Here is a 67,424-nt window from a genome sequence, read left to right on the forward strand (position 1 = left end):
TGGCAATTGTTTATCTGGATATCCAGTCTGCATTCGACAGTATAGACATCCAGCCCCTCCTGCAACTTTGTGAGGATGGATACCAGATAAAAGGCAATATACTGGAATTCTTGAAGTCGCTACTTACGACCAGGGTCCTTCACTTGACTGTGAATAAAAAATCTTTCACAAGGAAAGTTTGTGTAGGTGTACCCCAGGGCGGAGTTCTCTCAGGGCTCCTCTTTACGGCTGCCATCCACCCATTCCTGTGTCAGCAAACAGAATTTATCAGTTATGCAGACGACTTGAAGCTCCTCTATCGGATCAACGGGACCGCCCGACCTGATTCTGTTTCTGGAAACATTATCAACAGCCTCAAGAATCTGATTACATACTTGGCACAGTTCTCTCTTAAGATAAATCCAAAAAAATCTGCACAAATGGTATTTTCCCTCAAATCAAACCCAACGCAACTAAACCTGGAAATCCACGGAACCCCCATCACACCAGTCATCAAGCACAAAGATCTCGGCGTTATATTCGACCCTAAACTCAGTTTCAAACACCATGTTGCAGACATTCACAACAAGGTCTGCAGAGCAAGATGGCTTGCCAAACAACACCTCCTTCATGTCACAGAGCCTGAGTACACGATCCAATACATATACCGGTTTCTGCAGCCAGTCATCACCTACGGGTCAGAAATCTGGGCGTCGGCAACGAAAACCACGCTAAAAACCATTGCATCTGATGAGTACTGACTTCTTCGGTGGGTCCTCTTCAAGCATAAACTGCCACCACTCATACATACTTCAGATATCACCCAACTTCTGAATTACAGAAAAGTCTCCAAACGGATATTTGCCCTCCGCTTGCTTGTGACAATTAAAATGATAGCGGGTGAAGTCAATACGCCAAATTTTTGGCAGATGTGCAATTGGAGGATCCCACTAAAACCCTTAAGAGCCCTCCCCTCTCTGCAGTCTGTGGCGTGGAGGCTCAGAATAGGGGATAGATTCCTGCCCATGGAGATGCTCCACAATGTCCAGGAGATGGATGTGGACTACAAAAAGTTCATAGAGGACAAATCGTATAGAAGACGCATCATCAGGGACCAGCTTTCGTCTTCAACCGAGTGACTGCCATCCTCTTTTCATCGCTTTTCATGTGTCTTCATTTCACATGTTAATATTAATTTTATATGTAAAATATGTAATTATACGTTTTATGTCCTAATATATGTTTTAAGTAATTTTTCCTGTATAAGTTATTTAATGTTAAACCCCTAGCATTGTCGCTGTTGTGGGTATTATTGCATCAGGCAATCATGTAACCAATCACTGCCTGCAATAAAGATATATATATATATAAAAAGGCCCATAAAAATTTCTCCGTCATTGACTGGAGTCCGAATTCAGGTCTTTTTTTTCACCCACTGTGGAGAGGATGGGGATCCTAGCAACCGTTGTCAATAACACACCATAAGAAAGCTATATCTATTCTATTTACCTCCAGTGCTTAATAGCAGCCTATTAAAACACTTTCAATTTTTTCTTTTAAATTTTGTGCGTGTATTTGCCGATGGAACTTCATGAAAAATAAATGAATAACAAAAGTGTGGAGCAGAAAATGAAAAGAAAAGCTGGAAGTCAAAAAGATCGGATACCAACGGTTTCTATGGGAACCAAGCACCAATCTTGTTACTAACTTCATAAGATAACTGTTGTCGCTTATTTCTAGCTGGTCCCATTACACCGGCAAAAGTATGCTCAGTGGAATTTTATCTACTTCTCTCTCAAACAGTTGCTAGTAATTCGCAAAACTTATCTTAAAACGCAAAGAAAGAGTACGATCATTAGTCTTCTTTATCTTGCTGCGAGAGGCCACTAGAGTGTTTACCAAGAGCATTGCAGCCTCCATGAATCCGCAGATATGCAGATATCAGAGGGGGAAGGCCTCAGTGGGCAAGTCTCTCTCTTTCTCTTCCTCCCTCTCTCTCCTCGGTGTGCTCTTCCTTGTGTGATTTAACCAAAGTACGGAAACAAATAATAAGAAAAAATCAACCTACCCTCAGGACGCCGAAGACGAATGAATACATTAAAAGAATTAAGACTGTCTTTTCTTCTGATTGTTTTGATGTTTGTATGAATTCTAAATGAGAGGCTCAGTTGGCACTCTCCATGCTAAATTACTTCCCAGCCTCAACTCGGAAAAGTTTATGCGGAAGACTTCGGCATGTAAACGAAAATTACGGTGAAAAAAATTTACGGTTAAAAAAATTTATGCTTTAAATTGGAACCAACATTAAGAGATGTTTAATTAAATTTAAACACATTCTGTGCTTTAAATTGAAACCAACATTAATTATGGGATGTTTAATTACACTTATTCTGTGTAACTGTGGTTATTTTTAAAATATTTTTCATGATTCTCGCGTTCAGGTTTCTTAATATCTATTTTCGATCTCTGCAGTCGGTTATTGGTTTTTTTTTGCACGTGCAGAGGAGCGTACCCGCGGTGTCGTCTTCTAGTTTGTCTTTCTTACTATTTCTCTCCGGTGTAACCTTTCCAGATGTGCTTTTTCTTCTATCTCAATGGTGCCTTTATCATCTCCAAAGGCATCTTTTCACACCATCTTTTCTCTTGATATGCCATGTTACCGTTCGCCATGTCGAACACATATGACAAAAAGAGATATCGCCTTCAGCATCAGTCTTGTCACTATTAAAACCTATCTATCTCTGCCACTGACCTGCCTTCGTTCTATTTAGAACAAGAAAGAAAAACATGGCGCAGACTCATAACCTTGCTGTCAGCTGTCAATTTTCCGATTAGCCGTGTTTCAAACTTAGGATTATTTAATATCATTTTGCCATTTATTCGAATTAATAATCTACCTCAAGTAGCTTGTAAAGAGGAAAACAAGAAAGAATCAGTAAGATCTTAGTATTTCTTTTATAAAGGGTTATAGAAAAATAGAAAAAATGTTATCCAAAGTTCGTTGTTGTAACGGAAATAGAGTGATCCAATGTGAATACAAGATGGATAAATCATTGATGAACAGAATGGAAAGGCTTGTAGAAGAGCTAGACTGAATGAATGAAAATCAAATTCTTCTAAGATTAAGTTTGCTATGCCCTCTGTGACGAGATTGTTTTCATAATGGATAGCTGAACTGGCAAAGTAAGAACATATCTGTTTCCACAAACCAGTTGACTACAGAAGAAATCAAAGCCCTCGTGTACGGTTGATAGAATTGCTGTTCTCCACCCCACCTGGTGGAAAAGACCTGAGTTCATGTCCTGTCGATGAAGAGAGGAATTTTTATGGATGTTTCAGAACGTGGGCCGAGTTAGTCGGTCTCAGGCGAAGATAGTATGGTTTGTTTCTCACCGAAACTCATATTTTTCATCCAGAAAACAGAAAATCAACCTGAGAACACTCGCAATTTATTAATAGAACTGAAATGGACTTGGGCAGGACACATAGCTCTAAGACATGATCACAGATGGACTAAGAAAATAGCAGAACGGTACCCAAGAGGAGCTAAAGGAAAACCTGGAAGGCATCAACGGAGATGGAGAGATGAAATTCAAGGGTTTGTGGGCAGTAAATGGATGGCCATTGCACAAAACAGAATATTGCTGGAGAGGCCCTTTATCCTGCAGTGGATTTAAAATAGCTGATGATGATAATAATACACGGGACAAAGGTCATATTGCTCTATGTATAAATCTGTAAATTGGGTGTGTTCTGTGGTCGGTTTGCCGTTTGCTGGATGAAAAGCCCGAGGGGAGAAACACTATCTGCCCTTGCCTGAGACCGACTAACTCGGCCAGTTGTGAAAAGGCACATAAAAATTCCTCACGTCACTGACGGGATTCGAACTCAGGTCTTTTCCACCCAGTGTGGGGAGAACAGCGAGTCTACCAACTGTGGTGCTCACTGGGGGTCTGGAAGTGATGCTAAAGTTTAAAGCCTGACACGTGGTGCTTGAGTATGACACGTGACCAAATATTAAGGAAAGGGCAGCGTCTAAAGCTTATAATACTTCGAAATTGGTTGTAGATGATCAAACGAATACTGGTGAGACAGTTTTTAAGGAAAATTTAATTTTTGTACGATGGTACTTGTAAAGAACACGTAGATTGTCAAGATGTAAATTAATAGAAACAAGTCTTTTCACAGGGAGAACAAAAGCGAAGTTTGTAATTACTCCGGGCGACATTTTTCAAAACAGGAGAAGCACTTTCGAGGTTGGGATAATTAGAATCAATGCATAACCCCCCATTGTTTATCGACTCTCTTTCCAGCTCGCTTTCGATTCTTTTCTTTAAAATAAAGACAGCTTTTAATTAAATAACAAAGAAAGAGCATCTTTTGACACAGAAAGGGGTGTTACACTATTATATATGAGCGGACTTGCGGAGTATCCGAAATAATTATATTTTTCAAGTTATGCCCGCTGGATTGCGCTCGGTGGAACGGAGATGATAGTGTTGTCGTAAGCAAGATGCGGTGCTTCGGAATGTCTCCGAAATTCCAGATGTATTTGTGTGGAATGCGTTTTAGAAAGACTTGTCATAAGCAAATATTCTGGGAGTATAGAAACGCGAGAGCGGGCCAACAGAACGCTGCTTTCGGCGCATAAAAAAGTCTTTTGGAATGCCGCATATTAAAGATTATGAAATATTTCTTATGAGGAGTTTCGGCTTTACGCCTTTTCCCGACATTTGTTACAAACATCTTAAGATTTGTTTAATTTGCAATGACATCTTATAGCCATACAGGAGAATTTTTCAAAAATGTGCTCTAATATTTTATTTTTAACTAAGAAGTGAAAAAGGGAATAAGGGGACATTTTTTTAATTTTTAGTCTAGTAATTATTAAAAATTTTTCCAACATTTTTAGAAAAGTTGATTACTTTTGAAAAGATGCAGATAAATGGCATTTTAGGATTCTTCGATTTTTAGTTAAAAAATTGATTGATTTTTTTTTTCTTTTTATGATTAATAAAGTTTAGAAGTAAATAACAATCTTAATTTCATATTAACTAATAATCTATAAAAGAATTGTTTTTGCTTCACTGCGCATGCGTAAACGTAATGTTACTCAACACTTTTGTAATGTACTTTACTTATTTCCTTCTAGATTTTAATAACAATGTTAATATATATTAATATATTTTAAGAAATATATCAATACAATTGAAATAATTAATAATTCATAATATAATAATTAATTTATTATTATTTATTAATAAACGAATAATTTATTTCCTTCTAGATTTTAATGACAATTGAAATATAACACGTATTTCGCGTTTCTGTTGCGATTAATATACTAACCAAATATTAATAATTCACTATTTATATATTTAATAAACTGATAACAAAAAATCAAGTCCAAATACAGCAATGAATTTGTACGCGCGAACCGAGAACATTTCTTTTCTGCGCATGCGCCGTTCATTCCTCCAATCAGCGCACGTTAACAAACATAATAGCCAGTGAGTGGTTCACGTACAATATATGATTTATGGATAGACTATGTATTAAAAAGTACGTATTAAAAAATAAAATTTTAATTTCAAATTCAGTTTAACCCCCACCGAGAATCAAATTTCTGGGGTACTTGGGAAGATTAGGCTGGAAAAGAGTTTTTATTTGGATGGGATGGAGCAAATATGTCGTAATGAGAGTTGACAGAATATCAGTGTCCCGGAGAGTTCCTTTAAGTCTGGAGACTCTTATTGTCATCAACCAAGTGACAGATGACATCACAAGGATTGACTTCTTCAAATGACCACAGCCTTCTGGGGTCCTTGCTGCGATCTCTTCAGTGACCACTTTTTGAGTGCCTCTTTGCCAACTAACATCTGAATAACGATGTCTGTTCCATGCCAGCCGACTGTGTTTCGAGACTCGTTAAAGAGAGGAAGACAGAATGGATGGAAAATAGGAAATATTTATCGGAGGGAGTGAAGAGAAAAGTTATGGTCACAGATTATGAAAATTTAATCCATAATTTCAGTTTTATATATTCTTGATTTTTCTGTCTTGAAGGTGCGCTATTTAAAAGATAAGAAATAGTTAAGGGTAGACAGAAAAGAAGACAGAATGAAAACAGGGAGAGACGAGCAAGAGAGGAGGACAAAGAGAGATAGAAGGGAAATAGAAAAGTCTCTCTTTCTCCCTCCTCCTTTCTGAGAGAAGAGGGAGAGAAAAATGATGGGGAAAAAAAAGAAGAGAAACATGCAGAGTAAGAGCGAGAAGAGAAAAGGACAAAGAGGGAACAAGAAAGATAAAAAAAAGGCCAGAGAGAGAGAAATCGAAAGAAAAGAGGAAGGAGAGAGAGAGAGAGAGAGAGAGAGAGAGAGAGAGAGAGGGAGAGAGAGAGAGAGAGAGTTGTTGTTGTTGTTATTAGGAGCATTATCAACTAAGGCCATATTGCTCCAGGGATATGCGGTGGTCATTCCCTGACCTTTCCGCAACCTCCATATTTGGTGGTCACGGGCTCGAACCCCGGTCTAATCAACAAGCGAGAGAGAGAGAATGGGGAGGGAAACAGTCAGAGAAAGAGAAAATAAACAATAAGAATCAAAGAGAGAAAGAAAAGAAAAGAAAAACAAACAGAGGGAGAGGAGAATAGGCCAGAGCGAGCAAAAGAAAGAGAAAAGGACAGAGAAAAAGAATAGATAGAAAGAAAAGAAAAAGAGGACAGAGAAAAAGAAAAGAGGAAAAGGACAGAGAGGAAGAAAAGAGGTACATTTAGAGTAAGAGAGAGAGAGAGAGAGAGAGAAAATAAAGACCAAAAAGAGAGAAAGAAAGATAATAGAAAAGGCCAGAGAGAGAGAGAGAAAGGAAGAGATTTAAAGAGAAGCTGAAAGACTGCAGAGAGAGAGAGAGAGAGAGAGAGAGAGAGAGAGGAGGGAGGGAAGAGAAAAAGGCAGAAAAGAAAAGAGAAAAAGTTAGAGAAACAGAGAGAAAAGTACATTGAAAAAGGAAACAGAAACAAAGAAAAGAGAGAGAGAGAGAGAGAGAGAGAGAGAGAGAGAGAGAGAGAGAGAGAGAGAGAGAGAGAGAGAAGCAAGAAAAGAGAAAAAGACAGAGAGAGAGAGAAATAGAGAGGAAAATGATAGAGAGAAATAAAGAGAACAGTGAAGGACAGAGAGAGAAAGATGTGGGAAACGGTCAGAGAAAGAGAAAAAAAGAAAAAATTAGAGAAAGAGAAGGAAATAAAAAATTAGAGAAAGAGAAAAATAAAAAAATAGAGAAAGATAAGGGATAAAGGATGGAGAGAAATAAAGAGAACAGTAAAGGACAGTGAGAGAATGAGGAGAGAAACAGTCAAAGAAAGGGAAGAGAAGAGAAACAGTAAAAAATAGAAGAGAGAAAGAAAAGAAAAGAGAAACAAACAGAGTAAGATGGAGAGAAAAATAAGAGAAGAGAAAACAGCAGAGAGAGAAAGAGGACGGAGAAAAAGAAAACAGGTAGATTCAGAGTAAGTGAGAGAAGAGAAAATATCAAAAAGAGAGAAAGAAAGGCAAAAAAAAGCTTAGAGAGCGAGACAGAGAAATAAAGAGAAGTGAAAAGGACAAAGAGATGCAGAAACAGTCAGAGTAAGAGAGCGAGGCGAAAAGAACATTGAGAAAGAGAAGAGAGAAGCAGAAATGAAACAGTCATTGATAGAGAAGAGAAAAGTCAGAGAGGGAGAGAAGGAAAGAGAGCAGGAGAGGTAAGAAGGGTGGTATCAGGGAGAGAGAGAGAGAGAGAGAGGAGCTAAGCATAAATTGATTATTGATGGAACATCTTCTTCTGAGCATGCGCAAGTGCGAAAAAAGACAATGCGCCCCCCCCCCCCCCATGAATATAACGCATTTTGTGTCCGAATGAATGAATTGGGGGTCGTCACTTCTTCACTGCGCACTCGACAGCCCCTTAATTAATCAAAACGTGTCGCCGAACTAATTAATCTTTCCGAGTGTAAACTTCCAAAATTTCCCGACCAACAAATCCGCCAGTTAATTTACGAGACACCATCGCTCACGAAAGGTCATCCTCGCCAAAACGTCCGTAATAACACGCGAAAGAGCGCGCGTGAAAAAGAGAAAAACACACACCGAGTCGGGATTGTGCGGCGGCGGCGACCGATGCTTTTCGGATGGAAAACTAACGCGCATCGTATCAATGACAAAAATAGCGTTTGATCCTTCGCGAACCGTGCGCCCGGCGTACGACACCTACATCTGTTACCAAGGCGATGCTCACGAGGCGTAAACATTGTTCAAAACAGTGTGAATCGCAGCTACGCAAAAAAAAAAAAAACACGGGGGTGTAGGGGGGGCAGTCGTGCCTTTTGCTTATCGTCGCTATCTTAATATACTCCGACGCCGGCTTAAATTTGCGCACGTGTTTCGAGATGAACGAAACCGAGAGTTACGGCGTGTCTCATTGCGCCGTTTACTCTCGGCCAATTAAAATTTAAAAACAGTGCCCGGCCGGACGAACGGACGAAGCGTTAAAAGGGAGCTTCTTCCGTCCAAGTAATCATACGCAACGCCACACTAATAAATTACGCGCGATGTCGTTCGAATCACAGAAATTGCAAAATGGCGCAAAATTGGAAACAGCTGCTCGGATGAAAATATTAAATTAAGAGATGGGGGGAGGGGAGAATTATCTGCAAAACAACGTACAAATACAGGGTTTGATCGCAAAGTTCGGTGAATGATCTTACGAGTGAACAGTAGCTAAAAGAAAAACGTCATCGCCGAGATCAAAAACTGCCCAAAGACCAAACGTTTGGCTACTTCACCACGACAATGCGCCGTGCCATACGTCATTCTCCATTCCCCAAATTTCGACCGACAAAAGCATTCCCCTCATTCCTCACCTACCTTATTCTGCTGATTTGGCACCATCCGAATTTTGACTATTCCCATAATTTAAATCGGTGGCGGACACGATAAAATAAGAGTGTGAAAAAGGAAATCATATCGAAGAATATTAACAATGGAAACAATTATCATCGAATAAAATTGCCCATTATTTTTTTGCAACATTCACCAGACTTTTTAATCAAACCTTGCAAATAATAAATAAACAAATAAATTTTCTGTGTATACTCCGGGATGACCAAGTGGTTAAAGGAGTTCACAAAACAGAGAGAATACAAGAAACAGCGCTGTATTTAGCAGTCACGGGTTTTTGAACCCAGCTCACTCAAGTCACGTGTACTTATGCACCCTCCTTAGCGTGATATTGTTAAGGAGGGTGCATAATCACAGAAATTATAAAATGGTAGAAAATTGGAAACAGCTACTTGGATGAAAATATTAAATTAAGAGATGGGAGAAAAAAAAATTGTCTGTGAAACAACGTACAAAGACAGAGTGTGATCAAAAAGTTGAGTCAACAGTAGCTGAAAGATTGCGACAGCAAAATTTGAGCATGCGCGCATTAAGTTTTAACTTGTTACGGGTCACATTTACCAACAACATCATCGCCAAGATCAAAAATAACCCGAAAGAAAGACCAAACGTTTGGCTACTTCACCACAACAACGCGCCATGTCACATCATTCTCCATCCGCCAATTTTCGACCAACAAAAGCATTCCCCTTCATCCTCACCCTCCTTATTCTGCTGATTTGGCACCATCGGACTTTTGGCTATTTCTAGAATGCTTAAATCGGTGGCAGACGATTCAAAACGTCTCTGAGAAAGGAGATCATATCGAAGAATGCTTTCAACGAAAACATTTAATAAATTATTTTCTTTTGCAACGTTCACCGAACTTTTTAATCAAACCTTCTAAATTAATTATAATCGCGTAAAATGTAAACTTTACGCTGCCAGTCAGCGAGGTTTAGCGTCACCAATTTAGGGACTGCTTCCGATTTATTTTTAAAACTTCCTGGCACCTTTGGGGATGACTGTAAGGAAGACAGACAGTTCTCTCCAGTGATCGACATTTATCCAAGATAAATAATTCTATCATTGCAAAAACTGATTGATTACCTTTCTCCGAAATATATTTACTTTGTGTCTCTCTTCGAAAGGGCTCTCCTTCTCAGATAAAGGACTAAATTGAATCTGGAGAGAAAAAGAATTTTTCACTGAACCGACATCGCGGTAAATGTGTTTTGATTTTTTTTTCTTGGACCATATGTGAAAGGCAATCAAATTTATTGTCTACACTTTCCCTCAACTCCCCAGTCCACGTGATTTACGATATTCAATTGGTCGCACGCTTTACCAAATCTCTCAAAGAGGAAATTGTATTTGAGGTCGCTGACAGCTGACTACAAATTGGAAGGAGCAAAGAATATTCGGGAAAAGACAAGAAAATAATTACCCTCCACGAGGGGGGTGCGCACCTGAAAATGTTTAAAATATGACACCGGATTTAAGAGGATCTATTCATCAACATCCGCAGAGCATCGATACATATTAACTTCACCAAAAACCAATCTTAAAATTTGGTTTTGTTAATAACGAAGAAGAAACCAATCATGGTTGTTTCTAAAGGGAGGGGGGAATTGTAATTACAAGGGGACAATGGAGAAACTACCGCTGTCCCTAAAATGACGTCCCTGTTTACTTTTAACTACCCCCTTTTTAAAAACTACATTAATCAAAGAATTCGTGGATATTTCGATCGATATTTCTCTTTTAATGGAAAACATCCTTCGACTGGATTTCAGACTACAACATTCGAGATGGCAAATAATTAATCATTTTCTGATCATATAACTAATCACGCTACTTCTATTCAATCTCTTTCTATCTATCTATTGATCCTTCTATTCGATTAAACTATGGCTTCATCTCTTAGAGTCAACACTGGGTTCGAAAACGGTTTTCCTTTTAAATCGAGCAGTTCTAACTCAGACCTCTGTTAACGCTAATTACGTTGCTTATTAAAAGATTTATTTTTGCTTTTAATTTAAACTAATGCGTGGTGACAAAGGTTAACATCTCTAAGAAACCTTTGCACTGCCCCCATCCACGCCTCATCTGTTTCTCATGATGCTCCCATTGTAGCAAATGGATCTGCCAGATGGTCCGATCTCATCATTTCTCTCAGCCTAACACGAGAAGGGTCTTCTTCTTCCTCTTCCCAACATACAAAAAAAGACCACTGGGATGGATGGTACAAAGTAGACATGAATTCCATAGCGCGCGGACAGTACACGCAAACAACGCACGACATATATGGGGGGGTTCCTAACCTCTAAGAACATCCCATAAACTTTTAGTGTTCAAAATCGCTTCGATCACTGTCCAAAGATTAATCATCCTCGTGGCAGTGTTTATCACTCCACGAAGAAGGCTATCTCTAGATCAAAATTACTAACATTATCGTACACTGCATGCAAAAAATAATAGAAACACTCCACAAATCTCTGACCTGAGTTAGGTTACTCTCAGGTAAATTGGTAGGCAACTAAGGACGTGAGACGAAAATTGTGGGTATTCTGAAGATTTTCGTGCTTTCTATCTTTAATCCTGAGCAGATTAATCACCAGAGGGCAGTAAATATCGGAAATTTCCAATAAACCATTTAATTATCGATAGTAGATAAATGACATTCGATTTAAATGATAAACTATAAATATAATTATTTTTAGTGATTAATTACTTAATAAAACATTATTTTTATTCATTTCAAAGACGGATTGATCGACAGAACCCACCTTTTAGCAATTATAACAAACAGGCACACTTCAACATTTTCCAGATCAACAATAAATTAACAATTCCAATACAAACCAGCTACGTTAAGGTACCATAAATTATGACCATTTATAAGGGCAAAGATGACTACGCTTTCTCTCTCTCTCTCTCTCTCTCTCTTGTCTCTCCACAAAGCATGCCAAAAGCAAAATCGATCAATTAACCCACAACCGCTTCGAAGAGTATCATTGCTGCCGCGAGAGGGCGCCCGGGTCGTTTCTTCTGGCTGTTTCGTTACAATGAAGTGGTAAAAGGCGGAAGTTTGTCGGTCAAGATGCAGTAACCCACAGATTCTCCGGTTTGATTTCGTTTCCCTGCGCTTATTTCACCATGGATCCATGGTTAAGGGGTTACACCCCCGGAAGATGAACTGTCACCGATAAAATGGCGTTCATATACCAAGCCTTGTCCATACAACGAATGCCAAGTGGTAGCTTTGTTAGTGAGGAGAAGGCGAGTCTTCTTCGTGTATCCAAATATACACACAAACATGCTCTCCCGGGCCACACGATGCGAAGACAAACGCGCCATTCACGTGGTCTGCTCTGAAACTCGAATGCTTTGAGGACTTCCTGTTCCCTCCCTCAGGACGGCTACGCTTTCTGACTCTATATGGATAAGAAGTTAAATGATATTCTGGAAAATGACTGTTGCCATAGATACGAAACTGATGTAGCTGGAAGATGCAGTTTGTCGTGTATGAGAGGATGGAAGAGTCCTACTTGCCATCTGCACAGAAATAGCACTGTAAGTAAGTCCTCTTCTCATTTTATTTTATGACTTAAAGCGTGTTAAGAAATATTAAAACCAGTTGGCAATTATGTCCAGTGGCCATTGCGAAAATAAACTGTTTTTAACTTTTGTTTATGCTTTATATTAAGATATTTTCATTAGACACTCTATCCCATCTAGTTTTTAAACAGGACCATTTTATAATAAGCATACAGATGTAGGTTTAGAAATAATCACGTTGAAACATGTTGAGACATGTTTTATTGCGGCAATATTTTTTAAACTGTCGAGGGCAGTCATCTGGGAGTGATTGCTTTCTTTGAAGAACCTAAAAGAAAACTTTCTAAATTTTATTCTTAAAAAATAAATAAATAAACGAATAAGAAATCGTGCTGCGAAAAAAAAAAAAGGGATTTTTTCTTATTATTTTCAGTTCCATTTTTCCACGATAACCCTGAACTTCAAACATGATCAATTGAACATTACGCTTCATGATTTTAATGTACTCTGAATTTTTTCATGCTTATTTCTATTAAGTGCATGATTTGGTTATGTTAATTCGCTATTAACATTAATAATAAGACAATATTTCTTAAATGTTTAAAATTTCATAATCTCTTGCATGATTGTTTTTAAAATAAATTAATAAAAAGATTTCTTTATTGTTACAATTCCATTCGTTTTTGCATGATTTCTATTTTGACTTATAGTCCGTGATCTAAGTGCACGAAGGTTTAACCTTTTCGCGTGATCATTATTTTTAATCTAGGGATGCACGTGATCATATAAACATAATCTCGTGCATGATTACGTTTGCATAAACATGCAATTTTTGATATTTTCTATTCTTACTTTTATTAGGTACAATAACTGGTTAACGCGAATTTACTTTTTAAGTTAAAAATAATAAATCTTCAATATTCAAAATTTTTTGCACGATTTATAATTTTTACTCGCATCTCTTTTCATGTGTTCCACGCAAAATTACATTTAATTTTGCAATAATTATTTATTATTAAATAATAATATTTAATATTCTTAACACAAGAATTCCTTAGGGAAGGGGATGGTAGATGTTTATAAAACTCTAACAGGAAGTTAAATCATTGTGTTAAGTGAGAGAAAAGTGGAAGATAAATTGTTAAAACTAAACATGAAAAGGCGCCTGGGGTGGATGGGATCTATCTAATTATATTAAGGAGGGCAGCAAAGGAGGTAAACAAACCCTTGGTCATAATTATGTGAGCATCCTTGGATTCAGGGGAGGTCTTCGCGGTCTGGAGATGTGCGAATCCATCTCCAGGACAAATCGTAGTTAAGTGAAATTGATATACAAAGGAGGACTACCTTACTCATCTAGATGTATAAAACCGAGGCTGTTACCCTAACTGTAATGTTATTGCTGAAAAAAATTGCTTGCATTGCCAGTTATGTTGTATTGCTCTCCTAGCATGAGACTTTTGCAGAAAATTTTACCTGAATTTTAGAAAACCAGATAGGGTTTTCATATTTTAAGTGTGAACGACATGCGATTGTTGCTGACATGATCCAGAGTTCATAAACATTGGAGCTGTGTCCATTTTGAAGAACGAAGAAAAAGAGACAATTGTATTTCCAAAGGAGTCCAGATAGATCGGTACCAAAAAGTCTTCTACAGTAGGTACCATCCAGAAGATCTTTGAACTTCCCCAATCAAACTTGTTCTAAAGATTAACGAGCTGTTTAAAGGGAAATCCATTGTTTGTTTTGTTTACGACCTTTTCTCCGAGTTTAGTATCTCCAATGACATCGTAAGTTATTCGAAAATAAAATATTTTTAAAATTCGTTTGTATTTAAATGTATTTAGAATGCGTGCTGACAACAGTTTGGCTACCCTGTTTGGCCACATTATTAGGACCATGAACTAATAGCATTAGACACCATTCCTTATACGTACCCTTGAGTTCAGTACAAGTCCTCCATTTTGAGAACAAAGAGAAAATACCTAAAAAGGAGAAGTGTCTGTTGTGGTCTTTGAAATGGACATTTACAACTTCTTGGAGATCTTGAAAACTTAAAAATCAATGCTTATACATGTGTTTCTTCAGATTTCTTAGAGGTAATAATCACTGGACTCCAAGTCTGGACTGTAGGGTGGGTGGTTTAACTCCTGACTTAGGCAACTAGGCAATCTGTCAGATCAGCAATTGCATTATGGTACATGTGTGCAGGAGCATTGTCATAAAGGCGCATGACAACTAGTATCAATTTCCACCTTCTCTGATTGCTCTGAATGTTTATGAAAAGGTACGAGCAGTCTTTCAACCTAGAACTGACCTTTGACATGGCCAAGTGTTCATAAAGGAAGGACAATACCGTCCCTCCTTTATGTCTGAGTCTTCAGTTTTTTGTCACATGTCTAGCGTTGTTGTTTCCATTGATCGTCCAGATGCTGTTCCAATAATCACAGCAGTTATTGATGTTGACAGCATAGAAACTGCCACGTCCTGGAACAGGGACAGGTTCTGTGCTGGTTTCTCCAATCTGTGGTCGATTTTCTGTTTGCTGGACAAAAAACCTGAGTTTTTGGGATCAAAACCATGCCGCCCTCGCCTGAGACCGACTAACTGAACCATTGTGAAAAAGTTCCATAAAAATTCCTCACGTCATCAATAGATTCGAACTCAGGTATTTGGAAGCCCATGTGTTCATTATACATCCTGGGGAGCAGAAACCCAGGAGTTACTTATAAGTTAGGGGGAGGAGTTAAAAGTTGGCTAGAGAGAAAAAGACTTAAGGGGCTACGATTCATTCCCACATGAAATTTTCAACGCAGTATAAACAGGCAACTAGGAAAGTACCTGGTGTTCTGTCTATGGCATATGGGACCTTCCCAAGTTGGGAAAAGATTGCAATTGTTTATTTATATAAGACGGTGGTGAGACTGCATTTAGAATGTTGTGTTCGGGTCTGGAGTACACCCTTGAAGAAAGACCTAGAGCTTCTAGAAAGGGTTAAAACAAAGGCAACCGGATTGATGAGGAGTTACTAATTGATGTCGAAAATTAATATGACAGAGAAGGTGTGTACTACATAGTTTGGTAACTGCACATTTTGGGGAGATATGATAAAGGTTTATGAGGCTTCGAAGGGAGTCAATAAAATGTACGAGAGAAGTACAGGAGTGGACAAAATAATAGAAACACCTGATATGAAAGCAGTAGTTTTTGTAATGGCTCTACAACGTGTTTATAAACATGTAGTGATAATTTTGTTGTTTCTTGTAATAGCGCCGTGAAGGAAAGAGGATAAAAGCTCGTTAGTGATAGCAATGCTAGAAAGAGGATGCAACAGTATAAGGAGCACAAAAACTGGACACCTGATAATGGGAAACATGCCATTTTTTCAGAAGAATCATCATCCATACTTTTTCCAACATCGGGAAGCGTTTACATTTGGAAGCGCATCATCCTGACTGTCTTGTGCCAATCGTCAAACATGGTGGAGGATCAACAGTGGCTTGGGCACCAAACTCTTGGTATTCTTTAGATGCTATCGCCATCCTGAAAGAGCGAATTAATGCCACTGAGATTACCTTGATATTCTGAATGACTAGGTTCGTCCCATGTGCAAACGTTGTTTCCCACAAACGATGCCATTTTTCAAGATGATGCTCCAATATGTTCAGTCTTGGTTTGAGGAGCATGAAACTGAGGACAAGCATCTCCCACAGCTAGCCTTAAACGTTATTGAGCTACTGTGGGCATATTTAGAGAGGAGAGGGAAGCAGATTTGCTCAACCTTCATCGCTCAAGGAGCTTGAAACGTTCCTCCATGAAGAATGGTCCAATATTCTTCTTAAGAACAGTTCAAGATTTATTTGAATCTATTCCATGTAGAATACCAAGCTGTTTTAAAAGCAAAGAGCAGCTCAACGCCATATTAGTGCAAACTTGTAACTCTTATCAGAGGCGTTTCCATTATTTTGTCTATCCCCTGTATATTCTCACTGGCAGAATGGAAAAGAGCAGGGCACGCAAATATAAAATTTTGGGGAGTAACAGAAAGTGGATCTCATGAAGTTCACTTTCGGGCAGCGTGTTATAGATGGTTGGGATGAAATGCAGCAGTGGTCGAGGTTGATAATTTGGTAACGTTTATAACGGGCCTCATATCCTTAGTTGCATTGGCACTTAAAGCAAGCAATGAAATAAGCTGATTAGAGTAAATTTTTAATATTGAGTACGACACTCCCATATGTATCAGTAGCTATTCCGACTTCCGTATCTGCATAATCGACATCTTCAGTTTTCTCTTGATGTCCCATGGTGCTGTCAGCAATACTGTGATGGTCACAGGCAACTCCCAGTACTGGTTCATGATTCTAGAAGAACTCCACCAGTTTCTTGGGCAGTTCGTGATTCTCCAGAGCTGAAGCTCCTTGTGCTGGCAATTCTATCTTCTACAGACCTTGGACGGGACTTGGACTCCTTGAACGGGACTTAGACACCTTAACCTGGACCTTGAATTGTCTCCCACCCTGCATTTGTGCAATGCAGAGGCAGAGTGGTTTGTAATTATCCAAATTAACTAGCGGTGTTGCCAAAGTTTTGACAGCTACCGCTTCATACAATAAATAAAATAAAAAACCTTTTGGGGGGCATTTTCTACGAATGTTTAGTATGTACACGTTGTAATCTTGGTGCATTCATCATGCAAATCTGTAACTATATCTCTGCTTGAACAAGGATGCCTTGTTCCAGCTCCCAATTACTGTTTCAAAAAACTCAAAAAGTGCGTTCCATTGAATCAGAACATCTGGAATTAGCGGCTACTTTTCAAGGGTGAGGTGTCCAAATACATGTTGGAAGATAATGTATATGAAAGGTTTGAGAAAATGTTTGCGCTTTTTCACTTCATTAACATGTACAATCATGTCATGTTCGAAGTCCCTGCCATTGTAGTAACGTATAAGTTATTTAAGCAAACAAAAGAAATTTGCCATTATTCATCCGAAGTCCAGTGACGAGAGCTGTCACGTGAACTGAAAGATATGGATTTTCTTTCAAGGATCCGCTGGATGACTACCATCAATCAATAACAACTCATTCAGATTTGCTAAAACTTTTCGGAAAATGTTAAGTGGCTTCCAATAGCTGTCCAGGCTCAAATAGTTCCAGCAGCACGCACAGCAACACTTTAAGAGAGAAGCAGGCCTCGGTGTCATCAATCTTGTCACAATTACCCCATAAGAAGTCTTAATTCATTTACAACTCTCGTCATGCTGCTGCTGCTATCGTAATTTCCCATTATATTGGGTTTTAGCCAGAAATGTTTAGAAAGTCCTTTTAGTTTCAATAAAACCAATTCTGGCTCGAACCCAAAATGTTGAAATCAGTTGCCTACCACGAAAGCAAAGCTGTTACCTCTGCAATTATCAGAGATTTAGAACTTTTCGCAAGTTGTGATATTTCACGAGTAAATGAGCAGGATGAAAAACAAGAAACATTTGGACAGTGTTCATCTTGTTAAACGATCAAAGAGCGAATAATGAAACATTGCCAGTGTAATTATAGCTGATTAATGATAGTATATTTGGGCTTTCCTCAACACCTACACAAAAATTATCGTTTCATTCATGACAGTGTTGAAATTTGAGGTTAATTGGTTTGGAGTTGCCAACATCAAACTAAAAGTTTTGAATTAATTGGTCTAAAATGAACAACAAGATCTACGGTTTGTATATGGCCAAGTTGGTATTAAGAAAACAGAATAGAGGGACCAGTGCGATCCTTGTCTTATTACAGTACTATAGTCTTAAAAATACTTCTTTTCACTTGGTTCAGTTCTCTCAATTTGAGTCAGTTTCGCTTTTTCAACGAGTTCTACCGGTATTGCACAAGTCGCAACTTACAAGTCCCAGAGGAGAAGTATTATTTGTTTCAAAGACTGTATTAGCATTAGCATTAGCATTAATAGAAACACATAAAGCAAGAAAGCAAGCTTACACGGCATCAGCCAAAACAAAAACAAAAAAACTTCCCATTACACCTTTCCATTCGCTCCAGAAGTTCGTCCAGTTCTTCCTTGAATTTATTTAAGCTATCGACTTCCACAACGACTGATGGAAGTTTGTTCCAGCAATCAACCACACACTGGCTAATGACAAATTTCCGCACATCTGTCGTTCATTCAAATTGAGGAAAAGAGTTCTATAACTGTCAATTTGAATCTATTCAATTTCCTCAATTTGAATCTATGTCCCCTCAGGCGATTAGTCGAGACAAGACGAAAAATCCCATCAGTATTGAGCATGCTCAAACCATTCAAGGCATTATACGCCTCAATCAGATCACCTCTCAGGTGCCTGGACTCCAGACACTGTGATTTGCAAAACTTAAGCCTTTCTTCGTAATAGCAATCCTTAGTTCTTCTCACCAGTCTTGTTGTCTTTCTGTGTATTCGTTCTAACAACTCTATATCCTTCCTAAAATGAGGCCTCCAGACCTGTATACAGTACTCAAGGTGTGGCCTGACATTGCCTTATACAAGGGAATAATCACCTCCTTGTCCCTGCTAGAAAGATTCCTGTATATCATTGGCAATACCCCTTTAACGGACAGTCTGTCTACACTACTCTGCAAACTCATATCTGACTGTACAATTATTCACAAGTCTTTTTCATTCTGTACCGCCCTGAGTGTAATACTATACAGTTGGTGCGTTACTCTGAGGTTTCTTTTATCCATGTGCAGTATTCACATTTGTCAATGTGAAACTTCAGTTACCACCTCTCAGTCCACCTGCTGAACTTTTCTAGATACTGTTGCAGTAGCGTACTGCAACAGGATCATTACTGTCATTAACAACACGACCAAACTTCGTATCGTCTGCAAACTTGGACATTAAGCCTGATATACCTTCATCAATATCATCGTCTGCGCGGGTAGCACAGTGGTATCGTCACCGTCCTCCCCACACCGGGTGGAAAAGGCCCAGGTTCGAATCCCATCGATGACGCGAGGAACTTTAATGGGCTTTTTTTCCTCTGTGGCTGAGTTAGTCGGTCTCAGGTGTAGATAGCAAGGTTTTTTCCTCAGAATCTGGAGGTTTTCGTCCAGCAAAACAGACAAATCGACCAGAGAATACACGCAATTAACAGATATAAGACATACAGCACGGCACGTAAATTTCATTATTCAGGTGGCCTTAAAATAGAAATAATAGTTTGGGTTTTTTTTTTCATCAATATCACTGATAAGCACAAAAAACAACAATGGGTTCACACGAAACCCTGAGGGACTCCACTAATAACATTAGTCTACGAAGAGCAGCACCCATTGATTACCACTCTCTGCCTTCTCCTACTCAACCACCCTTTAATCCCTTGTAGCAACTTGCCCTTAATATCATTCTGCTCCAATTTGTACAATAGTCTTCCATGCACAACAGTGTCAAAAGCTTTCCTGAAATCCAAATATATGATATCAAAATTATTTCTTGCATCCAGTTCCTTTGTAACCACATCATAATATCCTATCAAATTTGTCGGACAAGACGTTCCCTTAACAAACCCATGCTGTGTCTGAATTATTGCTGCAGTCTTGTCTAGATGATCCTGCAATGCATCTTTAACCAGTGACTCCATTATTTTACAAGGAACAGAAGTTAAACTAACTGGTCTGTAATTACTAGTGTCACCCTTCGATCCCCCTTTGTGAATTTGAGATACATTTTAGCATCTCCAGTCCTTAAGGACTTTCCCCGAGTCCAAGGATGCTTTCATAATTATGGCTAAGAGTTTGCTTAGTTCCTTTGCCGCCTCCTTTAATATAACTGGATAGATCCCATCCACCTCAGGTGTCTTTCTTATATTTAACTTCAGCAATTCCACTTCCACTCTCCTCTCCGTTATTAGAAAACCTTTTAGCTTCTTGTTAGAGTTTAATAAGCTTTTGTCCTCCACTTCCTACAGAATTCCTCATGTGTGAATGTAGATGCGAAATACTCATTCAGTTTGTCAGCTACCTGAGCAGGATCATCAACAGTTTAATCATCAATATTAAGTGGACCAATCTGATTCTTTCCCTTCCTTCTAGAGTTTACAGAAGTAAAGAACGCTTTGCTGTTTTTCTTTGCATCCTTTGCCAAAGATTTCTCGTAACCTGCCTTCGCTTGCCTAACCTCCTTTATAACTTGATTACATTGTATTCCTCACTATATTGGTAAACTGAGTTTAGAAATACGTCCTGTAAGAACTAAAAGTGTCGTATCATTTTTTTTTACAAATTAATGGAGTTATCTGAGTGAAAATTGCGTGTTTTCCATTCTCAGAAAAATCCAATTTTCATCCAGCAAAACAAACTTCAACAGGACACAGAATTTGTTGAATCATTCGGCTTGAGGTTGCTTTAGCAAGAACCGATTTAAACATTTAGTAGTTTCCTACAGTTTGTAAATAAGTAATAATTATAGTATTCAAAATATATTTCTCTTAAATAGAGAGGTGGATGTAGGTTTTCGTATGTATTTCAACTAAACTGAGCTTTCAAGTTGACAACATCAGCCAACGATTTTGAATTAAATGCAGTACGTAACGCGGTTCGTGGAGTCCATAGATCCATCCTTCCAGGTGTCGACGATGTAGTTTGTGACAATTTAATGGTGTGGGTCTGTTTTTGCGATACACATGGATCCCCTTGACACCAATGGAAAAACATTTAGCTCCGTAGGAAGCCCTTTGGATGGGTTCTTCTAACAGAACTGTTTCCAAGGATATGAGAATGAATTTAGGCTAAAGGGAAGATCTATTCGCTATTTTGGGGTGTCTGATAAAGTGGTCACTCAGTGTAACACTCTCGTGTTCTCCTGAAACTTTTACAAAGACATCCATGCCCCTTGCTCCTTCCAGAGGTCGAGCTATTAGTGAGTTATCCGACAGGGGAATAACTCACTGGCCAATAAAATTATTTCTTGTATCAATGTCCAATACAAGCAACACAATAAAGGACATCTCTTTTCTTAGATGATTCAAGTTAATCCCAATGCAATGGCGAATGCAATCATCAGATGAAAAAAAAATCAGTTTCCCTTCCTTCATTGATGAAGAGATCGGGCTGGGGACAAATTAATCCGGACAGCACAAAGCCTCTGATTGTGGAATCAGTCTTTGAGTGGTAAAAACAAAGCCTTTGTAATCTTCACAATAATCCATGCAATTAGGGAAAGAAAAAAAAGCAGTTCAGAGAAACTAACTAAGTAGCGATTACGGCCAATCTCTTCCTGGTGTGCACCCGTAATTGTTTTTGGTAGAAACATTTCTAGTGGAAATAAATTGTCCGAAAAGATAGGGACAAAATAATTGATATTTAGGTACATGCAGCAGAAATTGGATGAAGAGGTTTCTAATATTTTTTGAGGGTAGTGTAGATGCTCCAAAAGTCAATTTTGTGTATCTGTACATCAATGTTTTGGGGGTTATTCAACACTGTCATCCATTTAGAAGTCGTTTATCAGTATTAACCTTTGAACTCTCGCGAGTATGTTTCTTTAAACTCAGAAGACGTAGCCTCCAAGGGCTGTCTCATATTCAGGTGATTACACTCGCCCTTCATAGTTTGACGTAGCCTCCAAGGCCTAGTCGTGTCATATTCGGGTGATTACACTCACCCCCCGAACTTTTTGTAAAGTATATTAAGAAAAAACGAACGCGGAACCTGGAACCCTTTTTTGTCGAGTTCCAGCATACCATGCAATCAAAGTGGAACTCTCTTTTGAAAATTGTCTAACCAAGGGATGAAAGAAAAAAACTGCATCACATCCCATCCCACCCGACCCCATCCTCTTCCTCTGCGCTGAATGATATAAAGCTATATCGATCGGGAAATTGAAAATTGATTTTTACAGAGCTGGTCTCCTAGTTTGTCTTGGGTTGTTTTTATATCTGTAAATAGTCTTGGGATAGACTGAAAAGAAAGTGCAGATATTTCGACCTCGGCCTGGTAGTTCTTTGAACTCATGGAGAAATAATGAACGATAGAAAGAAAGAGTGGGATACGAGATGGGATTTTTTTTTCCTTCCCACGAGAAACCAATGCTGGATTTATTTAATCAACTTCAGAACGGGTGGCATGCAAAAGTGAAAGATATAAAAAAGGGTAAACAAAATCCAAGAATGCTTCGTATCTCCAGGGAGCTCTGATCTCTTTGAAAATGCCACAGTTTTGTTTCTGAGCACTGTAGGGAGAGTACGAAAACATAATGTCTCATATGAATACAAGGAAAGTTTAAAGATTCTCCCCTGAAGCAACTCCTTCCATATGTGACTAAACAAACAACCAGTACTGAATAAAAAAATCAAAAAAGATTAATGTGACGTAATCCGTGTTGACGCAATAATACTATATATTACATCATCTTTCAAAAATAAGAAATGGAGGAAATATTCAATGTTAAATAACTACATTTTTCTAAGCACCTTTATGAGCTACAGTTAGAGTTGTACTGGAAAGGTGTAGTTCTGTTACCCTAATAATCAAAAATACTCCAGAACACCCCAATAAAAAATTAAATTCTAAAATAAGAAAGAAACGCTCATCCTCACATAAAAGGATTTTTTAATGAAAACTTCAAACACAAAAGGTACTCTGCTCGACAAAATTAACAGAATAAAATGTTATCATGATTATTCTACCATCTTCCAGAGCCACACATTATGCAAATTATTCATGCCTGTAAAAATTCGGGTTGCTCAGTGGGATAGCCAGTCATCGGGATGGCAGGTCATCGCGGTTTAGATGATTCTTTGAGATGGTGACCCGTTGGACGACTTTAAGCCAGGCAGTCGCTGGAGGAGGTGGCATGTTGGCTTAATGTATCACGCAATGTCGTCTCGGCACTATGGAAGCAGTTTCAGGAGACGGGAACCATTGCAATAAGAGCTTGCCAAGGTAGCCCGAAGGCTATCAATCAGAACAAACCGCTATATGACTCTAACAGCAAGACGAAACCCTACGATGACCTGTCATCAACTGTTTCTTGATGTTGCTGCGCCACAGTTGAAAACATTTCCAATCCGACTATTTTAAGAAGGCTCACTTCAAATGGGCCATTAGCCAGTGGTTTGTATCCCATTAACCCCAAACCACTGAAAACTCGTCGAAACTGGTACCATAAACGTGTGACTTGGAGCCATGACAAATGAGGTACCGTTTGGTTCTCTGATGAGTACCGTTTAAGCCTACAAACAGACTCTAGACATTATTTCATCTGGCAATGAGGAATGAGGTACAACCCCTCTAACAACAGATCCTCGAACCCTATCTGCGACTTTTTAGGGGTGCAGTTGGCCTAGATTTTCTTTTCATGCACGACAACGCCACTGCATATAGAGCTCAAGTGGCGGAGCAATCTCTTGAAACTGAAGATATCCAATGACTGCCTTGGCCAGCACGATCATCGCACTTAATATCCGATCAAATATGTGTGGGACACCCTTGGGCATCACATACACGATGACAGCCAACTCCTCGGTCACTCGGTGAGCTAAGGTCTGCGCTAGTGCAAGAATGGGATTTGTTGTCACAGACACCCTTGTATCGAGCATGGTTCACCGCTGTCAGGACTGTTTAGCCGTTGAAGGGAATCATAAGTCGTACTGATGTCATGTGACTATATTTTCGAGCATCTTGCATCAATTTCTGTAATGTGGACTGTTTGGTAATTGCTATACAATTCATATAAATGTTCCTCCTACCTCTCCAAAGTTTCTCGCTGTCTTCTCATTTCATTGCCATTCTATGGTACACCACCACACCAAATTTTGCCTCGCTTCATCGAAAGTTGCACGTTTTCTACGTGTTCCATTTTGTCGAGCAGTGTATTAGAACCTCTGGAACTTAATACGGTGAGTGGGTTGAAAGTTGAGAAGACTGAAGGTGCGTGTTGACATTAGACTTGAGTTTCTGCAGAATGTAATTTTCAGGAAATAGATGAAGGGTGGTTGTTCCAGAAAGCTGAAATTCAAGGAATAAAAGAGTAAGAAGAAAGTAGGTTCTGTGAGTTTGATGTTGTACAGTAAGTGAATGCTGATTGTTAGCGGCACATGTTCGGATTGGTTTGAAAAAGAGAGGGAATTACAGAAGAACAGTGCCCATGGAAGTATCCATAGAAAGGCATGAAGCAGAAACAGAATGTCTATGAGACAGAGTGGAGAGATTTTGTAAGAGACCGGCCATTAATTTATCTGATTGGCCTCTTTTGAATGGGTCTACAAGCCTGAGAGAGATTATGGAGGTATCGCCCTAGATGTAGGAACAATATTCCATGGTAGGACGGATTTGAGATTTGACCAGAGTGAACAGTTGTTTGGAAGAAAAGTAGCGCCGAGAACAAAACAGAAAATCCAGTTTTTCAGATGCATAAAAAGCAATATTTGTGATGTGCTTATGCCAAGAAAGATTATACGTCAGGATAATCTCTAATATAGATTAATGTGATCCTGTCTAGAGATCTGAGTGTCGTTGAAGATAAGCGCGGGAGCAGAATATCTTGCAAAATCCTTTTTGCGAGATATAAGATAAGAGTGAGTTTTAGAAGTATTGAAATCAACTGAGTTATCTTTGTTCCCCGGAAGAATTACCTAAAGATCAGCATTTAAGGTATTGGTAGTGGATATTCGAGAAGTTGTAGCTGTTTGTGCAGAGTAAGATTTCTTAAAGTGGAAGGTGATATCATCATCAAAATTATGGATAGGATTTCCATTCAGTAGAGATTCACTAATGTACAAGGGGTGAAGAGTGGGAGAAAGAACTGAAGCTTGATGGAACACCAGCACTAGTGGAGAAGTTACAAAACAGAGCGCCATCTTCCATCATCCGCAGCAAGCAGTCAAAGAGTAGACTAGATACCCAATTACAAAAAAAACAGTGGGACATCCATAAGGTGGAAGCTCGTTTAAAAGACCTTTGTGCCAAACACGATCAAAAGTCTTTGAACTGTCAAGAGCAACTGCTTGAGTTCACCAAACGTTTCCATAGAATTTTCATTGATGGGTAACATAAGCCAGATATCACTAGTGGATCGACACTGACAGAATCCCTATTGGCGATCATTGATCAGATGGCTTGACCAGATAATAGAATATTCTGCATATCCTTGTAATTTATATCTAAGAAGCACCAAAACACAGCCACTCTATCAATCTCTCAGAAAACAGCTTTTAACTTCGACTTCCTTTCCCCATATTTCTCAGAGGGAAAAGTCACAACTAAAGGGAAGTCCCCAACATCTATTAATGTGGTGTATAACCCTACATCCTTTTCATTTAATAAAATTAAATATAAAGAACAAATCACATTATTGAAACAGAAAATATATTTCTTTTCCAGCATATTACACCACATAATATCAAATCCATTCTCTAATACCCTTGGCCATCCTTACCACTTATTGGTTATCCACTCAGCACTTTTATTCTCTCTCTCTCTCTCTCTCTCTCTCTCTCTCTTTCTGCCTGCTACTACTTTCCAACATTGCGAAGAGTTCTACTTCATTTCTACCTATCCCAAGGGATTTATTTGTTTCCATTTATTTAATTGGCATCTTAACGCCTTTCCACAGTGTAGCTCCATTTCCTCTTCCAGCACTTGCTTTCAATAGGTACGCTTTTACCTAGATGACATTTTTCTTTAGAGGCGCGCGGTAGTGCAGTAGAATAAACAGAAGAAGCAGTACTTAACACAGAAAAGACTTTGATCGATCGGAAATTAATACCACGAAGAAAGGAATTGCATCTTCCATCTAATGAAAAATTAGGCTTAACAAATTGAAACACGTCCATGAATCAACTTAATGCAAAGAGGCTATTTTTGGAACGCTCTCGAGCGAACTTAATAAAATGTATGACATTCAACTTGGAGCTTGTAGACCTCATTGCCTAAATAGTGACAAATAGAAAAGTCGAAATCTATGAAAAATGGGAAGGAAGCGACTTGATAACATTGAGGAATGCGAATCTGTGTCCTTAAAGCTCTCAGTGACCTACTTTCCGCATCATTACCTTTCTTTTGGAGAAGCATCCGCTAAACGAACGAATTTCTTCGATTACTCCACGTTCGAGTATTCAAACAGGGAGACCTTTCCACGGCGGCGAACCTCAACTGTATCGTGTTGTACTAAAGGTCAAGAGAACATTATGATTTGTGGATATTGATGTACGTAATTTGTATTCGCTCGTGTGGGCGTGTGGCTTCTGAAGAGTCTAATTATTTTTGGTAAACAAAAATAACAGTGTTAAAGAGTCTACACTTTACTGGCAAAAGTAGTTGGAGGGATCCATCTAGAGAATACGACTTAGATATTGTTTTTGTCGGAGTAGGGTTTTAAGAGCATCAGAAACTTAGGCCACATTGGTCCACAAATAATATATCTGTAAACTGCTGGATGAAAAGCAGCATTCTGGGAGATAAAACCACGCAATCCTCACCTGAGACCAACTAACTTAGCCACTGCAACTAACGAAGTATTAAAAGCTTAAAAGAAGCATTGAAGATCTACATTAACTGTCCAAAAAATTAGACACCTCTATTCAGTTTCTAGTAGGGCCATTTTTGGCCTGAATTACAATCCATACATATCGTGGCATGGATTCCACTAATATCTGAGGGAATCTAACTTCAGATTTGACCTTTCTTCCATCAGGATGTCAGCAGCCATATTACGGTCGGTAGAGAAGCGCGAATCCGAATTGCCCTTTCAGATATATCCTACAGAGATAGTTGCATTGTCGTCTGGAAGGAATCCATCGCATTCCGGGTTAAAATGAAGTATGTAGGGTGAAGTTGATCCAATACGACAGAAAGATATTCACTGGAGGTAACACACCTTCTGGCGGTATAAATGAACCCATAATGGCATAGTATTCAGGGTAAGGAGCCATCGGTGGTTTTCCCCAACTGTGCCATCTTGTGAAGAAAATAGAACTCTGAATGCCAGAAGTGCGTACAATTTGTGGTTTGCGTTACCTATATAGTGTGCTGTTGTGCTGTTCTTCTGGGTAATTGACCGCAGGACCCTAGTGGAACCCCACGTTGCCCGCCATCGCCACGGGGAGGTCAACCACGCAGTAGGACTATCGTTCTTTGGACCACCTCTGCCAAGAGGCTGTTCAGAGAACCGTTGAAAAAAAACTGTTGAAAAGACGAAATAGTGAAAAAGAGTGGAGGTCAGAATGAATGGACAAAGGAATGGGCAGCAGGGAAGAAGGCCCGCTCAGAAAGTTGAGGTGGAAAAAGGGGGGGAATTAGGTGAAGCCCGATCGTATAATATAAATAAACCCATCAATATAAATGAACCCATTCTTCACGTTGCATTTGCATACCTTACATTCAATTATCTGACGCCAATTGTAAAAAGTTTCCAATTTTTTGGTCAGTAACTGTAGATGCAGCAACGTAGGTTGCGGTGAGAATATTACGGAGTTTTAAAAGCGACTTTGTTGAGGCTGTACCAGTTATTGGTCGCTGTCAGAGTCAATTATAATTTGGTCTAAGGGACTGACAGTCCTTTAAGCCAAAAACACTTATGGAGAAAAATTTCTGCAACTGGTGTCGAAAGTCCCTCTATTAACAATAGAATCAACCGTAAGTGCATCCTCTACTCGTAGGGAATGCACACTGTACTTCCATACTGTGTGGGAAACTCCAATCCCGTTGATATAGGAAGAATGTTTTATGGACTTTTCGAACCACTGCCGAGTTATTCGGTCCAGTAGGAGCTTTGCCAGTTTTTCATCCAGAAAAATCACAACGAAATTTGCGAACCGACACCTCATAGCTTTATTTGCCTTGGTGCAAATTGTAAACCATTGAGTAGCAATGTTAATGTAGGACACAGTACACCCATGCAGTGCTTCAACTCGCAAATCCGCCATAATATCAAATATCTCCTGGAGGAGTGCATTGATCAATGTAAGAAAGAAAGTCAGTGAATTTAAGAAGATTGTGTGCTTGGAGAATGTCCAGAGAACGCTGCCTACTGGAATGTATAATCCAGGCTACCGGAATGTACATTCCATGAATGTATATTCAACACCCAACATGCATAGTGCCCACTATCCAGGCAGATGATGGTGGTTGCATAACATGGTGCATGCTTTGCTGGCAAGAACTAGGACTCCTGGTGCGTATGGACCAACGTTTTACTTTTGAGGTCCACCTGCAGCTCTTAGGAGATAATGTACACCTTGCCATGTTGCATTTTATTCACGGTCAGAACCGGGATCTTCCAAGGCGATAATGCGCCTTGTCATTGCGCCCGCACTGTGCACCAGTGATTCGAGAAACACAGTAAATATATCATCCATTTTGATTGGCCTTCAAATTCGCTTGATCTCAATCCAATTGAACACGTGTGGGATGCTATGGAAGGGGAAATGAGGCGTAGGTACATGCAACCGTCATCAATTCTGACACCGTGGAAAGCTTTACAGACAGCCTGCCTCAGTGAGTAGGTTCCCCCTTTTACCCTTAGAACAGCCTGGATTTCGTGGTATGGATTCAGGAGGTTTCCAAACCGTGCCGCAGGGACACGGGTTCGTGTTGATTCAATAGCTTCTGACTATCTTGCTCATCTGCTTTATCTGCTGTTCCTGGAGAGCTCAGCTTCGTGGAAAAAGTAGGTGTATCTAATAAAGTGGCCATCCAGTGTATGTCTAAAGTACAAATAACATTGAAAATTGTGAACTGGTATAACTTTTAAGCAAGTATAAAGAGAAGTAAAAAAAAATAGCTCAAAATTTCAACCGGATGTATGTGATTTGGATTTTGTTTTGTATTGGAGTTGCAGAGATAATTTATGCAAATTATATGATCAAATGAAATACCGAGTTCTCTGTTTTGTAAAATTCCCTTTTCAGTTCCATTTGCGATTTATACTAGCCTTTCCATCACCTACAGTTTAATCCTTTCTTTCAAACACCGGCCCTGAACGTATCTAACTCATACTCGGATGGGTTGTGACGCGTGATTGTACGTGAGAGATATCTCCATCTTTTCTACTTTTCTTACAGATCTGTCAAGAACAGAAGTGATGATGTGTAACTGCACGATTTTAGCAGTCTGATAATAAATGATCAGTCAGTTCGCTTTATCTTATATACGTGAAACCATAAGAAATCCGAAATACTTTCTTATGTCTTCGAAAACGATCACAGAAAGAAAGAAAAAGATATTACCAGTATCTCTCCCTCTCTATGTCGTATTTTTTTTTTTAAAAGAGATTAGACAATCAGTTGTATTCCATACAAATCGATTGCAGAAATTCAAATATTATACTACAAAAAAGGAACATTAGGGGGTATTCGAAACGACATTGTAAGGAGGTCAAAGAAAGATTATAAACAGTAAAATCTGTTTTGTGATCCAAGATATTTCTAAATCGTTATGGACGATTTGGAATTTTTTTAAGTTGAATTCTCAACTTAAAATAAGAGGCGCCATTTCTGCCTGATATAAGCAAATAACTTATCATATTTATTAATCAATTATCGGAAGATTCACGAGGTTCCTCCATTCTATTTAACACATCCAGTTGAGTTCATCTTTATCAGTCCTTTTTGCACTCTGACCTGATCTCACTTCCTGTTTTCCGATACACTTCTACGAATCCTTAATACTTGAACTTAGTATTTAATTTCGACCTCTTGTACCTTGTCCCATTTCCAAAGTGTTTGACCCTAAGCGTACTCTATTACAGCAATACCATATTGGCATTAAGAACTCTTTCTTTTGCTGTGTATTTGAAGTTCTGCAAATAATTTTCTTGGTGTTTTGTTTTCCTGAGAATTTTCCAACTTATTTGCCATATAATTTTATTTATTTTTATATTTACGTTGCTTTCTTATGTAAGGATCACGTATTTCCAATTATCTTAATTGGAAATACTGGATATACTAAATAACTGGAAGAAGATGATTGTCTCTTAGAGTTCAATTTTATTTCTGTAGTCTCCATGGTTCCCACTCATCAATCAAACCAGTCTTCGAAAGATGAAGGTACCCTTCATGGTAAAGACCAAAAAAATTTCCCATTCTAATTATGATCAGGAGGGAAATAACGCGACCAATCACCAACCAATATCCACAAGACAAATTCCATCGTCACCATCACAGCAACAAATGCAAAATACAAACTATATTGCATTGCTAATTATCCGCATACTTCTGAGATTTGGTAAAAATGAACCACACCTGTCATCCATATGTTAGAATTAGTAGATCAACGAAAAACAGTAGCCACTTCCAAAAGTGGTCATCATAAGATGCTATGTCAATCAAACTGTTGATCTTGACAGAAATATATCACAGTCGCTCAGAAGAATGGCATGAAGATCTCTTCAGACCTCATCGACTATTGTCAACTGGGAATCATCATCATCATCATCATCATATTATACTAATTTGTTTCCCGAGCAAACGCTCATCAACAAAAGTAACTAAATTTAAAAACAACCACTTGTCATAAAAAACTAAAATCGACCACTTAGCCTGATCCCACCAGCTAAAAAATTAACTATTGTGGGAACAGTTACCGCCCCTACCGCGGGGAGGTGGGTCGTCTACTATCAATTGTATATCCGCCCATAAACTCCAAAATAAAATCCCTCATAAAACATCAACTTCTGCACCATTAAATAGTTCTCAAAAATCCATTTCTTTAAAACATTATACCTCATCCATCATGTTGTACATTTCTAATTTTAAACACTTCATTGACAAAATCTAAAAATTCCCTGTAATTCGCTAGGTTCCTAAGGAGTCCGCACGGCTCCAATATTCCTCCACCAACTTTTTGTCTTAATCGTTCCCTATGCTGCTCATAGAGAGGGCATCTCAATAACATATGCTCACTAGACTCTGGCTGTCCGCAATCACAGCTATTGCTCTCCCTCAATCCCAACTTATGCAACTTAACCCCGAGTCCATGCCCAGTTATCAACATAGCCGGAAACAATCCTAACATAGGCCACTTTTCTTTATTCACCAATGTCAAGGCATCAGGAAGAAACCGGTAAGTATCCCTACCGGCCTCAGACCGTGCCCACCGGCTCTGCCAAACATCTTCTATTTCTCTCTGGAATCGCCTGCATTCCATTTTCAAATCCTGCAATCCGTAAATTTTTCCCTCTTCAGGACAAGCCCTAATACTACATAACTCTGCAGGAGAATTCCGCTTTGTATGGTATATCAAAAACCGCTTTGCAATCACCAGATCAACTGGCATTTTTCCAGTAATAACCTGCAAAGCCTCAGTGGACACAGTCCTGCATGCCCTAGAAACTGCCAACAATGCCAGTCGTTGTGAGGCGCTCAAATGTCTTCTAACAAATACATGAGCAATAGCCGTTCCCCACGCTCCGCACGCATACGTGACAATTGGTAAATATATGCATTGATATAACAACTTTAAAGCCTTCCCTCGTAAACCCCACTCAACTCGTACAATTCGTTTGATTCTGCCATATACTTTTTTCACCTTCTCACGCAAGTACTTTGCATGGGGAACAAAACTAAGTCGCTCATCCAACATTATCCCCAAATACTTGGTTTGAGTACAATATTTAAGGGACCGCCCCTTCACCCTTACAGTGGGATTTCTATTACCACTCAATCTGCCTTTGAGTAACATACAAACTGTCTTCTCTTTTGATATAGTTAACTTATTTAAGAGAGCCCAGTCATCCAACTTTTCCAAAGCTATCTGTGCCTTTGTTTCCAGACTGAGCCTGGAATCACCTTGGACCAAAATTAGTACATCATCTGCGTAAGCCACTATCTCCTCCTCACCCCAATCCTCATTCAAAATTTCATCAAGCACGAGATTCCAAACCACAGGCCCGAATATTGAGCCTTGTGGCGCACCTCGCTCTATGACTTTAGTCACCACTCTAAATTTATTCCGCACCTCCACTAGTCTGTTGGAGAAGTAGCTACGCATCAGCCTATATAAGTTTCCTGGGCATCTCATTTGCCGAAGTCTTGCCAATATACTCTCCCACCACAAGAGATCAAAGGCGCCCCTAAAGTCAACAAATAGTCCCAATATATATCGACTCTCGCTATTTTTAACGACTCTGAGCACCTCAGACAAGGAATCCTCAGTTGACCTGCCAGCCTTAAATCCATACTGTCTTTGAGAAGTTAGCCCTGCTTCCCGGTATCTTTTGTTAATTCTGCCTATCATCAATCGCTCCAGCGTCTTTCCTAACACAGACAACAAGGCTATGGGCCTATAAGACCCAGGGTCAGCCATATCTTTATCACTATTTTTTAATAGCAACTTCAAGGTCGCTTTCTTCCAGCAATCTGGATATATCCCTTCTCTTAAACAAGAATTAAATACTGAGAGCAATAGCCAGGACCAATGTTTTGCCATTTCCAGTAACACCTCCATAAAGATTTCATCACCGCCTGGAGCCTTTCCTTTCTTAGCCAACATCAAGGCGTTACTAAGCTCTTCCAGTGTGAAATCGCCCTCCTCCTCACTAGCAACATAGTCCAAATTTGCCTGCCGAGTGCACGCCTGGCCCGGCGAATCGTCCTGAGCACTATCCCCCGGGAACAAGACATTCAAGATTCTAATCATAGAATCCTCCCAGTTCATTGTCTCAGGTCCGTCTAATTGAATAGAGTGCGCTATTTGCTCAACATGGACCTTTTCCATTATAATCTTGTAGGGGAGACCCCAAGGATCCTTATTCCCTTCTACCTGAACAAAATCCTGCCAAGTCTGAGACTTTGCCCTCCGAATCTCCCCCACATAACTATTTTTCCTATCCTGATATCGACGCCTGTATACCATCATTTCCTCATATCCCAAGCGTCTTGCATGCTGATACTTATGTCGTAGCCTAATCACCTCTCTCCGAGATGCCTCAAGACTCCCACTCCACCAAGGCACTGACCTTAACTTTTTCTTTTGTTTTATCATGGAGCCGTACGAGGCTCCCCTCAGAACCTTTGTTAACATTTCTGCTCGCTCATTAACTGAGCCACCGGACCACACACAATCCCTCCCCCGCAGTCTACTCTGGATACCGCTAACCAGCCTTTGACAGTCCAGGGACTTCCTAACCAGTCTGCTAGATCTATTATCCACATCACTCCGCACTGTGTCCACCAATTCAAACACTATAGGTATAGCCCTATGGTCGCTTGTCGTCCATCCCTCTCGCACTTCCCAACCTTGAGTCTTATCTAACATGTTTTCCGAACAGACTGTCACATCAATGTTCGACTCACCATTCACTGTTGAGAACGTACTTAAGTTCATCGGACGATTCACGACCCAGAGCCTATTTGCAATTAAGCACTCTTCCATCATTACTCCCCTTGGATCAGTCTCATTGGCATACCACAGCACAGAGCTAGCATTGGAGTCAATACCAAACACTATTCGCTTACCTTGGAGCTCTGTACAAATTCTGTCAATGTACCCTAGGTACACTCCTAGGTCATCCCTGAACTGACAATACAGACTTACCAGGTAAACACTTTCAAAAGAACCTATGACCTCCACGCACACACCATGCGTGAAGGTCAATCCTTGGATCTGTGTCACCACGAGGTCAGGGTTGCATGCAATCACAGCAGCCTGACAACCATGCCCGTGCTGTGCCACCCTATAATCCAGTGGATACCCTCGCACCACTTCATTTACCCTGTACGGCTCTTGTACAAGGATCAGGTCACAACCCTCTTTTCTTGTCCTAACAGCCAGCTGCAACGCAACCTGATAAGAGCGCTGACCATTAATTTGCACCAATTTTAACTTGTTATATTTATTATTATGAAGACTTTTATCCATTTCCTGGTTTATTTTTGACTTGTTCTTTATATCTCAAATATTCAGGGCACTCTTTACTCCCAACAGAATGGTCAGCACTCCCACCTTTTCTCTTACAGTTGACACACGTTGGTGCATCCCGCTTCTTAGGACAGTCATTAAAAAGATGGCCGTCTCCCGCACAATGCCGACACACCAGCTTGGACTTACAATTTCGTGAAACATGTCCAAACGCTAGACAGCGAAAACACTTAGTTAAAAACATTATCTCTCTCACTTTATAAGAACACCAGTGAATATATACTCGTCCCCTCTCCACCAAGAACTTCCTAAGTCTCTCTGGAACTTCCAAAATCCAATTCTTAGTGTCTTTGTCTAAAACTCGAGCCACAGACCGCACAGTAATATCCTTTAAAAACCGCTCCTTGTCCATGCCTGTTTCATATCCATTTTTGGAGTACAGTTGCTCAAGAAATTGTTCCTGTTCTATATCAGCTTCAACATCATAAATAATAATTCGACTGCCTGCTTTCTTTGGAATTTCCACCTTCATTCCTTGATCTTTTACCTTCTGACAATTAATCAGACATTGCATATCATGACGGGAGTCGAACTCCATCACCACTCCCTTATCTCGAATTGTCCGAAAGTTTCTCACTTTTATGTCCTGCAATTCCGGGCGTATCGTCTTCAACACCTCAGTCTTGACTTCATCACTTGTCTTGAATTTTTCGGAATCAGCCTTTATAAATAACACATGTTTCTCCTTTTCCACTCTTTCTGGCACTTTGCCTACCACTTTTAATGCTTCAGCAAATGTCTTTTTAACTTGCACTGTACAGTCATTCTCCTTCAACCTTGCCTTGAGAACCTGATTCTCCACATAGATTCCAATAGCTTTCGATTCCAACACATCCCAAAACTCCAGAATAGCATTCATGGCTGCTCGATTCATTTTGTGACTGTCATTAAACATATACTCACGAAGTTCCTTCCGAACAACTTTAATCTCCTTAAACATCTCCCCTACCTCATCCTCATGATCACTGTCGACACGAATTCGCTTGGTTCCAGAACGCTGCCCACCCTCTGTAACCTCCATTTCACCCTCAATGGATGGGCCAGCTCCAGCTCTCTGAGACTGGACAGAAACAGGTTCCATTCCAGGTGGAGAGGAATCAATATACAACACCTCTGGTTCAGACATGCTCACAGGCCAGCAACCCAATGGCAGCACAGCCACGAGCACAGCACAATATAACAACGATAAAACAATATAATACAGACAATATAATAACAACCTGCGCTATTAAGTTACTCGCTTGACTCGCAAGCAAGAAAGTGTCAGCACTCCGTGAAGACACGGATAATGCACAAGTCCACCCTGATAAATACCAAAAAATGCAAAATAGCACACCACAAATTGTAACAGAAATTAAAACTAACCTCAATATATTTGGGGGCCAAGATACACTCCTCAATACTCACAAGATTAACACAAGCACTCCGCGAAAACACTGATTGCTCTAGTTCACTTAGCAAAACACAAGAAACCCAAGTCCGTTTCTACCTCAGTTTGGCCGTACTCGACGGCACCGGTTTCTCTTTGCCGGCCAGGAAAACCTGGCCGCCCACCCCGCACAACGTGGATGTGGAAACCTCCTAGAAGATCACAAGCACTGACAAAGTTAGTACAAAAGTTATTAGTATTGTTCTATCACTTTATTAAATCACACACTAACAGACGCTGTGCACCCGTGCCATTCTTCTTGGTCGCGGGGCTGTCAACTGGGAATACAGGAATGCAATAAAAACTGATTTTAGTATATGGATGATAAGTAGGGGGCCGCATCAGATCTGATTTTAAGGGGTATCATCCCAGCTGTGAAGTATGGCAGAGGTGCAGTCGCCATCTGCGATTGTTTCTCGTGGTTTGGGTTTACACCATTAATCACCATTCCTTGAACAATGAATATCATGGAGTACATTGACATTCTGAAGAATTCTGCTTTTCCTACACTGGGGCAGCAGTATGTGGAGGTAGAGCCCTTTTCTGTTTCACCATGACAATGCACCGTGTCAGTACTGTGACTTGATTTAAAAACAAGGGTTTTCAAATCAAGTCACAGTATTTAAAAGCTACAATGGATCGTCCGTCGTCCCATCTAAACCCAACTGAACACCTTTGTAATGAGCAGGAATAATTTGGGCAGAGAGCAATGTGTTACATTTAGCAATATAGCGTAATACACTAATGGCCAAAAAATTAGAAAACTTTATTTAATATCTAGTAGAGCCACCCTAATTGAGATAATAATCTAGTAGGGATACACTACATTTAGAGCCATACAGTTTGTAGCATGGATTCCATGAGGTGTCTGAGGGAGTTTAGCTCCAGATTTGATGAATCCACCATCAGAATATATGTCAGCTGCTGTATTTTAATCATAAGAAAACTGCAAAGCCGAACTGTCCTTTTGAACATATCCAAAACATTCTCAATTAGATTCACATCAGAAGAATTAGGTGGCCACGATAGACGTTGAAAATCTTGGGAATTTTCCTCGAAGCATTCAGATAAAAAATTTTGCACAGTGGATAGTTGCATTGTCGTCTGGAAGGAATCCATCTCAATCGGGTTAAAAATGATGCATTGCAGGTTGAAGTTGCAAAAGGTTTCTAATTTTTTGGCCAGTGACTGTAGGATGCAGCATCAGAATAGCAGTATATATCAATGTTAAAGAGCAAAAATTAAGTCTAATATAAGTCTGGGAATAAATTTCTCAAAGAATTCAAATACTCCAACGACCATAACACACACACAATGAACGTGTTCCGATATACATACACAAACTAACTGAACGCCCATGCTCTAAGAATCAATCATTGCTATATCCGTACTGCCACATCAATGCTTAAATATCCATGCATGGGAAGACACGAAGATACAGCAAAAAGAAATCACCAACCTCCTTTCAACTATTAAATCGAGATTTTCCAATCAGCAAGAAGAAGAGGCGCAGTCCAAAGAATAACTGATTAATTCTGCTTGATAAATAAGAAGCTCTTTGAACCATCGCAAAAATCGCTTGATAAGATTAACAGCCAGCATTTCTTTATATATTTTAAGGAAACTATTCGCTAGAACTCATCGCTGGCTGCTTCCTAATTTCCAGCGTCAACCAAACATATCCTTATGTGGAAAGCTGTCTGATTTGTTTCGGAACTTCCCATGCACGCGACACTTACAACTGTCATTATGAATGCAGACGAATAAATCAGCGGAATAATGGGTACGAATCCATTCCCTCGCTAAACACTTCTCTCCCTGTTTCAGACTCTTTAACACGTGTTACTGACATATAATAATCTTCGAGAATCCCATTCCCCTTTTAGTATCCCTACACCGACTTCATTAACTCCTCACAGCAAAGAAAAGATGCTTAGAAATTCCTTAAAAGGAATTCTAATTAGATGATCTTGAAAACTGAACAGATTAAGTACCACAGATTCTTAGAAGAAAACACTTCTAGCTTACTTAATGTGTCTTATTTTCTTATTTAGATTTTCATAAAAATGCAGTAAGTGGCTAGATGCTTGGAATATTATTATTTAATAGAAACTGCGTGATATTCGTCACCGAAACCAACATATATGGAAAAGATTTTCTTAAGATGTTGAAAGTCTCTTTTATACCTTCGAAAGAGACGTTTAGTGATGCAGATGTTACACCACTTTATGATAAAGATGTCTCCATCGTTATGTCATTTTTCAGTCGAGAACACGAATGTCTTCTAATGTAACAAATTATCAAAGATAACACATCTAAAATGAAACAAAAATAGAAATCTTAGAAATGCAACTGAATCCAGCAAAATCGGTTGCAGCTCAAGTTCTTATAGGCGTTGTCGATCACAGTTGTAGTCTTCCTATTTCAGACGGAAGGAGTTGGGTTCTGTCCCTTGATTTTCTAGAGGTTTTTCGGCCTTCTCGAAATGCAAATCGGCCCTTGAACTCACCTTGCACAGTTACGAGGGGCTTTCAATACGTTATCTACCTAAGGTACTTGCCATAGTTATATTTCAATGATTCATGATTTATCATGTTCCTACATATCTCAACTTGAACCATACTAATTTTGATCCCACTGTGTTTTTAGGTTGTGTTACTGTAACAGAAAGAAGGAAGACACCTGTATCAAATTATGGATTTGCTGAAATTGGAGCATCGTTCAGTCATCAAGTTTCTCACCAAAGAAGAAAATAGCCAAAGGGCGTTCATGAAAGGCTGCGTATTGCAACAGTGCACCTCCAGAGTACCAGGTGAAATTCTGATCAAGGCAATTCAAGTGGGAGTAGAGAGTCCATTGAAGCGATCCACGTCTAGAAAGGCCTGTGAAAACACTTCTAGCGACCACTCCAGAATTGCGTCATGCTGTGGAAACCCTTGTGCTGAATGCTAGGCGTTTAAAGGTGTCCCAAATTTCTAGGAAATGTGACATATTTGAGAGAACATCCTCCTTGAACATTTGGGGATGACTAAGGCCAGTGCAAGGTGGATCCCCAGATTTCTGACTCTTCTGCAGAAGCAATTCAGAGTACGGTGTTGTGAGGAGAATTTAGAGCTTTATGGAAGGAATCCTGAAACTTTCATCTCCAGAATCGTTACTGATGATGAAACATGGGTTCATCACTGGGATCCTGAGACCAAAAAATTTCGGACACAACCTTCAGCTGGCAAGATTATGGCCATCACGTTTTGGGATGCTGAGAGAATTTTGTACATTCACCACTTGGAACACAAGCAGACAGTCACTGGGGAGTAATATGCATCCCCAGTACAACATAAAGGATGTTATAAAGAAAAAAGGTAGAAAACTTTCCAGAGATGTGCCGCTTATTCAGGGCAACGCACCAGTGCGCAGGTCACATGCTGTTGCTTTGAGAGATTGCGACGTTACAGAACTTGCTCATCCACCTTACAGCCCGGATCTGTCCCCCAATGACTGTTTCCTCGTACAACAGAAAGTACAGTTAATCAACTGTTCTTGTAGATTACGTTGTCAATACTATTATACTCCAGAACGCCATGATGTATCTTCCAATTTATAGATTCAATAGAAAGACATACGCCTAATTGCCTTAGAAGCCTTTGGCGATAATTCTAAATCAAGCAAAGAGAAGATTGTCTTTCGGTGGCTGCCTGAATATTTCGAGCGTTGTTAAGTACAACGCTCGAAACGAATTTTGACTGCCGGGTGCATCCCTTGCTTCTGTCCTCCGGTCTCTAAAGAGGATGTTGTGTCGAGCCACGCAATATTTCTTCATGAAACAGAGACCTCCAACTGTGCATTGCAACCCTCTGCTAATTTATACAACGAAATGTCAGCGCACCCCTCCACTAATAAGGATGTGTCTCATTTGTGCAAAGCACTGTATCTCGACTTAATTACAACGTTCACCTTGTTATTAGACTTTAGTTTCTTGTCAGGTGCCAACAGCGATATTTAAATAATCTTCTCCATCTCCAGTTGGTGACGTATACCCTGTAATTTAGCGACCCTCCTCTTTTATTCGGTAAAATGAGGGCTGTAATTCATTCGTATGCGACTGGAGTTCAGGAAGTCAACAAGGGCAAGTCCTTGCCAAGGAAAGGTTAAAAGACTAAGATTAATAGCCTCTTCGAAGATACTTCCTTGTATTATAATGATTTTCCAATCATTTTTGACGTAGTAGGTCTGCAGAGGGGTGTGTTCAAATCATTTCTACATTCTAAAGTCGTTTAGAAGCTACAGAATGAATACCAGAGAATGAAAAGGAAGAAAAAAGAAAAACCAAAGAAATCCAAAATGGGATAAATAAAAAAAGCGGTAATCGACCCGGCAATAGAGACATCTTTCACGCATGCGTTAAAGTGAGTTAACTTCGTAGTAACATAAAGCTTTTTAGCCTCTATAATTGTCAGTTCCTTAAAAGTTTCTGTTTGTTTTGCAGCAGTTTTGGACTCGTTATCAATGCAAATAGAACTTTGCTTTCTGATTAAGAATTAAAAGGAAAAAAAAATGGCGGTGGTCAACAGAGCGTAATTTTCATCCGTAGAGTTTCATAATGTCTATTGGAGCGATAATTTCTTTAACAGCCACTGCTCCTGTTTTGCCTTAATGAACAGAGACAGAGAGACAGAGAGAGAGAGAGAGGAAGAAAAAAGAACTTTAACGAACTTTGAATCAATATGTTGCCATAGGAACCGATCTAATTGCCTTTTATGGTTATTAAAATTAATTTCTTCCGTCGTGTTTGTTCTCAATCAATAAAAACTATTACAAGTTTTCGTCCCATAAAGAAACGCCGTATTCCTGAGGTCACGCGCGATACTCCTGGCTAATTTGGTAGCTTTATTAATTAACCAAAAAAGAAGGAACTTAAGACCGAAGGGAAGACTTTTTGGAACGCGCTTTTGGGTTATAGGAAAATATCGGGTTCATTATGAGATATCACTGCAAAGAATATCCAAAGAAAGAGTTTCGGCCCTTGAAAAAATGTCTGAAAACTTTTTTCTTCAAAAAAAAAAGGTCTTAGAAGAAAAAAACTTCGAATCTTAGTGGCTACTGTCATTCAAAAAAAAAAAAAAAAATCTGTGACGTCACGTACCATATCTGTAAATTTCAAGAGACGTCATCAATCTACTCTTCACCTAAGAGAGTTTGCACTTCTTTAAGAAATCAGGAACATACTAAGAAACAAAGAACCAATGAACCGGCAGCAGCAGATCATTTTTTAGTTTAAAACCTCCCTCGCTGAACTGTGCCAAGCCAAGCTTCAAGTATTCCATTCACGTGAAACGTCAGTTTGAAAGCTGCTACTCTCTATTCGCTTACTTCCTGCTCTGAGTCGAGGTTAAGTGTCAACTTCCGGAGCGCCGTGATACACCGGAAGTTCGTGTTGAACGAATCGTCCGATAGTTTCTCAAAGTCCCATTTCACCAGAGACGTCAGACTCAACTTGAACGAATGATCCACCTGGTGTCGCTCGTCGAATCCATTCATTTATTTATTTATTTATTTTTTTTTTTTACCAATACGAACCAACTGCGCATTCTTTTGAGCTGCAGCACTTATCGGAAATAACTGCGTTCCTAACATCTGTTACTGCTTCGAAGAAATGCGCCAACATTAATGTTGGGAAGTATGTCACGTGCTATTATAAAATAGTTTGATGTGACCAGCAAGTCCACCAAATCTACAGATAAACCGACCTTAGAACTCACATGATAGGCCGATACGTTGAAGCCTCACTACCTGAGGTGTCTTTGTCGATATGGTACTGGAATTTTTATTTCATGATAAAATTTTACCCTTCAGTGACTTGCCTCACTTTCTTTTGTTTTGTTTGTTTTCTGCTATTTCTCCAAACTTGGGATAATATGCTTCCTAGGTTAGCACCTACTTGCTTTTTTAAGGAAAATTCATATTCCAAGAGTCGACTTTCTTTCCTTTGGTCCATGGGCGACCTTATTTTTCTTGCCCTATATAACGGATAGCTTTAAATGTCTGTAATTCGAAACAGAAAAATTTATGTGCGTCTCTAACAAATGATAAGCTCTGAGAAACGCTGTCCCGGGAGATATCTATTCTTTTCACCCACCGTCCCACATGATGGGCTCATTTAAATTCTGTAGAGAGTACAAGACTACAGTATCTTTTGCCTTTCTGGGCACACATGATAACTACAATAAATGCTATGTGTGTGATATCTTCCTTCCTTGCGTGAATATATCTGTCTCTCTGTTTTGGCCTACTGTTCCATTTGCCATACAATCTGAGAAAACACTCTTCATTTTGTATCTCCCGTTTGACATTTATACCCAAAGCTAGCGAAGTTATCGCTGTCATTCGGATTCTACTGTCTCTCTATTACCTAAATAATATTTCAGCTTTCCTATGAGGACAGTTCTTGCAGATATTTAAAAGAGAAAAGGCTGTAAAACCAGAAAGAAATATCAGCAGTTTATATTCCTTGTGATTTATTTTATATGTGATTGGAATCGTAAGATAAAAAAAATATTCTCCATGTTATAAATAATATGGTAAACCACAATTTTCTGAATTTGAAGGATGAGATTCAGGAATAAATCTTCTTTTGATCAAAAAATGTTAATTTTCTTTCATTTCTGTTTATTTATTTTTTTTTTTTTCATGTTGATTTCAATAAAAAAAATCGAATTTAACAATCTTTCTTCCATGTCAATTTCATGTTGATTTCAATAAAAAAAAATCGAATTTAACAATCAATTTCAATTTAAGATCAAAAATGTCTAATTAAATTTTTTTTTTTTTTTTCATGTTGATTTCAATCAAAAAAATCGAATTTATCTTTTTTCCATGTCAATTTCATGTTGATTTCAATCAAAATCGAATTTAACAATCAATTTCAGATCAAAAATATCTAATTTAACATTTTTTTCTTACCTTGTTGTTTTCAATCAAAAAAACCGAATTTAACAGCATGAACATCCTATCGGTTTCAATTTTACAAAAAAATTATCGAATTTAACATTTGGTATTTAAAACTTGTTTTAAAATAAATCTGTAGTAACATTTATTCCTAAAATTCTTTTATATTTTATAATTTATTTTTTATAATTTTATTAGTCTATATATATATAAATATATTTTTTTTCAGATCGGGAGAAAAAAAGAAAGATTTTCAAGACCCGATGGAGGTGTTAGAACAAATTACTTCAAGATGTAGAGGTAGATCCACCTATCGGCGATTCCTATTATCTCGAAGACAGCCCTAAATAGGTCCATCTAGCTTTAGAAGGCTAATAAAATAATAATAAAAATATTAAAAAAAATCATTCTTTAACTAAACAGACGGCCCTCACTTGGCAGCTAATAACAGTGGGTGGTGTGTATGTGTGTGAATGCTTGTATGTGTGAGTGAGTGCTTGTTTGAGCGAAACTGATTAGATAAAAGTATTTTAGAAAAAACGTAGCATGAAATGGTGCGATGATTTTTCACCGATGTTTTTATTTTCATTTCGATGTTTTTTCCAACAACACACGCATTTCTACTACTTATTAGATTTTAGATAAGAAAAATCACAAAATTCATTTGGATATCTTTATAGACTTTGCTAGTGTTTTGGAACAATATGTTTAATACAAATATGCATCATTTGATATTGCAGATTTTCTGTTATAATTAGTATTTTGTTTAAAAAAATATTGGTAGCTTCGGAACAGTTCTTTGATAATCTTGAAGGAAATGAAATGATCTTCTGTAAATTCCCATTTCATCTTTTTTTATTTCTTATTTAATATTTTCTACTTGGTTATATATCCATCAGTGATAAACGTTTAAATCGCAGGCTACACACCAGCGCCATCTCAGGGAATCCAGCTAATTTAAAATATTAGCTGTTTTTAACACTGTTGGTTGAAAATGGCGTATTTATTATAGGAGAATGGTGGAAAATAAAGGCCAGAATAGAAAAGGTATATTAGTTTGGTACTTTTAGGCTTAACTTCTCTTAATTTAAACTTTTCCTTTCCCTCAATTAAGAGCAGCACAGGATATATATATCCTGTGCTGCTCTTAATTGAGGTTGAGGTCTTAATTATAAAGGTTGAGATTTGGATCTGTAGATATGCAGAGGTTCATTTCATGTCCCCCAAATAGAGAGTCAAGAGCTTACAGAACATAGATGATGTCCAATATACGTTTTCCAATAGGGTGACTATTTTAATTTTTTTTCTGTTAGATATTCGAGTCGTCAGAACACGCTACACGATATTTCCTTCCTTTTCGATCTTAAATGTATGCATTTATCAATGTTTATGAATATGTTAATACATAATTGCCTTTTTTAACTGTACCCTATATTCTGCTGTAATTTTTTCAAGATAATTACGAAGAAATATGCTAATGAGTTGTATCAGATAGGTTTCATTCATGTGGTAGAAATCACGTAGGGATTCATATGATAGTTCTGCTTCCAAAAATAAAAACATCGAAGCCATACTTAGTGTTTGTAGTTTTTATTATAAACATAACAAACACTTCCATATAATGCTATTACTGTCACTCCCAAAAGAGAATATTAGTTGTTATTAATAAAAAAAAAAAAATCTACTATAATCTAGCCAATGAAATCGAAAAGGTTGAGATTTGGATCTGTAGTTATGGCAACTGGAAAACACCTGATAAAAATCCTAAACCTTTTCGAATGCATTTTTTATTACAACCAGTGTACACCAGCCGAATTCTTGCACTTTTCAATTATGGTATTTAATAAATATCCGGAAACAAAACAAAAATGCCAGAAAACATCTGTAACAAAGAATTTTTCATAACAAATCAGCTGAAACAGAATCTAGAAAATTGTCCAGTGGATTAAGTCCAGTTGTGACGAAGAATTCGAGCAATGATTGATAAAAAAAGAAGAAACAGTAAGAACGAAAAACAATTAAAAGTTTTTGCCTCTCATAGCAACACTGCAAGCTGTCACCAAGATTCTGAAGCAATTGGATCTCTCGACACGCAGTGGCAACTGATATTCAATCTGGCTTATTTGACCAACATTTCGCGAGAAGTACAAAAACATAAACTATCGAAAGAATCTAACAACCGACAAAGATATGGAAACAAAATAAATAAATTTCTAATGAAAAATGATTGGAAGTTTTGTTCTGAGAGTTTGTGGAGCAGAAATAATACTCTGCTCGATCAATTCGTCAAAATTAATCAAAGAGATACAACTTTATCTCCATTAAATTGAAAGTAGATTTATTAATTTTTCCGGAGACAAGAAGGCGCTTTCCTGGAAGTTAATGTTGCTTTAATGAATAGTGTAGGATCACGGTTATTAAATGTAGAAATTGAATAAATCATTTCATTCTCTCTTTCTTTTCTCTTGGTTCAAGCCCAGTCGGAGATTGAAGAATTCTTAAAGACCTCTTCTGCAGTTAGCCGATTCTCCTCTAAGGAGTTATTTTGAGGTTTTAAGCCCACAACACACACAAATAAACCCTGCAATACGCTGTGTTAGCCTCAATCACCCATAGATGCAACTTATTCCAATAATTGGAACTCTCTCTCTCTAAAAGTTTCGCCTTCGTTAATTTTACTGTCCCCCTCAGAGCTTTACAGACCTTAATCATATCCCTCTAAGGTCCCTGGGTCCAAGCTCTGTATCCCACATATTCCAAATCTTTCCTCATACGGATGCCCATTTTCCCAGCGTAACCATTTCTGTGGTACTATTATGGATCAACTGTTAAGGGTTTCAATACTTTTCATCCTTCTATAACTGAGCCTGCAGTCTTTTTTTTCTCTCTATTAGACTAGCCATATCATTAACCATCCATCTCAGAATACCTCGTGCTATGTTTTCTTAATGTATATATATATATTTGACTTCTGTGACCATAGCTTTAAAGGTATACAATCAACGTATTTGCGCGCTTTCTGCAATCTCCCCAAGTGACAGGGGCCAGCCATGCAGCATCTTAAACTGTCATAAACCCCTTTCCTGAAATTAAAACCCACTCTTTGTCTTTAAAAACTGCTACATCTCTGCTTATCATCCTATTTAGAACTCCATGATCACTCCCTGCTCCATGAACTCCATGAATAATAATGCTCTCTTTACTCTCCTTAAAATCTGACAATCTTTTACATCCTAGTCTACCTCTGCTTATTACCACAGTTACCCTTTTCCTGATAATGGAATCTCCCAATAAAAACTAAATCCTCTTGAACCAGAGCAGTACGTATATAATATTCTGTTCTCGGGTTAGACTCCAAAGTGCGTCATGTTTTAGACCTCTAGACGCTTCGGTCCCTGACGAGTTTTATTTATGTCCAGGACATCCATCCCTTTCTTCAGTGAGTGATTTTCATTATGCACTGAGTTGTAATTTAAGATCAATACTCTGCATCACATCAGAAACAAAGAAAAAGATTTATCAGTTGAGCTAAAGGAGCAACAAGTGTCACAATTGATGTTGAACTATGTCCAAAGAAGTTTCCATAAACATGAAGCGTGTAGAAACAAGAGGAAACTTTGTGTCCACGCACGAGAAACATGTTGCTGGTACAAAACGTCCATCAACTAGTTGCTCCACGTTTCCCAAAACTAGTGTCCAAGTAGCGGCAACAAAGGCTTGTTGAAGTTGAAGAAGCGAAAGCGAAACTGCTGGTTACGACCTTCCTTAAAAAAAAAAAAGGATTCATCAAGGAGGGTCAGAACTCATGACCGATTTGATACTTTACGATCAATTAGCAGTTGGTGGCCAACTGAAAAACTTCCTCCGAATGTCAAGCTCCGATTTGGAAAGACTGCTAAAAAAAAAATGGGCCAATTATCTCAAAGCAAGTTACAAACTGGAGACATCCTATTAACCACAGATTTCTAACTGCTAGTCAAAGTTTCACTACTGAATATCGATCCTAACTTAAAGCCAGCTGCCATTTTGTGCCACAGATAAACTTGTAGCTTAAGATTATACCTCAGTTTATGCGCACTATAAGATTCATTCACTGAAGATTCATTTAAGAACACCGCATGGAAACAGGGCAGTGTCAAGACGACAAGTGGTACACTTTTTCACTTCATTTATAAGTAAAAAGGAAGTATAATTGTAAATTACAGTTATATTATTTTTTAAATTAATTTTCTGTACAGTTTTCATTTATATAACTTAAATATTTCCCATTTCAATTTATTTTTTATAATAAATCACGAAAATAAACAAATAAGTAAATATATATATACAAAAGAAAGTTAAAAATGTATAAAATAAATAAATAAAAATATATGACTTCAAAGAAATAAATTTATTCCGGTAGGTTATCAATAAAAATGGATCCAGATTTTTGCTGCAATGAATTTCAGCCACAAAATCATGGAAATAGTCCATGAATTGAAAGCATTCTCACAAGCAGACGAAACTTCTCTTTCATTTCACATTGGCAAATTGCCAAACAGCAACAGCGCAGCAGCAGCAGCAGCAGCAGCAGCACTAACTCGGTAGTCGCATGTAAAATATTAAACGAATTCGCGTTATACAATAAAGTTTTCTTGGCCAACAAAGTTCCCTAATGCACTAATGCGATTGCATTTTCACTAAAGATTGAATACGTTTTGTACGACATGTGAATTCTGCATGATTTTTTTATTGTCCTTGATTGACAAGATTACATGCTTGTGACCAGGGTGATTAACCTAAATTGGTGTACAAAATTATTCATTTATGCAGCGAAATTAATAACGCTTATGAAACGAAAATGGAAAATGAATATTGAAATTGGCGCATCGATGATAATAACGAGGAAATTAATATAGAAATGTGTGTGTAAGTAAGAGAAATAAAAAATAAACACTAAAATCGGCGCATCATTGATAATAATGGGGAAAATTAACAATAGAAAATAAATACAATTGGCGCATCAATGATAATAGTGGGGAAATTAGCAATAGAAGTGAGTATGTAAGTAATAAATAAATACTAAATTGAACGCAGTAGTGATAATAATGGGAAAATTAACAGTCGAAATAGTTATGCAGTAAAAAAATAGAAAATAGAAACTAAAATTGGCGATAATATACATAGGGAAGGACATTATGGTTTTTTTCGATGAAAATTAATTACTATAATTAATAATTATCATAAAATATATATCATAAAATTGGCGCATCAATGATAATAATAGGGAAATTAACAATAGAAACGGATATGTAGTAGCAAAAACAGAAAATGGAAAATAAATACTAAAATGGGCACATTAATGATAATATCGGGGAATTAACGATAGAAATGGGTATGTAAAAATATATAAAATAAATACTAAATTGGGAACATCAATAATAAGAATGGAGAAATTAACAATAAAAATAGGAATTTTAAAAAATAGAAAATAAATACTAAATTAGTGCCATCGATGATAATAACGGGGAAATTTATAATAGTATGTAAGTAATAAAAATAGGAATATATATATCGAAATGGGCGCATCAATGATAATAATGGGGAAATTAACAATAGAAATGGGTATGTAGTAACAAAGCAGAAAATAGAAAATTAATATTAAAATTGGGTGGCCAATGATAATAGTGGGAATTAACAATAGAAGTGAGTATATAAGTGATAAAAATAGAACATAAATACTACATTGAATGCAGCAGTGATAATAATGGGAAAACTAACAATCGAAATGGTTATGCAATAAAATAAAAATAGGAACTAAAAATGAATTACTCTAATTAATAATTATAGTGTTTATTATAGTATAAATGTTAATTATAGTAATTTCACATGGTATAAAGTGGTTATTAATTATAGTAATTAATTTTCATAAAATTGGAGCATAAATGATAATATTAGGGAAATTAACAATAGAAACGGATATGTAGTAACAAAAACAGAAAATAAATGCTAAAATAGGCACATTAATCGCAATAACGGAGGAATTAATAATAGAAATAGGTATATAACAAAAATTTAAAATAAAAACTAAATTACCAGCACACCAATAATAAGAATGGAGAATTTAACAATAAAAAAAGGAATGGGGGGGGGGGGAAATAGCAAATAAATACCGAAATGGGTGAATCAATGATAATAACGAGGAAATTAATAATAGAAATGGGTATGTAAGTAACAATAATAGGAAATAAAAACTGAAATGGGCGTAGCAAAGATAATAAAGAGGAAATCAGTGATAATAACTGGGAAATTAACAATAGGAGTGTGTATTTATATAGCAAAAAAAGGAAATAAATGCTAAAATGGGTGTATCAATAATAACTATTAACAATACAAATGGGTATGTAACTAACAAAAATAGAAAATAAATACTAAAATAGGGAAATAAATGCTAAAGAAATACATACACATTTTATTATTAGCCGTTACAGAAATGGAACAGTCGGTCTCTCTAGCAAGAAGCACAAATGGAGCATAAATAATTGCAACATGTGGGATTTTGCAGACTTCGAAAAAGGTATCACTGTAAGAACCCAATAATAGGAACCTCAGGTGTGTCAACATGGATACGGCTGCGGATACATAACACGTGTGCAGAACGGAAGCATGTCGAGCTACTTGTATTGCAGGGTCTTCCCAATCACTGGATCTCAGTCTTCTTTGGGATATTTTGTAAGTGCAGATCGAGTACCTTTTCCCTCATCACTTCTTGAACTTGAAGCCATTGTAATCGCAGAGTAATAACCGATATAAATGCAGGGAATACGTCCAGGATAGGAAAATGATGATTCCTCCATAATGAATATCAGTTAGTCTTTCACTCAAGATTTGGGTTGATAAGTTGCGAATCACGCATATTCTCATGATTTTAGATGTGGATGGAACTACTGCAGGGTTCCCGATCTTCAGATTTCAGCCCGATTGAAAATATGATTGAGATCCGAAGATCGAGGATCAAACCCAAGTAAATAATAATAAAAGAAAACAGACTTGCTGCAGCGAGAAATATAGTAATGAATCATTGGCTGATTATAGTTTTAAATTGCCTGCTACGTAAAAGTTTTTCAACTCCTGCGTTAAGGCAGTAATAAGAAAAGATAATAGAAAAATTTAATCGATGAAATAAATAGAAAGACATAAGTGATAATCAAAATTGGGGGATGATAAAGGAAATAAGAAATTAATTTAAATTGTTATGACGATTGAATTGTGTTCTTTATGGAAAATTATTATTTCATCACACTGATTGAGAATCGATAAACACATTGGACAAAACAGGATAAACAATAATCTTTTGAGTTAATGTTACTACGAGCAAAAAAACATCGAGTTTCTTTTTTAAGTCTACTAAAGTCTTTCTTACAAATTTACAGTTATTTGACATTTGATGTTTATTCGTTCAAATGGTAACATCCTGACACTTTAATAAAATAACTTGCTCCAACGAAAAGTATACGCACACGTCAACCTTTTTTATTCACCACAAACGAGCTGAGCGCCCATGGATAAACTAATCATCAGTACTTATATTTGCATATGTCTCGCAGCGTTTTAACTCTACTGTACTATGTGAAGACATGAATATTACTTAAAAAGTAAGATAGAGATAAATCAAAGATTTTCTTCTCAAGACAGAACGTTACTAAACACTAGACCAACCAAAAATAAAAAGTAGTCTAGACAGGTGAAGTTTTACTCACACCAATTTGACGCTAGTCTGGACTGGTGATAAATAATGCACCTTAAACCTACACTCGTGTCACGAACTGGGGACGTCAACAAAATTCTGCAAATATTTACAGCGTCTTCTGATAGCTCACTTTAAATCTATTCATTCTCCGTGTGATAATGACAGCAAACAAAACAGGACATCGATATCTCTTTCTTGAGTTTACTAGACATTTAAATTATGTCAACGACGCCTCTGCGAAGACTTTACATAATAGATCGAGGGGCAAACAGGTAGACAATTCGTTTCATTTTCCACGCCTATCTCAAACTTATAAAACAACAAAAAAGATCTGTCATATCCCAGATAAGACACTTAGTAACCAAGCTCTGTTAGCCCACATATACAGCCTTTTTTTCTATGGGCACCGTTTTGCTAATCTCACCAGGCGTGTTGCTCATCTTTGGTCCTTTGAAAGAGCGGTGTCTTTCTTTAATAACCTCCATACTTAGTTCAGTATTGCAAATGCGTCTTACAGTTTCTTATTGTGACCGAATTTCAACACACTGTACTTGTAGCCTCTATGCACTGGCATAAATAACTTCATATAGTCCAAAGAAACAATGCCAAAGTTATTTCCTTCATCCAACTCATACGTAACACTGTCATAATAATACAAGTCAGTTAAGTAAGATTTCGCTTAAAAACCGAATTATGATGACCCTGCATTGCATTGTACCCTACACGTACCTACCTCGTCACCTTATTCAGAATTCAACGGAAGAAACAAGTGGACGTCCTATTTCTTGATGTGAGATCTGAATTCGATGGTATCTGCATTCCAGAAATTTTTTCATTGTACAACAGTATTCATCCAAGGAAATCTTCTATCAATCAGCAATCCCACACTCCAACTGCAGTGCCTTCTTGTTTGTCAACTGAATATCCAAATTGTATGAAATAAACATAGGGGTGTCCCACAAGGAGGAGTGCTGTCTGCCCTGCTCTTCACTGTCGCACTAGAACCTTTCTGATTCAATAATTCTGACTTCTCATCCTATGTTGATGACATTACACTTTATTTCATATCAGATGGTTCTGCTAACAGCATTCCTACAGTCTAGAAAGAGATGAAGAAAAAGCTAAATAATTTCGAAAACTACCTAAACATAATTTCATCTAGAGATCAACATTGATAAATCTGTCCAAATGAACTTTAGACGACAAATTTTCAAGAATTTTCTTCATCATTTCAGTGCTAGAAAAGCAAAAACCTTTACGGCATTATGGCGCATTCGACAAGAGATGATGGGTCAAAGAAACACACAAACTGGTGGTCCAGTATGTACAAAGATGGCTTAACCCGGTTGAGTTGTATGCATATGCCACATGGTCATTCGCTCCCCAAATCTACGTTAGGAAATTCCTTACCGTGGAGTACTGGGCCCTCAGATGAATTAACAGAGCTGCCAATTAGATTCGAATGGAACTGTTCCAATAATGATTCTCTTTAATCAGTAAACATTTCAAGTTAAGTAGATGACATCAGCAATTGCAATTTTGGGCAAATTCTCTAGACCAAGTGATTAAACTGTGTTCTTCGCTTCAACTATTTTATGAAACTTTTTAAAATTGTATTTTCAACAAAAAACCTTGCCCTAAGCTTATATCGTGATAGGGCATCGTGGACTGCTTTTATTCTTTTAAAAATCAGAGCTTTTTTTTTTTTCTCTGACTCGGTGATTATCCAATATTAAACTTCCAAACGTATCTCATCAAGGCTAATCCGATAATACAATTATAATCTCTTAGTTTACTGTTCTGTTTTTGTCTACTTACTGTACATAGAAGAATAAAGACATGCTATCTAAACTGGATTAACCATAATCTGTTTCAATGAAAGTCTATCTTATCTTTTCAAACGGAAGTAAAAAATCCATCACTATACAAAAAGAACAAAGCAGAAATAATCCCATCTAACTCTATGGTAGCAGCAATATTTTCCAAACAAGGATCACCGAACAGGATTTATGCCTTTTTTTATTTTATTCCTTTTTATTCTCCAATTATTTTTTGCTTTATAGCTTGATTGACCACTCTATTATTATAAAATATTGTGAACTTTAAAATGTTTATGACGACGTCACGCTAAAAATCAGTGATTGGAAGAAATGTCCAATGCTTATAAATATTATTTGGTATAATTTGGTAGCGCTGCACCTGTGAGGTACATTAGCCACTGGCAGAGGTGAAAGAGATTCTTGCACTGCTTCTATTAGAATGAGCAGAAGCCTGAAAAACAAGATGCATGGTATTTCAGAGACTTCTGGGAGCCATTGCGGTACAAGTAAACACATGGGTTGTGTTAGGTAGCTAAGAATAGAAATAGGTGCAGGTATACTTGCGTGTACACCAATGCTAGGAGTTTAGTAAATGAATTTGAGGTATTGCTCAAAACATCAAAGGCGCAGATATTGTTGGGATATCAGAGACTTGGTGCCACACAGATATAAGGGATGCAGAACTGCAATTTGGGGAGTACAACATCTACAGAAAGGATAGACAGGATAGGAAGGGGGGAGGGGTTATGCTATTAGTTAAGAAACATAAAATCCAAGCAAGTGAAGCCAGTCGACATCGATGGACAGTGCAGTGTCCAGTCAGTTTGGTGTGACATAAGCATTGGGAGATCAAAATTCAGGGTAGGAGTGTGCTATAGGCCTAATGACTCTGATGAGTATAATAAGGAACTGTACAGGGAAATAGAGTGGGCTAGTAAATCAGAGAGTCTTATAATGGGAGATTTTAATTTCCCAGATATTGACTGGAATTTGGGGGCTGGTTACTCACACACTAGCAGGGCTTTTGTGGATTTATTGGATGATTGTTTTCTACATCAGCATGTTCGGGAGGCAACTAGAGGGAGTAATACTCTTGATTTGATTATCAGCAGTGATTCTTCATGCATTAAGAATCTGCAGATAAATGAACCACTAGGTGGCAGTGATCACAGTGTGCTGAAGTGGGATTTACTCAAAGAGGTAACTACCATCATCAGGGATAAAGTGAAGGGTTTTTGCTTTCGTAAAGGCGACTACGATGGACTGAGACAGTATTTAAATTCTATACAGTGGGACCAACTGATGATGTTACCAACAGCAAATTCAAAATGGGAAGCATTCAAAGAACTTATCTTGGAAGCTACTAGGCTTTACATACCAACTAAGAAATATTGTTCAAGGTTTAGGCCAAAATGGATGTCAGATGAACTAATGAGACATATGGCAGAGAAGAAAAATGCACGGGATACATACAAATTAACACGTGACACAGAAGCCTATGATAGATACAAGTTGATATGCAACCAAGTTACAAAGGAGGTTAGGCAGGCGAAGGCAGATTACGAGAAATCCTTCGCAAGGGATGCAAAGAAAAACAGCAAAGAGTTCTTTACTTATGTAAACTCTAGAAGGAAGGGGACGAATCAGATTGGTCCACTTGATATTGATGGGTCAACTGTTGATGATCCTGCTCAGGTAGCTAACAAACTAAATGAATATTTTGCATCTACATTCACACATGAGGAGTTATTCAGCAAGGGGAATGCCAGAGGTGTATTCAACTCTAGCAGTAAGCTACAGAATCTTGAAATAACTGGGAGTAAAGTGGAGGAGAAACTGTTGAAGATAAACACAAGAAAGGCACCCGGGGTGGATGGGATCTATCCAGTTATATTAAAGGAGGCAGCAAAGGAAGTAAGCAAACCCCTAGCCATAATTATGAGAGCTTCCTTGGACTCAGGGGAGGTATCCATAGACTGGAAATGTGCAAATGTGACCCCAATTCACAAAGGAGGATCAAAGGCTGACACAAGTAATTATAGACCTGTGAGCTTAACTTCTGTTCCAGGAAAATTAATGGAGGCACTGGTTAAAGAAGCACTGCAGGATCATTTAGACAAGACTTCAGTTATAGCTCAGACACAGCATGGTTTTGTTAAGGGGAAGTCTTGCCTGACCAACTTGATTGGATACTAAGATGCAGTCATAAAAGAACTGGATGCAGGGAATAACTTTGATATTATATACTTGGATCTTAGAAAGGCTTTTGATACTGTTGCACATGGAAGACTGCTACACAAATTGGAGCAGTGTGACATTGGAGGCAAATTGCTGCTATGGATAAAGGGGTGGTTGAGGGGGAGAAGACAGAGAGTGGTAATCAATGGACACTGCTCATCGTGGACTAATGTTATTAGTGGAGTCCCTCAGGGCTCAGTGTTGGGTCCATTATTGTTTTCTGTATTTATAAATGATATTGATGATGGTATATCAAGCTTAATGTCCAAGTTTGCAGATGATACAAAGGTTGGCAGGGTTGTCAAGGACACTACTGACACTATGCTGCTGCAACAGGATCTGGAAAGGTTGAGCAGATGGGCTGAGAGGTGGCAAATGAAGTTTAACATTGACAAATGTAAAGTACTACACATGGGAAAAAGCAACCCCAGAGCAACGTATCAACTCTGTTGTACTACACTGACAGTGGTAGGGAATGAAAGTTACCTGGGGGTGGTTGTGCAGGCAGATATGAAGTTCTCTGAGCAGTGCAGACGGGCTGCAAGAGTAGCTCATGGAGTATTGTCAATGATATACAGGAATTTTTACAGCAGGGATAAGGAGGTGATTATTCCCTTGTATAAGGCAATGGTCAGGCCACACCTAGAGTACTGTATACAGGTCTGGAGGCCTCATTTCAAAAAGGATGTAGAGCTGCTGGAACGAGTACAGAGAAGGGCAACAAGATTAGTGAATGGAACAAAGGGGTGCTCTTACGAAGAAAGGCTTAAGTTTTGCAAATTACAGTGTCTGGAGACTAGGCACCAGCGAGGTGATCTGATAGAGGTGTATAAAGCCTTGAATGGTTTGAGCATGCTCAATGCTGATGGGATTCTTCCTCTCGCTCAGAATAATCACCTGAGAGGGCATAAATTCAAATTGAGGAAAGACAGATGTAGGATAGACGTGCGGAAATTTGCCTTTAGCCAGCGGGTGGTTGGTTGGTGGAACAGACTGCCATCCCTTGTGGTGGAGGTTGATAGCCTAAATAAGTTTAAGGCTCAGCTGGACAGGTATTTTGAACGAACAGAGGGGTGAAGTGGAAGTGGGTTTTTTTTTTTTTTTTTTTGGCTGATGCTGCATAAGCTTGCTTTCTTGCATCAAATGCCTCTACTAATGCTAATGCTAATGCTAATTTCGAAAATAACGCGTTAATTGTCAGTGGGGATAAAAAGCTGTGATCTGTAGCTTCCCTAATACAGACAAATTTTTAGTGGGCATGACTTGAATTTTTTATGGTTTTTTCCAGAGTTATAGATTTTTTTGCACCCACCAGGTACAGTGCCACCACTCTTGTTACTGTTTTTCAACTGGTAATAGATAACTCACTAGTTCTGTTACGAAATATTTCTCGTGTTTGTTGCTGGCTATTTAGGACTGTAATCCATTAAGATTACACCCAAAAACTCCACACACTTTTTCCAGAAATTAAAAAGAACGTTTACACCTGTCAGGTATAGCGCTGCCGGTTTTGTAACAATGTAATTAAAATTCGTATAGAATAAAATAATAATAAATAAAATAAATAATAATAAAAAAATAATAATAAAATAACAAATAAAATAATAAAATAAATAATAAATAAAATAATAAAATAAATAATAAATAAAATAATAAATAAAATAAATAATAAAATAAATAATAAATAAAATCGTATTGAATAAAATAGAGTAAAATAAATATCGAGTTTTATTTATAATTTATTTAAAGAGAGAGGATGAGAGTTAGTCTAGAGGTTTTTTTTTCTGGGAGTATATTTTTCAGGATATTTTTCCAATGTATTTTTCAAAGGTATTTTTCCACCCTCTTATCTCACCCAATCACCCCCCTCAATACAGGTCCTGCCCTGTTTATTCTAATACTAGCCTGGAATTTAAATAACATCGCTAATATTTCGAAATTATACGCAGACACCTATATTTATCTCAGATATTGAATCCTGTTGATCAATGGTTAAATGAGTAAAAAAGCAACTCCTTTTATCCAAATGTTGTCTTTAGAAAGTGATGGGCGAGGTTCTTAATTGACGCAAGGTTTCTAATTGACCTGAGTGGCCAATAACCACTCAGGTCAATTAGATGGAATGGGCAAAATAAATAAATATATCCACTGCATTTGTCCATTCCTTCTAATCATCTTTCTAATCCTTCAACACTAACACGGGTCCTCCGATTGACCCCCTAAATGCGAGGTCTTACTGTATTAAGTTACTATTTTCTTAGTTCCATCATAGATTGAAATTGACTCATCAGTTTCTTCTCTACTGAACATTCTCGGACACAATCCAGTTCATCAAACCAGAAGTATTTTTTATCTTCATGCCGGCAGCTAACGGTTACAGTTATTTTCTTCTCCATCTTTCTATTTTGTTCTTCGATCAGGCAACGTCAAAGCCATTCCACTGTTAGCGAAGATATCTCCTAATTCTAAAGGAAAGAGAAATATCATCTGAAGGCTGAGTTCAAAATAGCTACCACGATTGCTCAACACAGTATCATTAGGAGGTGAGAGCAGAGGACATTTCCTACATGTGCCTCTATTACACAACTTCGATATCGACAATCAGTGTTATTTTTTGTTCCGAAGGGTTGTCTTTAAAGTGCTTGAGCTATTGGAAAGCAGAGTTCTTTCCTCAATCTCTAATCTCACGTTGTCTTCGTAATCTGTTGCTAGATTTATAAAGAAAAACAACAACAACAAAAAAGTGGTTCGATTGCAGAAGCACCGCGGATAAAAGATGACCCATTAACGTGTGGCCACTGCAGCGCCACCTGTCGGGTATCTTCTGTACTAAGGCTAATCCAATTAACATTTTTCACCGTGCGTGTATTGCTCGCATTAACATCTCTTAATGTCTCCAGTCTCGTTAAATATTTTCAATTTTCTTCAATCCTTCACTGGAATTGTTTCATCGCATAAATGGGACATTCTGGAATGTGCTAGGATGCGGGGAATCGCTTTAATGAGATGTTGTTATGAAGATGATGTGGTTAAATATTGTGGACAACGATCAGATCCCTCATTATTAAGAGCTGCCGATGGTCGTCTGGGTTAACAGGTGCCCCAAATCAAGCAGTCAGTGCATTACCGCAGGAATTGGCGATTATGAGGGAAACTGGGCAATGCTGTCGTTAGTGATGACTGTGTCGTTAATGTGCACGAGACAAATATAAAATACGCGAAGATTGGTAATGAAGGAAAACGTTGGTCTGCCTAAACACCAATCAAAATTACAGCAGCAGTTTCCATAAAGAAAAATCTTTTTCCCTCTAAAAGTATATAACGAGAAATACTTGTGAACTAATATCAAAAGTAAAAACATAAAAAAATTAACAAATAAATCACGCCATGTTTGAAGTCTCAAAATGTACCAGATGCTCGCATTCCTTTGATTTATCTTCCTTATCAGAATATTACATCCTATAGAAGTATTTTAACATTGTTAATGAGCAGAAACGATTGCTGCTCATGACCTTTTGCTGACCTTTAGTAATTTTAAGATGGTATTGCTACAGTGTCGGATGTATTGCTTTGATTAAGCCACCTTGTTATTTTATATAGTTCAATAAAACCAGGTAATCTCGTTCGTGCGTTATAGTGCTTGTATCTTCAGCTTTACTCACATTTTTATTGGGTACTCAAGTATTTATATCCTGTGCCAGTGTGATCACCAAGTCCTGTCTCTTAGCGGATCTACTCTTGGTACTAAAGGATTTCTTTTTCTTTTTTTTTTTTCCTGCCAGTTACTTGACCTTCGTTGGTGGTCTCCTTAGAGGTAAAATTTTCACTCGAACATCGCTAAAGAAATCGCAACAAATTCTACGCGGAGTACCAACATCTTTTATATCTTTTGGATTTTATTGAGATAAGAGAAGTTCTGTTTATTTACATTTCTTTGTATTTATGAATTTAGATATGATGATTCCGAATATGGCTTTTGGGTTTTGAGTAGCATCAGTGGTTCTCCAGAAATGAAAGATAATATAATCTCTGATGAAAAGTGATGCCAAGTGCTCCATAAATTTTTCTAGATAGTGTATACTCTTACCTTCCAAGCTTTTCGCTTTTCTTTTAAATAATTAATAACTGTCGTTCTTTCCTCACCATCTACAGTCAGCTAAAAATTAAGCGTATCTATTTCAGAAGTGGAAAAAGAATCTTCCAGGTTGTCATGGTAACCAGAAGAGAGAGAGAGAGAGAGAGAGAGAGAGAGAGAGAGAGAGAGAGAGAGAGAGAGAGATGCGGTTATATGAAAATAGATCATAGGCATCCTGTTGCTCTAAGGTTACTTCAGGTGTTTGACATTTGTAAAACTGGCAGCTCTTTGGAGAAAATTCTCACTTTAATTGACTCCTGGAAAGAGAAACAAAAAACTCCGTTGGTTTTTCATTAGATGTTTCTCTTGCAGCCACTAAACATAGAAGATGACTCAATGGTTTCAAAGTCGCCAAGACAAAGCCACCCGTGTATTTACTGTCGACAACCTTCGCACGTGATCCGGCCCTATATAACGAAAGTCAATTTCATTTGGTACGTAATGAAAGAATCCAGTGGACACACACCAACTCCGAGCTCTGATAGGATCGCTTATTTAATATCCACCAGGGGATTAGAAGAAGCGGTCGTAATCCTGGAGAGATTAAACAAAGGCAGGGTGGAATTGCTGAAAGAGGTATGATTGTCCACGACGTTCAGGAAGAGAGAGAACACAGTTGAGAAGATTAAGAAAACTACTTATGTTTGCCTATAGTTGATGCGGACTATAACGCTGTTTTCTGCTGGTACCATCTCCCATTTGTATCGAACTATTGTCCGGACCTTAATTTCAACATCTTTGATGTCTTCACTTGAAGATGCTGTTAGAGAAGTTGTTTGAGAAATGATATTTCCTATTGGTTCTTTTTCTCTTTGATAAACTTTAGAAAGTTTGGAAGTTGATAGAAATTTCCAAGAATTCTGAACTTTGAGTAGAGGATTTTTTTTTTAAATCTATTAAAACTTAAAGCTCTTTAAATTATTATAATCATTCTGATGAGAATTTGAATTTAAATCCTTGAAACTTAAATGCATCAAATTATATTTTTATAAAAAGTTTGATTAAAATTCAGTAATTCTTTTACTGTCGCATTATGTAAAAAAATAATAAGTATTATAGAAAATTATAATAAATTCTCATCCGGTATGGATGAGAGACTTTAAAATGCGTAATATCTTTCATAGTTAGAATTAAACTATTAAATTTAATATTAAATAATGCTATTATTATATTAAAACCGCTCTTATAGCACGTGAAAATTAATAATATAGTTGATTAGGCTGTTCGCGTACATTACTATACATTAAGGTGACGTTTCGGGTATCTTATCGACACCCGTCATCAGACCAAGCTGTTGGGGAAGCAGAAAATAGAAACTGCTTGATCTGATGACGGGTATCGGTAAGATACTCGAAACGTCACCCTAATGTAGGTAATAAAGGCCATGAGTCTCCATTGTCTGTCTTTAAATAGTATTAATAAAGTAAAATCGTTATTAATGGTAATAAAGTAATTATGGGTAATAAATGGACTTCACGATTTCGTTTATGCAAATGAAACTTAAAAAATAATAAAGTAATTAATTAAAATACACCTACCGATCACGTTAATGATAATAAGGCGTTTTCTTTCATTAAAATTTTCTCTTAAAATAGAATGCTGAAAACAGAAAAATCCTGCTTTTTCGTAAAGTACTTGAAACAGTGAAGTGATTTACAAGGTTTCAAGCCAATCGATTGTCTTCCAATTAATTTACACTGCAAGTAAATTCCTGGCTGGTTTCGTGTGATTATTTAAGGAATTAATACAAATACCCTTCATATACCCCTCAAAGTCAACGCGAACGTGTGACAACAAACAGCCCCATTAATTTATTTTCGAAATTCCATCCATGTAGCCATTCTCCAATAAAATAATAAAAAAAAAAAGGCTGAAAGACATTTCGTCAAAAGCTGTTGGAGGAAGCCAAGAGTCAGTTTTGACAAGATAAGCCACTCCTTTGTCAGTGGAGGCTCCACGTAATTTAACTGGCCTAGCAGAGGAATGAAGCAGCAAGCGGTGAGACAGTTACACAAAATATCATTTCAGGTAAACATGTGTTTATACATCATTTGTCTTCATCTTCGTCACGTGCAGACACTTTTATGTGTCTTTTCTGCGCTCAAAAAACTGCAATGGCGCCATTATTTAAGTGCACAATTGTGTACGACACTTTATCTCAACGCCTCCAACAAACCTGTTTCCGAAACGATTTTTCAATAAACTTTCTAACTTCGGTGTCGAAATTTTCAAGTCCCTCGTTTAAACGTCTATATCTTCTCAAAAATGACTTTTATTAGAGTTTGATTTTATTCAAATTTCAAGATTATTCGTTGTTCGGCAGGACGTCGATTATCCGAAACCTCTATTATCCGAACTAAGAAGGAAATAGCAGATGTCGCTATCGATGTCTTTTTATTTTACATTAATTAAAATATTTTAATAAATTTATTTATTTACATTTTTTTTCTTTTTTATCTTTGTTATAATGTTAATTTTTTAGTTAAGGCGTATAAAAATGTTTGCTGTTGTTTAATTTCCTTTCGAGGAACTTTTTATTTTCAAACCGGTAAATAATTAATTTATTTGTGTTAAGTAGCTAAATACATTGATTTTTCTGTTCCCTTCGGTCTCAAAATAATTATTTATTTTACTAATGCTATTAGTATATTTTTCAGTAAAATACAGGAGTGAACTATTGATAAAACTCTTTGTTAATTATAAAATTAAGCTGTAACTGAAATAAAATCTCTATTTATCTTAAATTTTTCACTTTTAGCGGTTATTTTTTAATTATTCATTCACTTAGAAAACACTCCATTTAATATGCGATATCTTAAAATGAGATGAACAGCAAAACGATCAATATCAAGATATCAGCATTTTACCTTGTTATTTGAAATAGATTTCAGTGTCAATCTGCAGTTGCGTATTCGCTTTTTGATGGAAAAATCTTCAAAAATCAGAAAAAAATTCTAGTTGTACAGAAATAGAAACAAAAGTACAGTCTAGTCTAGTTGTACAAAAGTTCCAGTTTAGTCTAGTCGTACAAAAGTTCTTGTTGTCTGATCTAGTTGTACAAAGGTTCTAGTTGTCTACTCTAGTTGCACAAAAGTTGTAGTTATCTAGTCTAGTCTAGTTGTACAAAAGTTGTAGTTGTCTAGTCTAGTTGTACAAAAGTTGTAGTTGTCTAGTCTAGTTGTACAAAAGTTCTAGTTCTGTAGTCTAGTTGTGCAAAAGTTTTAGTTCTTTAGTCTAGTTGTACAAAAGTTCTAGTTGTCAGGTCTAGTTGTACAAGATTCTAGTTTAGTTTTACAAAGGTTCTAGTTGTCTAGTCTAGTTGTACAAAAGTTCTAGTTGTCTAGTCTAGTTGTACAAAAGTTCTAGTTGTTTAGTCTAGTTGTCTGGTCTAGTTATACAAAGGTTCTAGTTGTCTGGTCTAGTTGTACAAAGGTTCCAGTTGTCTGGTCTAGTTGTACAAAAGTTGTAGTTGTCTAGTCTAGTCTAGTTGTACAAAAGTTGTAATTGTCTAGTCTAGTCTAGTTGTACAAAAGTTGTAATTGTCTAGTCTAGTTGTACAATGGTTCTAATTGTACAAAAGTTCTAGTTCTGTAGTCTAGTTGTGCAAAAGTTCTAGTTCTCTAGTCTAGTTGTACAAAAGTTCTAGTTGCCTGATCTAGAAGTACAAAAGTTCTAGTTGTCTGGTCTAGTTGTACAAAAGTTCTAGTTGTCTAGTCTAGTTGTACAAAGGTTCTAGTTGTCTAGTCTAGTTGTACAAAAGTTCTAGTTGTCTAGTCTAGTTGTACAAAAGTTCTAGTTGTCTAGTCTAGTTGTACAAAGGTTCTAGTTGTCTAGTCTAGTTGTACAAAAGTTCTAGTTGTCTAGTCTAGTTGTACAAAAGTTCTAGTTCTCTAGTCTAGTTGTACAAAAGTTCTAGTTCTCAAGTCTAGATGTACAAAAGTTGTAGTTGTCTAGTCTAGTTTTACAAAGGTTCTTGTTGTCTGTTCTAGTTGTCTAGTCTAGTTGTACAAGAGTAAATTAGTTGTACAAAAATTCTAGTTGTATTCCCTATAAAAAAATCTTCACAATTCACAAATTATTTCGTTGGACGAAATTTAAGAAATATCGCAAAAATAATTTCAAAATTTTTGAAAATTTTGAAATATTCAAAAGCATAATTATTTTTTCAAATAAATTCGGCTACACTTTTAAAATATGTAAAAGTAATAATTTCTGCTTTACTTCATTTAAAACTTTAAAATGAATAATAAATTGATTAAATAATCAAATACGTACGCTACAAAGATAAAAGTATTTCGTTCAGAGAGTTCAAAGTATATTTTATTTTTTCAGAAACACCACACGTTAATAAATTTTATTTAAATTTATTAATTGTACAGCGGACGTCGATTATCCGAAACCTCTATTATCCGAACTAAGAAAGAACTGGCAGCTACCGCCACCTATGTGTTTTGTTTTAAATATTTCATTCAAACGACACTTCCAATTTTAATATAATAAGATAAATACATGGAGAGCTAGAAATATTTCCTGATAGTGAAAATTTGGTTTAATTTGATAATATTCATTTTTGGTGTTTAAATTTTGACCCACAGCTGTGTTATTTGATTTTTTTTTTCTATATCTACGCGAGGAAAAATATTAAATAAATGTAAACTTAAATAATTTGGTTTTAATTACTTTTCCATCAAAAAGGTATAACTCTTCCATTGTATTGAAGAGAGCTGTTTCTTCGATCACCTCTTGCGAAGCGAAGGTAAATTCTTCCAACTTCTGATTACAGTCCGTGATAGAATTGGAAGTTTTCTTGAAAATTCCTGAGATCTTTCCTCGCTGACACCTCCGGGTTAACCGGAAGCCCACCTTTTCCCCGTAGAGTAGCGTCAGCCAATAATTCCCATGAATACACATCCACTTGTCGATAGTAGACGCTAAAAGAAGTTCTAACACATTCTCAGTTAAGTGCCTGCTAGCGCAAACTTTTGATCGTTCAAGAAGTTTAGGAAAGCTAAGGGAATACACACATACAGACAGACACACACACACACACACACACACACACACACACACACACACACACACACACACAAACGCTGATTCCGTGACCGATGTTTAGGGAAGATCAGCTCTGCTAATGTCAGCAAGAGAAAAGATTGAAAACGCTTTTTTGTTTTAAAGTGGAGAGAACGTGAGTTTGAGCTTACGAACATCGATTAACCACAAACCAACCAACGAAAGTCTAAGTAGAGGAAGAGTGTGTACTTATATCAAAGGAAAAATTCTTTGAAACAATTGCTGTGATGACTAACATCTTCTCATTTGTGGTTGAAACCCATCGCAATACCATTCTTCAGATGTGCCGTGATGAAAAAAAAAAAAGTTAGGCATAAATGCCAAAAGTGCAATACTTTTCCAAATGTTGCACAAATCAATGAAAGAAGAAACAACTTTAATAGTGAAGCTTAATGAAACTTTCCACTTTTATTATTTAAAGAGTGACCAAAGGTTTTGACTTTGCTCTACAAAGATAAGCTGCGGATAAGCTCTTTCAGGCTTCCCGAATAGAACTCTTCACTGTGAGCACAAAACCAGGCTTCCATTTGGTTACTTCCTCATCAGTCTGAAATCTGCGGCCCCGTGCTGGTTTCTTCATTTTAGGGAAGAGGAAGAAGAAAATCTGCAGCATCCATAAGATGGATGCTGCAAATTTTCAAAGCCACACCTGATTGCAAAGTCTACTGTGAGAGCATTCTTAGGAACAGGTGCATTGTCCCTAGGAGGCCAACGCCTTTGGATAGCTTCCCACGTCTCTTCAACTTGATGGTCCCTTTTAACTTTCCCAGAAGGTTTCTACAGTACACCTCAATGATGCTGTTGTCTTTTGGGAGGTAATCTGCAAGGATGACACAGATGACCTCCCAGAAAATTGAAAACGTGACCTTGGTGGCAGATAATTGAATCTTGACTTTTTTTGGGGGGTTGGTGAAGATGAACTTTTCCATTGTTTGCTTATCTGCTTTGTCCTCTTTTTCAAATGAAGAAATTTTATAACAGATCGGATCTCAATCGTCTCCAGCATACCACCTGTCGATATATTCATGGCTCTAGTTCACCAGAAAAACAAATAAATGTACATTAACTTATGAGACTTATCAGCCTTATATCTCTAGGTGAAGATAAATACTTATTAACCGCCCTTCGTACCATGGAAACTAATAATTTACTAAATAATTAAGAAATTTCCTAGTATTGGAAATATTCTCTGCAACTGGTAGATCAACACGATAGCCATCAACTGAACTTAAAAACGGACAAATGAGTCTAAGTGGATGTGAGAGTAGGGGCATTGCAATTAAAATTAAAATCGGACAAAGAGAAATTCGGAAATTATTATTCCGTTTGTTTGTTTTTTTCAATTTGTATTGAAAAAAGAAATTTGTAGATTAAATGTAGTATTTAATGCAATGCGTAGTATCGCTTGTGAACAGATACAGATGATACAGAGGGAAAAGAAACTTAAAAGTATATAAGAGAAGAGTAATAAATATTATACAATTGTAATTAAACCGAACGTCGGTTTCATTATATCCATATGTTCTACAGGGGGCTCTAACATAGCAGAAAATGTGATTGTTTAATATTTTTATAAAGTAGTGTACTTTGAATCACTTCATACTCAGTACCAGTTTCTTTAAAAAAATATCTCCTACTTTCCCTATAGGAAGCAGCACAATTATTGGCAATTTTCTACAACACAAAATCCGATTTTAATGCAGTGTCAGGTGAAAAATTCATAATGAACATGATGCATTAGCTTGAACCAACCTCGAAATAACTTGAACTTTAGCATCTTCTTCCTGTATCGACCTTAGTTCCAGTCGATCGTTTGAGTTTGTCTTGAGAACAATCTGTCATCTCCCATCATTATCCGAAATAACGCCTAAAACATTCTTTCACTATCACATCGAATCTCTTTCTCTCTCCGGCACTTCACTCACGAGGACTTCAGCATCCGACAGATTCCCAATACCGCAGGATTCCTTTCTATTTACTCAGGTACTTGAGTCCGCTGGCGACTGACGTAAAAAGGATGGCCGTGATAAAATTAGTTCGCTCGGTCTTTACTCGCTGAACTAATTTTATCACATTCCCTTTAGCAATAAGAGAGAAGGATGTGAACTCTATGCGACAGTTTTTCCCTTTTTTGCACAACGCTACGCTTTTGATGTTTCCAATAACTTGGTCACTCGGTGTAGACGTCCACCGCGTGTGTTTAATTTTGTTCTAATGCGATCTCTTTCAGTATTATAGATTAAGTAGTAGGCGTATTTGCGTTGAAATGAATCCTATATATGGGTCACTGAGCGACATCTTGGTCATCCGAACCTATTGCACTAATTAAAGGGGCCCCCGCTCCTCCAATAATAGAAGGTTGCGTGATAGTGAAAATGAATGTAACGTAATACACGAGGAAATGCCATTCGTTATGAGGAGTTTCAAATTGCCAACCAGTTCGCAGTAGCTAACATGAGGGGATTTAATGGTGTGCAGATGTTAGCAGTAGATAGAAAACGATCCGAGTATATTACTCATTTCTGGATGTACAGAACAGGCCCTTTAGTTCTGTGTGATTCGTGATGTCAGAGAGACAGAGTGAGAAAATCTAGAGGGACAGATTTTAATACAGCGATTTGTATAAAGGATTATTTTAATCAGTTTACAGATGTTCAAACCTCCACAGTTGTCAGAGTTAAAATGACTCTCGATGCTTTCGTATATTATATTAAGTATAATTAAAAAATTAGCAGCTACAATATTTTTATATTTTATCATTCAGACAATACTTGTTACATTCGTACTATAATTAGCTATTTAAACAAATAATCCAATAAATCAGGACATTTAATTAATTTAAAAACATTTAATAGGAATAAATAGAAGTATTAGGTTATTTATTTTAATAATTTTAGCTGTTATATAGTACATCCGGCACATTTTACAAAAAATCAACATCTTAACAAAAAAAATCAACATCTTTACAAACCGGAAATACTAAATACCGGAAATACCAATTATTTAAAATAGTGCAATACTAGGGCAACTCGTTACAAAGGCAGTTTCGTTCTGATGTATAAATTAAGACGATTGCATTATAAATGCAGTTTAAAGCCTGCCACTAGCATAAATATATCAAAGGACTAGGTTGTCATATAATTGTTTACAAATATAAATAAGTTCAGTTGTTTGTGTTTAATATTTATTCAAAGATGCTCCTCGTGAAATGTTCAACTGGTATGCCTCTCTAAAATCGGGAGATTTTTAAAATTCAGCAACTTTCAATCCCTGAGGGTAGTCGTATTTTAAAGAGTTAGCTACATTGTGATTATAAGTTTAGTTATTTTAATAGAATGGATATGCAAAACAGTAATTTTACTTTTAAATAGACGCGGAGTTGTGTGATACTTAAGATTCAATTACTGGAGTTCGGATTTTTCAGGCGTTCTTCAGGAAAAGTTGGGTATTAGACTGTAAACAATATTTCAAAAACAAAGGACCATCGGGATTTAAACTCCTAGGTAATACAATGGTTTACCACTGGCAGCAGAACAAAGTTTTCCTTCATAACGAGTTGTCCTGGTATGGCACTTTTTCACACAAATGGGCAATCTGCCATTTATATAAGACAATACTACTTTCAAACAAATTTTATATTGTATATTGTATTACAGTAAAGCTGAGAGTCTCTACTATGAAAATTTTTCGTACAGACGATGTC

General features: G+C 37.5%; 1 long non-coding RNA gene across 2 annotated transcripts; it reads left to right on the forward strand.

The window, feature by feature from the left end:
* Positions 1–11,970: 11,970 nt before the first annotated feature.
* Positions 11,971–43,354, forward strand: LOC150088803 (uncharacterized). Of its 2 annotated transcripts, none has more exons than XR_016546801.1 (2): positions 11,971–12,471; positions 42,956–43,354. It is a non-coding gene; the product is annotated as an uncharacterized LOC150088803 (long non-coding RNA). The 2 variants fall into 2 exon arrangements; XR_016546800.1 differs by having other exon boundaries at positions 11,971–12,467.
* The last annotated feature ends 24,070 nt before the right edge of the window (positions 43,355–67,424 follow it).

Source organism: Mastigoproctus giganteus, chromosome 3, assembly GCF_048544385.1.
Source record: "Mastigoproctus giganteus isolate SK-2022 chromosome 3, ASM4854438v1, whole genome shotgun sequence".
Classification (NCBI taxonomy): domain Eukaryota; kingdom Metazoa; phylum Arthropoda; class Arachnida; order Uropygi; family Thelyphonidae; genus Mastigoproctus; species Mastigoproctus giganteus.